The sequence below is a fragment of the Bidens hawaiensis genome, unplaced genomic scaffold, assembly GCF_021521415.1.
Source record: "Bidens hawaiensis isolate Kalapana, Puna unplaced genomic scaffold, B.hawaiensis_p1.1 tig00031208_1, whole genome shotgun sequence".
NCBI lineage: Eukaryota > Viridiplantae > Streptophyta > Magnoliopsida > Asterales > Asteraceae > Bidens > Bidens hawaiensis.
Genome location: NW_027495262.1, coordinates 190285 through 262373, shown reverse-complemented (window position 1 = coordinate 262373; position 72089 = coordinate 190285). Strand labels below are relative to the sequence as shown.

General features: G+C 37.5%; 1 pseudogene across 1 annotated transcript; it reads right to left on the bottom strand.

Annotated features, from left to right (window-relative positions):
* Positions 1–30613: 30613 nt before the first annotated feature.
* LOC143581851 (uncharacterized) lies at positions 30614–49936 on the bottom strand (annotated as a pseudogene). The gene is made up of 5 exons (XR_013143890.1): positions 49748–49936; positions 49636–49691; positions 38196–38243; positions 34823–35004; positions 30614–32161 (listed from the first exon to the last, which is right to left on the bottom strand). The product of XR_013143890.1 is annotated as an uncharacterized LOC143581851 (transcript).
* Positions 49937–72089: the final 22153 nt, after the last annotated feature.

Sequence of the window (72089 nt, the reverse complement as noted above, 5' to 3'; positions counted from 1 at the left end):
CATATGGCAAGGGAGTGCACTGAAGGTGAGGCTGGAGGTAGTGGGATGAAAGGTGCTGAACAAGCAAGGCCGAGGACTAGGGCCTACATGTTGACCCAAGAGCAAGCTAGACAGATTCCTGATGTTGTGACTGGTACTTTCTTAGTAAACGGCATTTCTGCTGCCGTATTATTTGATTCTGGTGCGAATAAAAGTTTTGTAGCTACAACATTTAGTAAACTAGCTAAAATGAAATGTTGCCGAGTGTCTGAGACTCTTATAGTAGAAACCGCTAGTGACACTTCGGTTAAAATAATGAAAATGGTTAAGGACTGTAGGATAGAACTGGAGGGACATGAGTTCCCGGTTACCTTGTACGTTATGACCTTGGGAGGGTTCGATGTGGTTTTGGGTATGGATTGGTTGTTTGAGTTTGAGGCTCAGATAGTATGTAAAAGTAGGATGATAAGGTTAAAGTCATTGGATGGTAGTGCGGTGACGGTTTATGGTGATAAGGAAAGTTCTGGGCTTAATGTCATTTCGATGATGAAAGCCGAGGGTTTGCTAAGGCGAGGGTGTTGTGCCTACCTGGCGTATGTCGTCAACGCTACGGCCGAGACGAAAGAGATGAAAGATGTTCCTATTGTGCGCGACTACCCAGAAGTATTCCCTGAGGATCTTCCGGGGTTGCCACCGGAGCGAGAGATAGAATTTTAGATAGATTTAATACCAGGAGCCCAACCTGTCGCAAAGGCGCCTTACCGTCTAGCACCGTCTGAGATGAAGGAGTTGATGTCCCAACTGCAAGAACTCCTCGACAAGGGTTTCATAAGACCGAGTGTTTCCCCGTGGGGCGCACCAGTATTGTTCGTGAAAAAGAAGGATGGAAGTATGAGGATGTGCATAGACTATCGTGAGTTGAATAAGCTTACGGTAAAGAATAAATATCCGTTGCCAAGGATTGATGATCTGTTTGACCAACTGCAAGGTTCAAGTTGGTTCTCACGAATAGATCTCAGATCAGGCTACCATCAGCTGAAGGTGAAAGAGGCAGACATCCCTAAGACAGCGTTCCGAACGCGGTATGGACACTACGAGTTCCTCGTAATGTCATTCGGTCTAACAAATGCTCCTGCAGCATTTATGGACATGATGAATAGGGTGTGTCGGCCGATGTTGGATAAGTCGGTTATCGTCTTCATTGACGATATATTGATTTATTCAAAGAGTGAGTCTGACCATGCCGAGCATCTGAGAGAGGTATTGGAAGTTCTGAAGAAAGAGAAGTTGTACGCCAAGTTTTCGAAGTGCGCGTTCTGGTTAAGAGAAGTGCAATTTTTAGGTCATGTGGTTAATCCGGAGGGGATTACCGTGGACCCAGCTAAGATTGAAGCGATAACAAATTGGAAGACTCCGCAGAATCCGACTGATATACGAAGCTTCCTAGGGTTAGCTGGCTACTATAGGAGATTCATCGAAGGTTTCTCCAAGATAGCCGCACCGCTGACCGGTATGACCCGAAAGTCGATCGTATTCAGTTGGGGAAAGTTTCAGAAGGAAGGCTTTGAAGAATTGAAGAAGAGACTCACGCAAGCTCCAATCCTTACTTTACCCGATGGTGATGAGGATTTTGTTGTTTGTGCTGATGCCTCGCATCAAGGGTTAGGTTGCGTGTTGATGCAACGAGGGAAGGTGATAGCCTACGCGTCTAGACAGTTGAAGGTCCATGAGAGTACTTATCCGACGCATGATTTGGAGTTAGCAGCTGTAGTGCATGCTCTTAAGATATGGAGGCATTATCTGTACGGCACTAAGTGTACTATCTATACCGATCATAAGAGTTTAAAGTACTTCTTCGAGCAGAAAGAATTGAACATGAGGCAGAGAAGATGGTTAGAATTGATAAAGGATTACGACTGTGAAATTAAGTATTACCCCGGTAAAGCTAACGTGGTCGCTGATGCGTTAAGTCGTAAGAATGAGGAAGTCCTTGCAACAGTGAAGTCGTACAAGTTGATCATGAACCCGAGTCTTTTTGAAGAAATCATCAAGGTGCAGTCAGAAGTGTTAGTAGATGAAGGGTTAGTGAAGAAAGAAAGGATTTATGGTCAGCAAGATGAGTTGATGGAAAACACTCATGGAGTTAAGACTAGGTTCGACCGTATGTGGATCCCACGCCATGGTGATCTTAGAAGTCGAATCTTAGATGAAGCTCATAAGTCAAGGTACTCAATCTATCCAGGAGCTACAAAGATGTACCAAGACTTGAAAAGAGATTACTGGTGGCCAGGAATGAAGAACGATGTAGTGGATTATGTTGGTAAGTGCTTAACTTGCTTACAAGTCAAAGCCGAACACCAAAAGCCTTATGGGAAGATGCAACCGCTAGAGATACCTGAGTGGAAATGGGAACACATCACCATGGATTTCATAACTAAGCTACCTCGTACGGCTAAGCAACATGATACCATCTGGGTGATTGTGGACCGTTTGACCAAGAGTGCTCACTTTCTGCCCATACGAGAGGCCATCTCGTCAGAAACGTTAGCAAGCTTGTTCATCAAGGAAGTTGTAACCAAGCATGGAGTACCGTTATCGATCGTGTCCGATAGAGATACACGGTTTACTTCGAGGTTCTGGAAGAAATTCCATGAAGCTATGGGGACGAGGTTGAACATCGGTACGGCGTATCATCCTCAAACTGATGGACAGTCTGAAAGGACGATCCAAACCCTTGAGGATATGCTACGTGCTTGTGTTTTAGATTTTGGTGGAAGTTGGGATGATCATCTGCATCTGGCAGAGTTCTCCTATAACAACAGTTACCATTCAAGTATTGGTATGCCACCGTTTGAGATGCTTTACGGTAGACGATGTAGAACCCCGGTGTGTTGGGGTGAGATTGGTCAGAAAGAAATGGGAAGCCTAGAAGTGGTTCAAGAAACGTCTTCAAAGCTCGATCAGATCAAAGCAAGATTGAAAGCCGCGCAAGACAGAAAAAAGTCTTATGCAGATAAGCGGCGACGACCAATTGAGTTTAACGTTGGTGACTATGTGATGCTCAAGGTCTCGCCTTGGAAGGGGATTATCCGTTTTAGGAAAAGGGGAAAGTTGAGTCCGAGGTACATTGGACCGTTCAAGATTGTAGGTCGTGTGGGTGAAGTAGCTTATAAACTGGATTTACCCGATGAGTTAGAAGGAATTCATTCAACCTTCCATGTTTCTCATCTGAGGAAGTGTCTAGCTGATGACACGTCTCACGTGCCGGACATTGAGGTTGATGAACAATTGAACTACATCGAGCAACCGATAGAGATCGTTGATCGCAAGGAGAAGCAGCTTCGTCACAAGATTATACCCTTGGTAAAAGTGATATGGAAACACCGCAAGGGATCAGATGCTACTTGGGAAGCCGAGGATGAGATGCACAAGTTTTACCCTAGTTTGTTTATGTAATAGTTAGGTTTCGGGGACGAAACCTCTTTAAGGAGGGGAGACTTGTAACATCCTAAAATTTTAATGATGAGTAAAGGAAGTTATGTTTAGTGATTTCGCGTAATTAATTAATATCGGGTAAGGAGCGGGTCTTGGACTTGGATTAATTGAGAGGGGTTAAATGAGAATGGGATTTCAGGGATATAAATACCCCCAAAATCCCAAAATATCTTCATTTTTCACCAAACTCCCTAACACTCCAAAAACACACACATACCACACTAACTTCGCCGCCGGACCGAAGGCAGATCCGGGCAGATCCGGCAGACCCGAGTGAGAGAGAGAGCGATTAGTGGTGATAAGCAAGTAAACGAGATCCAAACAAGCCCAATAAGGTATGATTCTTGATCTTTGAAGTTTAAAGATCCAAGCTTTTTAGTGTATAAACGACCAAAAATGGTCGGGTAGCGTAGTGGGTGATATTGAACCATAGCAAGGGTGTTAAAATCGCTCGAAATGCCGATCAGAAACTAAAACAGCGGCTGTCTGGGCAACTTCGCCTTCATCTGAGCAACTTCGCCTTCAAAGCGACGAACTTCGCCTGCAAGCTAAGTTCGCCTGATGAACTTCGCCTGCAAGCTAAGTTCGCCTGATGGCAACTTCGCTGTAAAGTTAAGTTCGCCTAACTGGTAACTTCGCCTGAGGCCAAGTTCGCCTGATGAACTTCGCCTGCAAGCTAAGTTCGCCTGATGGCAACTTCGCTGTAAAGTTAAGTTCGCCTAACTGGTAACTTCGCCTGAGGCCAAGTTCGCCTGATGACAACTTCGCCTGAAGCCAAGTTCGCCTGATGGCAACTTCGCTGTAAAGCTAAGTTCGCCTAGCTGGTAACTTCGCCTAAAGCTAAGTTCGCCTAAGGTTAACTTCGCCTAAAGTCAAGTTCGATTAGAAAATAAATTAAAAATCTAATGAAAAATGTGTTAAGACAGTTAATGGAAATAAAATTTTTCCAAGCTGACCTGGCAGCTCGACCCCAGCCAGGGGCTCTGCCCCTTGGACCTGCTAGGGGCTGCCGCCCCTAGACCCCGCTGCCAGGGGCGCTGCCCCCGGACCCCCGTTCGTTGTGGGTTGTAATTAAGACTAGAAAGATGTTATAAGTAGTGATAGTTAAATTGATATGTATACTTGTTATACAGTCAGCCGTGCACAACTGAAGAAAGGGATTACGATCAACGGAGAACGTAACCGTGTTCAGGTGAGTTTCTAGCCCCATTTATGTGTTACGTTTTCGGGGCTGTGTGCATACTCAATATGTTTGTTAATACGCTTATCCTAAGAGATAAGTGTATGCCTTATGTGGATAATGTGAAATGTATGAATGATTGCTTGATAGTACGTGAACGATCTTCGGATATTGCACGTACTTTCAGGTTGTAACGCTATGTATAAGGTAAGTATGTTATGTATGTTTATGTGTATGAACATGATAGAGATAATAGAAGAAAGAAATGATAATGTATGGTTACGAAAAGGGTACCGAGCCCTAATAATACTCGAGGTATGATGTATGGTTGTATGGTTACGAAAAGGGTACCGAGCCCTAATAATACTCGAGGTATGATGTATGGTTGTATGGTTACGAAAAGGGTACCGAGCCCTACTAATACTCGAGGTATGATGTATGGTCGTATGGTAACGAAGAGGGAATCGAACCCTTCTAATATTCGAAAACTAGGGACCAGACCCTTATAATATCTGTGATGATAGGGACCAGACCCTAATAATATCTGTGATGTTAGGGAATCGAACCCTTCTAATATTCGAAAACTAGGGACCAGACCCTTATAATATCTGTGATGATAGGGACCAGACCCTTATAATATCTGTGATGTTAGGGAATCGAACCCTTCTAATATTCGAAAACTAGGGACCAGACCCTTATAATATCTGTGATGATGGGGACCAGACCCTTATAATATCTGTGATGTTAGGGAATCGAACCCTTCTAATATTCGAAAACTAGGGACCAGACCCTTATAATATCTGTGAGGTTATAGGGCGAAAGGCTCTTTAAAAAGTATGATTATGTATGTAAGGAAAGCATGAAGGTAAAAATGAACGTATGATTATGAATGTAAAGAAAGTATGAAAGTAAAAATGAAAGTAAAAGCACTTAGGTGTATATGAAAGAAAGTTAAGAGATTAAGTATGAAGCGTAAGAATGTATTGTATGATTATGTGATTAACTAGAACTCACTCAGCGTAGCTGACTTTTAGTATGCACGCAGGTGAGTAGGATGAGGCAGCTCGCTTGAGGAGACACATGGCACTGAACAAGAATCTGGCATCTGAAGACTTATGATGTTTTAATTTCAATGCTTTAATGTTGAAAGACAAAGGATGTTTTGAGACAAGTTATGAATTATGTAAAGTTTTATGAAAGTTTTATATTCCGCGTAAATGTTTTAATTAACTCTGATATTTAGAACTGTGTTTATGAGTAAATCCAACACGAAAGTAGGGCTACCGGTAACGGGGCCTTACAAGTTGGTATCAGAGCAAAGTTAGAGAGATTTAAGCATCCTACATGCTTAGACTCGAACAGAGTATGGGATATAAGTAAGAAAGGAAAGAAGATGCCAGTTCAAGAATGCCACGTGTCGCTCAAGCAAGATCAGTAAAGGTAAAGTGTATAATTAAATGATATATGTTAATGAGAAAGAAAAGATACGTGAACGGCAGGGATAGGAATAATTGATAGTTGATTTGGCTAACTGCTTAAGTAGAACCAGCACAAATAGACTCATAAAGGGAAGTGTATAGGACACGGAAAGCAACGTGATCAGCTAGTCACAGCTGGCCACTGTTATTACCTGTTAGCCTTGCTATCCTTGTACTAGATAGTTCCTTAAGTGATGATGTTTGTGTTTTCCCTTTTAGAATACGATGGCTGGAGCTGGAGACATTGTTGGAGCTGGAGGTCGCACTGGACGACGCGGCAGGCCTCGTCGTGTCCAGCAACCTTCGGTTGAGACAGCTTCCAACACCGAAGCTAAAGGAAGCGCAGCGGGAAGAAACCCGGAAAACAATGAAGGAGTTCAACTGGATCCCGCAATTCAAGCAGCTATTGTTCAAGCTGTAGCCACTGCTGTGAAAAATATTACCCCGGGAAGGATTATGATTGTGAAATAGTTTACCATGAAGGTAAAGCTAATGTGGTAGCTGATGCTTTAAGTAGAAAAGAGCACGAAAAGCCAAAAAGAGTACGAGCTTTGAGGTTAGAACTCAAAATTGATCTATTAACTGAAATCAAGGAAGCTCAGAAGTTGGCACTAGAAGAAAATAATATAAAGGCTGAAAGAGAAAATGGAACAATAGATCAATTAGTTAAGGGTGACGACGATATACTCAGATTAGGGAAAGGAATCTAGATACTAATGGTAGGGAAATTGGGGGAGAAGATAATGGAAGAAGCTCACAAATCTAAGTATAGGATGCATCCAGGAAGCGATAAGATGTATCATAATCTCAAGGGTGAGTATTGGTGGATAGGAATGAAGAAAGAGATTGCCTTGTAAGTGGCTAAGTGTTTGACATGTTCAAAGGTTAAAGCCGAGCATCAAAAGCCGTTGGGTTTGTAAACACAACCTGAGACCCCGATTTGGAAATCGGATATGATTACTATGGATTTTATTATGAAATTAACCAACACATCCCGACAAAATGATGTTGTCTGGGTCATTGTTGATAGACTGACTAAATCATTCCAATTCAGGAAACATATAACACGAATAAATTGGCGCAACTATATATGGAAAATATTGTATCATTGCATGGTGTGCCGTTGTCAATCATATCCGATAGAGATAGTCGTTTCACTTCTAACTTCTGGAGAAGTTTTCAAAAAGCAATGGGTACGCGGTTAAATTTGAGTACTGCTTATCATCCACAGACAGATGGAAAAAGTGAGAGAACAATTCAAACATTGGAAGATATGCTTCGCGCTTATGTTATAGATCTAGGTGGAAGCAGGGATACTCACCTAGCGTTGATGGAATTTTCGTATAACAATAGCTATCACACAAGTATACAAATGGCTCCATACGAAGCACTATACGGACGGAAATGTAGAACACCTGTATGTTGGTCTGAAATTGGTGATAATCAGTTATCAAGTCCCGAGATTGGTCAAAGAACAACTGACCAAGTAATAAAAATCCGAGAAAGATTGAAAGCAGCACGTGATAGACAGAAGAGTTATGCTGATGTAAGACGAAAACCGTTAGAATTCAAAGAAAGAGACAAAGTGTTGCTCAAAGTATCACCTTGGAAAGGTGTGGTTCGTTTTGGAAAGAAAGGGAAGTTAAGTCTGCGTTTTGTTGGACCATTTAAAATTGTTGAAAGAATTGGTCCTGTAGCTTATCGACTTGAGTTACCCGAAGAAATGCAAGGAATCCATGATGTATTTCACGTATCGAATCTACGGAAATGTTTGGCTGATGAGACACTTGCTATGCCTCTAAAAGACGTACAAGTGAATGAGAAACTCAAGTTTGTAGAGGAACCGATACAGATTGAAGATAGTCAAATCAAGTTTCTAAAGCGCAAAAGGTTGAAATTAGTCAAAGTAAGATGGAATTCCCAACGTGGTCCGGAATTCACTTGGGAACTTGAGTCCGAGATGAAACTAAAATATCCACATCTCTTTGCATAAATCTCGAGGACGAGATTTTTCTAAAGGTGGGGAGGATGTAACACCGTGAAATGCCCCATCTAGTTTTGGGCCAAAAATGTTAAGATTAGAAGTTAAGGGGCTAAAAATGCCAATTTTGAAAGTTTAAGGACTTAAAATGAAAACTTTGGGTTTTTAGACCCATCGCGCTACGTGATGGTCTCCTGACTAACTCTGTCGCGCTACGCGACAGAGAATCACACATTTCAAGAAAAAGGTAGGCGTCGCGCTACGCGACGAAGAAACTCAATGGTCTCATCGCGCTACGCGATGACCAGGTTAAGTAACGCGGGACACGTGGCCAACCACGTGTCAACACGTGGCAGCTTCTGATTAATTGCGGCGTCGCGCTACGCGACGGCCTTGGGGAAAAGGCCATCGCGCTACGCGATGGTCTGCAAAACTCGCCTATAAAAGGGCAGCTACGGGTTCAAGCCAATGCATCTCATTTTCACCTTCAATTCACACACTTAACCTAGGTAATCGTGCCAAGGGTGTTCTAGGGTGTCGAGGGCTGTTTTCGTGAAGAAACAAGGTGTCGTTACGCTGTTTAACGAGCTGCTGATCTTGTAACGAAGTCCAAGCTGAATTGCTGCTGATTTGTTAAGTTCTTAAGTTTCGTCGAGCCGATTAAGGTAGGATTAAGGTTAAGTTACTGTACTAGTTACTTTAAATATCTAGTTATAACTTAGTTAAGAGTATAGTCGTTAAACTGTTAATATTTTCCAAGTAATGATTTATAAAGTAAAGACGTTGCTTCCTTGTGAAGTAATGTTATGAAAACTATTATTTTGACGGGCATGTAGTAACTGGAAGGGGGTATCATTAGTAGACTCTTCTTGCCTAAGGAAAGCAATTTGTACAAATCCCAATCAACCGCGGGACCCGTTTGCTTACCTGGAGAAGTTTGCCAACGTGATATCCTTTATTAGGCCAAAGCGTGCTATTCCAAACGTCATATGTAAATCCAAAGTATTTTCATAAAAACGACTATAACTATACTAGGGTAGGTCAGACCTCGAGTCTGCTGACTGAATCAGACATTAAGTCTGCTGATCAGACCTCGAGTCTGCTGAACTGAATCAGACATTAAGTCTGCTGATCAGACCTTGAGTCTGCTGAACTGAAACAGACTTAAAGTCTGCTGAATAGTATCAACTAGATACTTATGCATGCCTATTATGAATATAGGTTGTTAAGCATACTAAGAAGAGGAGTTTGATATTATCCACTGATATACAAGATGAACACGTTAACCTTTTACTGTCTGAACTGATTTTACTCTTGTAATAGACAGGTTGTTTATTACAAAGAGTCTGATAAATGTTTGCATGAGATATAATCTCTAAAATCGTCATAATACAAAATAGATAATAAAAGGCAACTCAGACCGAATACACATGTGTCCGGATCCAAACATAACTGATAATTGGCATACAAAAACCAAGTCAGCCATAACTGGTTCTCCAACAGGGTTATATAGCCTAGGGGAAGGTTGTCTCCGAACAGGGGCTATATACTCGGGGAACCTTTGAATTGTGTGTGTAAGGGCAGTGGTACAAATCCCGGGAATGGACAGGCATTCCTGCTAAGTTTGTGAAACGGAAAACTATTTTTGTATTTAACGACTGTTATAAATGTTTTATCGAGTCAACGTTTCACCAGCATATAGCTGACGTGTTTTTCCACCCTTGCAGGTAAGTAGATGATAATAGATGATATACAAGGATTGGAGTCATAGAAGATCGCTCGAGATGGCTCGTTTTTGAATATTACAAATCCTTGTATTATTAATATCACGATTTTGTAAACCTGAAACTCGGGTGTTTAATTCCCGAGTAATTTTGCTAATGTAAATTAATATTTTAATATTTAAAGACTTCCGCAAAAATGAACCCGCTACTCTGATATATTTACAAAACAGGTACCAAGTGATGGTCACACTCCTAGGCCCTGGATCGGGGTGTGACAAGGCGTTCTTAATATCCAAGTCACAGTACCCTTGGCTAATATTTCACTATTCTAAAACAGTGTTAACGTGTTGAGAGATTAGTGGAGCTATTCCTTCAGAGTAGGTCAGTAATCCATATCTTCTACTAGCAAAAAGTTGTCTTGTTTTGGTGGCATTTTGTTGTTTATGTTATTTTCAAATAACATAGATAAAACAATATTCATTATTAATTATTAAATGTATGTGACTAAATATAGGAAATAATCACATTCGCACAATAATCAATAAATCAGCCAAAGATCATCGTTACATTTTAACTTGAAAATTATAATACTTGTTTAGGAGTTAATGAAATAACTACTATATTAGGTGTGAATACGCATCAGCACCAATCACAAGGTTTTTTTTTTCATACTAAAATATCCAAGGCATGCGATGCCTATCTAGATCAACAAGAGAAAGTTATTGGAGGTCCAAACACTATATTAATGGTTATAATACCTTAACCGAAACAGTACTGGCACCTACAACTGAGTTACACAACCTCAAGAATCGCTAGAGGTAGGGTCGCATTGTCATCCTCAATCCACTTAGTACTTGAATTAGCCATAGGATAGCCAACAGTAACAAACGCAAATTGACTTGTGCGGAACGAAGACATGTAGCCAAAAACTAGTAGGGGAGTAGGTTTTAGAAGTGCGTGCATGGTTGCCAACATAACAGAGGTCGGCAGAAACGGTCCCACGGCTTAGTGTTACTGTTGTGTATTTCGTTAAAGCGTGTGAATCAGGCGTTTGTGACATAATCCGTACTAAGTAATCCCGATAAAAATAAAATATAAATAACACATAATTTTATCAATTAAATTTCACATAATACACAAACAATTTCAATGCAGCCTTTTCTTTTGCGTCATTTTTTTTTATTTTTTTAGCTTCGTGAAGTGGGAAAATGTTTGTTTCAAATATTCGGTTACAGTCTAGAAATTTTCTTCAGAAATTTCTAGTTCTCTATAACCATTGGCTCTGATACCAACTCCTGTCACCCCAAAATCGTTAACTTAGCAGCGGCAAACTTAATTATCTTAATTTGGGCGGTGACAGATGCTGTTCAGCCAATCATATTTAATTATAATGAATCATAAGTTGGACTTTATTAAATATCAGAGTTTTACACGTGTCAAACATGCATGGTTCTATTTTAAATTACAAGTCCAACTATCATTCATTCAAACGCCCGACACCATTTTCCCGAATCCTTCACAAAGCATCCATTTTCTTCATTTTCCTGAAAAGTATGTTAAAAAAATTTTGCCAACACAAATGTTGGTGAGTTTCTCAATTAAAACCGGGATGTAACAGTTCTCGACTTTACATCCATTTATTCGTCATTCTTATTAATTACAATTTTCCATCATTCACCATTCTTTTCAATGGAAATTTAATTTCCAACCTTTTCCAAACATAGCAATATATTTCTTAAACAAAACGTGTTAGTTGTAAACGAGCAAAGAGTACAACACATGTATGAGTATCACTATGATAAACCTGATGCATACCAAAATCAAAATATTCCCACCTTTTCAACCAGAGCAACTGGAAGAGTGGGGGGTGTCGCCCCGATAGATCTACCAATATTTTTAGGCCCTTTCTCTCTAGGTTAACGGTTTTTTCCTTTCATAATGACTCATCCCATTTTACACAATTTGTAAAATATAAAGCCCTTAGTTTACATAATTTTCCCCCAAAAACATTTATAAATCATTAAAACGAGGGAATTTACGAGAAAATTCACCTTTGCCTCAGTTCAAATAAACTCAGGTGTGATAATATGCCAATCAACGTCAAGATCTTATTAGCATTCATCCAAATAATAACCGCATTCCTATGTTTAATACAAATTATATTAACACATAAACGTAGATACAAATGTAATATTATCCTAACTTAATTTATTTATCCTCACGTTTCTTATTTATGATACTTCTAATAATTAAATTACAAACTTTTATTGTTTACGAAAAATCATATTTGAATCTAACTTTTCTAAATATCTTATAAATATATTGGAACAACATAGTTTCAATTAATCGATGTAAAACTAATATATGTTTTCGAAACTTAACTTGGATGTTATTTAATAAAACGTATATATTTATTTTAAAATATAACATTCTTTTATTAACATATGATCTGTCATAGAGACACGTGTTTGAATTCTGACAAATATATTATATACTACTATTTTTACAAAACATAATTAACCGTTATTATGATTTATAGCGAAACGCGTTATATTAATATACTTAATAATTATTTTTTTTCATATTTTATATAAAAATTTACATTTTCTAAAAGTATATTTATTTATTTTTTTTATATTAATGATGGTCACTATCCGGATAAACTATTTCAGTCCAAATATCGTGCATATACACACACACACACACACACGATATCGTCCAAGTCTCGATTGTACAATTTTTAGCACAAGTGGTCATTATTTATGTTAATTATTCACTTTTATACTATATTTTTAACACTCATTCGTAAACTTACTATAGTTAAAATAATCATCTACCATATTTAACAGTCCCAACTATACGCGATAACACTGTTTAAACAAATCTATCCAAAATCTAACTTTATCAAACTTTTAAGAGATAAAAGTTTACCCTCTCGTGTGCGGTTCACGTTTAAAAATCTACTCATAGCCGACGTGCAATGCAATCCAGATATACCAGCACGTTTTTTTTTGCCTCACAAACATTTCTCCGGTCTCGGATTATCCATACGACACCTCAAAACCTACATGCAAACCATTTTAAAGAACCATTTTCGTTCTAAAATCTGACCAGTAAATTACGCAGCCTATAACTCACCATCCAGACATCTGGTCATCGATCCCTTTGGTGGAATCAAAGATTTAGATGTTAGGAAAGGTCATCAAAAATTTCAGCTTGATCCGAAGGCCAGATCTCCGGGAATTTGCATTTCTTTATAGCTGTGTTTTCAAATCCGAACCTGGAAAATGTTGCGAAAATGGCTATCAAAACCATACTTCAACAACTTCAAATCTTATCTTTACCGATTCAAAATGGTTATATATGGGTTAGGAACCCTCGGTAAAGAAATAAGGATGTTCGGACGGTTGAATCTCGCGTACGATGCCGCTCTTTGAGAACATACAAACCGAAAGAAATCTATCCAGATTTTAAAAGATGTTTTTAATGAACTTAAGCTCAAAATCAAGACAATCAGAGCTTAACATCTCGTTCGGGACGTCGAAAAATGGTTCCATAGTGAAAACGGGCTTCGACCACCTTCGGCCGTCACCGGACCACCGCCGGACCGCCGCCGGGCTGCCACCGGACCACCACCGCTGCCGGAAAGCTTTGCAACTCTCTGCTCCCTCTCTCTAGTCTCTCTCTCTAAAATGTTATAAAATGAGAGAATGAGGGGATGGACGGCTATATATAGCCGGTTTTATCTACGTGGTTTCCGTTCGTGTATCGGTCTCTTGCTCCAACGAACTCGCTATTTTAAGTGACGTTATATTTTCCATGTATCTTTCTTCAAAATATTTATTTCGTTCCTGACTTAAATTTGTCTCGTTAACTTATTATTTCCCTAATAAGTTATTATCGATCGTTTCCCGATGTCGGTGTCGGTTCCGTGTTACTCCAAACTTAATAAAACTAGTTTAGTTGTTTTTGTTGGACTCGGTCTGCCCAAGACACATATTATTATTGATGTGGCTAGTACGTTATGATCCAAGTCGGGTCATACCCAATAGCAAGCTAGACAAACACCGATAATATTTGTTTATATATATGATATGATCATAAGTAAATAAATATTAACACTTGCGTTATTTGGAACAGGGTTTCAAAATACATTGTACTTGTGAAAAGAATAAATCATATGGATGATTTATATTTTGAGAGAACATTACATAGTGTTATTTAAGTTGGTTAAATAACAATATGTAAAACTAATTACCTAGCATGTTACTTATAATGTGTTATAACCTAACATAAGTTATAATACATGAATATATATATATATATATATATGGATATATATATTTAGAAAGAAAAAAAAATTAATATAATTAGAATGAAAAGGGAAAGCCCCCGCCCCCCCCCCCCCTCACTCTATTTCTCTTCTATTATTATATTATTATAACTCCCTTGGTGGAGACATGCAATGTTTTGCGTTGGTGCAAAGTTTGAAAGATTTGATTATGTTTCCTTCTTTCATTCTCTCATAAAAAAAATATACACAAGTAACCAAGAAAACTCTCCTCTCTTCCTTTTCTCTCCAAAATTTCGGCCACAAGGAATAACATCAAGGAGGAGTTGGTTTTTCAAGTGAATCCAAGCTAAACAAAGGTGTATTGTCGAAGGCTTGGGGTATGAAAGCTTGAGGAACTCCCATTGAAGTTCTAGCTTACCTTTTCATCATCCTTTTCACACCTTTTGGTTAGTTGAGTGGTAGTTTAACATGCATGAACTTATAGTGACATGCATGTGTTTGATAGTATGTATTTCGTATTTGGATCCGGGTTTGGGTTTTGCATGTATAAAATTGGTTTTATACACTATGAACTAACAAGATTTAAATCTTTTATCCGCTGCGTTTTTCATAAAATTGGAGTTTTTATGACTTTGATAATCTTGTTAAAACCCAACAATGGCATCAAGAGCCGCTTATACGGATGCATGCTTCATTAGACCCAAACATTTTCGGGTTTTTGGTGGGGTTTTACCATATGGCCGAAAATTTTAGGGGTTTTGGTTTCCCCATGGTTTTTCAAGGTTATACTTTACATGCATGTGGTAATCTTGAAAAACTAGGTCATTTGATTGATTGATTGAATTGTTTGGACAAAACCCGAAAACTTTCGGTTTGGTTAGATATGGCCGAAAGTTTTGAGGGAAAAAGGGGAACCATATTGGTCTTGTATTATTACACATTTGGATGTGTATTAGATGTTCAAAACCTAGCCATGGCCTTGTGTTTGGTTGAATGATTGTGTTGATGTGTTTGTTCATTTAAGTGGTTGTTTGTTCATTCGATATGGTTGTAATATTTATTTGGGTTTGTAATCTATTTATTCATTCATTTGGTTTGTAATAATAAGTAGATTACATGCATTTCTTTTACTAGAAAAATGTATTAAGACATATTTTGTAAAAGAAGATGCAAGGATAGAAGCCCAAATAAAGTGGAGACCACAACACAGGGGTGAACACTTGGAGCATTTGGATGCGTGATCAAGTGGGAGTTCACCGACACAAGATTATGTCCTTTCGGGTCCCTTAGGAAAGACCTTTTTAACACACTTGTCTTCGGTCAACAAGTGTAGTCAACATTAGGAGGATATGGTTATGAACTTGTGGTTGTATGTTTTATGCTTGCATGGTTGATTTTCTTTTGTTTGTGTTATTGCAATATGGTTTGCTAACTACTTAAAATCAACAACTAGCATAAAATTGGTTCCTTAGAAATCGTTAGGTAATAAAAATTGGTTTTATTAAAGTCTAATGATTTCATAATAAATGAGTTTTTTAATAGGAATTTTGAAAATGGGTTTTTCAACTTAATACCGTACATTTGAATGCATGAAAATGAAAGGTACATAAAAGGTTTTCCAATCTAGAATTTAGAAAACTAAAATCCCTTTTATAAAATAAGTCGAACGCCATCCTTTTATACAACACTCGAATCACTTGGGAACTCGATATGGGATAAAGGTCACCTAACCATGTTGGAGAAAACTTGGGAGTTTGAGGTGGGTTTACCATATAAGTGGGATAAAGGTCACCTAACCACTTGTATATGTAAACTCACATGTGTGTATAAGTAGGACGACTTAAATTGGAAACCATGTGAATAGGGTCACCGAAGCATGGTATACAATGGTGTTGATGGGATTAAACATGCCAACTAAACATAAGATGTTTAACCGATCCCATAAAACTAGAAGTTGCAAAGGGTTGCAATTGTCAAATGTTGACTACCTTGTTAATTTAAATAGTAGGATAAAGGTCACCTAACTACTATTTGAATGTAAAGTTGGGTTCTAGATTTTAATCATTAATTGTCTAGGAGACATAAAGGGTATTAACGATTAAAATTAATTATTGATATCGAAAATACTAAAATTGAGCTTTGTTATATTTGTAGATGGCCGCAATCAACAATCCACCTAACGTTATTATTCCACCCGTTAACAACCTATCACTAAGATTTATTCTCGATAAGGATCGTCTAAACTATACCAACTTTATGGATTGGTATCGAAACTTGAGAATCGTTCTCAAGCAAGAAAAGAAATATTACGTGATAGACGAGCCTATTCCCGAAGAACCTAGCATTGACGATGCCGATAACTATAACAATTGGGTAAGGCACAATGAGGATTCCGTGCAAGTTTCTTGCCTCATGTTGGGAACTATGATTCCCGAAATTCAAAAGGATTTTGAACTTCATGGGGCATACGACATGATCACCCAACTTAAGGAAATGTTCCTTACACAAGCTAGGGTGGAACGCTTCAAAACGGTTCGAGCGCTTCATGCATGTCGTATGGAAGAAACCCAATCCGTTTCCTCCTATGTGCTTAAGATGAAAAGCCACATTGATCTTCTCGAGCGCCTTAATTTTCGCATCTCAAACGAGTTAGCCACAGATTTGATCCTAAATGGGCTAACCAAGAAATTTGAGACTTTTGTTATGAATTATAACATGAATGGATGGGACAAGAGCATTGGTGAGCTTCATGCAATGCTCAAGACAGCCGAGACGGGAATGGGTAAAATGGTTTTACCTGTTCTCACGATCAATGAGGGAAGCAATAGGAAGAGGCATCACTCGGAACCTAAGGCAAAGGTTGCCAAAGGTAAGGGACAAGTCATGACTAAGTTCAAGGGAAAGGAGAAAGCGGGACCACCCAAACCAAAAGAAAAGAAGCCAAAGGTTTGCATGGAGGATCCGTGTTTTGGATGTGGGGAGATAGGGCATTGGATGAGGAATTGTCCAACCGATCTAAAAGAGTTGAAAGCTAAGAGGGATGCGGGGCAAACCTCGGGTACAACTTTCATGATTCATGTTGATCTTAATATTATTTCCTGGGTATTGGATACCGGATGTGGAACTCATATTTGCAATTTGTTGCAGGGGTTCAAAGGAAATGAAGGATTCAAGAAGGGAGATATTAGTCTCCATGGGCAACGGAACAAAGGTTGTTGTCGAAGCCCGAGGGGACTACATTTTGAAGCTTCCAAATGGTTTGGAAGTTATTTTAAATAATGTTTTGTATGCTCCTAGTTTGACTAGGAATATTATCTCCGTTTCCTTGTTAAGACAATATGGTTATGATTTTAATTTTATGGATGATTGTATTTATGTTTTCATGAATGATGTATTTTATTTTAAAGCAATGCCATCTAATGGCATTTATGAATTAGTTCATGATAACACATCTTATGATAACATGTTGTACCAATCAAGCACCAAAAGACTCAAAATGGATTTGAGTAAGACTTATCTTTGGCATTGTCGTCTTGGTCACATAAACAAAGATCGCATACATACACTTCAAAAGAATGGTCTTTTGGAATCAAGTGATGATTCATTCGATAAATGCGAGTCTTGTATGTTAGGAAAGATGACCGAGGACCCCTTTAGTGGAACAAACCAAAGGGAAAAAGACTTATTAGGTATCATACATTCGGATGTATGTGGTCCTTTTAAGGCAATGACAAGGAATGGTGAAAGATACTTCATTACCTTTATTGACGACTATAGTCGTTATGGGTATGTGTACTTGTTAAGACACAAAGATGAAGCTTTTAAAATGTTCAAAATCTTCCAAAATGAAGTACAAAATCAACTCGATAAAACCATCAAAGTACTTCGTTCGGATAGAGGAGGTGAATACCTAAGTGATGCTTTCCAAGATCATCTTAGAAGTTGTGGGATCATCTCACAACTTACTCCACCCGGAACACCACAACACAATGGTGTGTCCGAGAGGAGAAATCGAACTCTATTAGATATGGTTCGATCTATGATGGCTAGAAGCACATTGCCTCTATCATTTTGGGGTTTCGCTTTGCTCTCCGCGGCCCATATTCAAAATATGGCCCCAACCAAGAAAGTGGACAAGACACCTTTTGAAATATGGAATGGAAGGGCTCCATCATTAACATATTTAACGGTATGGGGTTGTAGGAGGCTTATGTCAAGAACAACACCCAAAACAAACTTGAAAGTCGGTCCACTAAGTGTATCTTTGTAGGATATCCCAAGGACTCCATGGGATATTATTTCTACAACCCAACCGAGCAAAAAGTGTTCGTTGCTCGAAAGGCCGAGTTCTTGGAAACTAAGTTCCTTATGGAAGGTACTAGTAGAACAGTGGAACTCGAGGAGGATCGAGAACCACAAGCCGATACACGTTTGGTTAACACTATCAATCAACAAGAGTTTGTTGAGAATGATGAAATGGTTGATCAAAACACACTAAACGTTCGCAAATCCGGTAGAATTAGACATCCACCCGAAAGATATGGATTTTTCATAGATGGATGCTATGTGGTATATTCGGATGAACCCACCACATACCGTGATGCAATGTCACAATCCGATTGTGACAAATGGCTTGAAGCCATGAACGTAGAGATGCAATCCATGCATGACAACCAAGTATGGGATTTGGTTGTACCACCTCTTAATTCCAAACCGGTTGGAAGTAAGTGGGTTTTCAGAAAAAAACCGATATGCATGGAGACTTGGATACGTATAAAGCAAGACTTGTAGCAAAAGGTTTCACTCAAACTCAAGGGGTTGACTATAATGAAACTTTTTCTCCCGTAGCAATGCTAAAGTCTATTAGGATATTGTTTGCCATTGCCGCACATTATGACTATGAGATATGGCAAATGAATGTCAAAACTGCTTTTGCTAAATGGGCATCTTGAGGAAGATGGCTATATGGTTCAACCCGAAGGTTTTGTCGATCCACAACATCCTAACAAAGTATGCAAGTTAAAGAAATCAATCTATGGATTGAAACAAGCATCTAGAAGTTGGAATCACCGTTTTGATGAAGAAGTTAAGAAATTTGGATTCATCAAAAATGGTGATGAAGCTTGTGTGTATAAGAAAGCTAGTGGGAGCATCATTACCTTCTTAGTATTGTATGTTGATGACATACTACTATTTGGGAATGACATTCCAACCATGGAAGGTGTAAAAGCATGGCTTGGAAGTTTTTTTTCCATCAAAGATCTTGGTGAAGCCGCCTATATTTTGGGAATAAAGATCTATAGGGATAGATCAAGGCGTTTGATAGGTTTAAACCAAAGTGCATACATTGACAAAATCCTGAAAAGGTTGAAGATGGAGAACTCTAAGAGAGGTTTGGTACCTATTCAAAGAGGAACGATACTGAGTGCGTCTCAATGTCCAAGCTCAAAGGAAGAGCAAGATAAAATGAATAGGATCCCATACGCATCGGCTATTGGATCCATCATGTATGCAATGGTATGCACTAGACCGGATGTGTCATTCGCTTTAAGCATGACAAGTAGATTCCAACATAATCCGAGAAGTAGCCATTGGATGGCGGTCAAGAGTATATTGAAATACCTTAGAAGGACTAAGGATATGTTTCTAATATACGGTTCGGGTGAGGAGGAACTCGTCGTAAAGGGTTACACGGATGCGAGTTTCCAAACCGATCGAGATGATTCTCGATCACAATCGGGATATGTTTTCATTATGAATGGTGGAGCAGTCTCTTGGAAAAGCTCGAAACAAGACGTGGTAGCCTTATCCACCACGGAATCGGAATACATCGCCGCCTCATTGGCAGCTCAAGAAGCTGCGTGGATAAGGAAATTCATTGCCGACCTAGGGGTAGTCTCTACCATTCAGGACCCTCTAGAGATCTTTTGTGACAATGAGGGTGCAATTGCACAAATCAAGGAACCTCGTGCACATCAAAAGACGAGGCACCTTGAGCGGAGGTTCAACTACATAAGGGATGAAGTTGAAAAGGGAAAGATATGTATTCGCAAAGTTCACACCGATCAAAACATTGCGGATCCACTCACAAAGCTTCTTGAAAAGCCAAAGCATGAGGGTCATACTTGTGCCTTAGGACTTCGGTATTCTAGTGATTGGATATGATCAAAATTTTGTATTTGGATATCGGAACAATTGTTATTTTGACTCATTCATATAATTATGGTTTATGATTATGACATTTTGAGTTATGTTCCATTTTAGCATGTTTAAATCCGTGAATAAATTACTTATTCTAAATGTCCGTAGTCGCTCATATTTGTGGGAACAAATATGAAGGTAAGACTATTATGAACTTGGATTGGTGGATATTCATAATGTATGAATATAAAGCAAGGGTTGCTGCCAAGGTTCATAGATATTTATGGGATATAAATATTGGACTGACCCGCTCTCAAATGTTACTACATGGAATCTTTGTGATTGATCATATGTAAATTTGAGTAAAAGGCGAATATCATAGTATCCTCCGACCTGAGATACATATTAGGTCTTGATATTCACCAAATATTATACTTTGACTTATTTCTTCGCTGCTCTGAAATATGACAGTACATAAGTCTAAGATCAGGTATGATACTAGGTGATTGTGAGAGACGTATGTAATCAAGAGGGGATTTGTCCCTCTTATTCGTTGAGAGTGAGATGTCTAAGGCCTGCAAAGTTAAATCAACAGAGAATGATCACTCTATGTCTCTGGATCTGACATGACATTTGTGACAAAAGGATAAATGATAGATTCACCTAAATCATTTCAAGTAAGGGACTTGAAGGGGATGATGTTATTGAATGGCACTTCGTCATGCGTATTAGGCGTAGTAAACCGTAGTTAGGCGGTATTTGCTACTTGCATTAATCTTCTATGTATCTTGTGCAAGTGGGAAATTGTTGGACTCGGTCTGCCCAAGACACATATTATTATTGATGTGGCTAGTACGTTATGATCCAAGTCGGGTCATACCCAATAGCAAGCTAGACAAACACCGATAATATTTGTTTGTATATATGATATGATCATAAGTAAATAAATATTAACACTTGCGTTATTTGGAACGGGGTTTCTAAATACATTGTACTTGTGAAAAGAATAAATCATATGGATGATTTATATTTTGAGAGAACATTACATAGTGTTATTTAAGTTGGTTAAATAACAATATGTAAAACTAATTACCTAGCATGTTACTTATAATGTGTTATAACCTAACATAAGTTATAATACATGAATATATATATATATATATATATGGATATATATATATTTAGAAAGAAAAAAAATTAATATAATTAGAATGAAAAGGGAAAGCCCCCCCCCCCCCTCACTCTCTTTCTCTTCTATTATTATAACTCCCTTGGTGGAGACATGCAATGTTTTGCATTGGTGCAAAGTGAGGTGCAAAGTTTGAAAGATTTGATTATGTTTCCTTCTTTCATTCTCTCATAAAAAAAATATACACAAGTAACCAAGAAAACTCTCATCTCTTCCTTTTCTCTCCAAAATTTCGGCCACAAGGAAGAACATCAAGGAGGAGTTGGTTTTTCAAGTGAATCCTAGCTAAACAAAGGTGTATTGTCGAAGGCTTGGGGTATGCAAGCTTGAGGAACTCCCATTGAAGTTCTAGCCTACCTTTTCATCATCCTTTTCACACCTTTTGATTAGTTGAAAGGTAGTTTAACATGCATGAACTTATAGTGACATGCATGAACTTATAGTGACATGCATGTGTTTGATAGTATGTATTTCGTATTTGGATCCGGTTTGGGTTTTGCATGTATAAAATTGGTTTTATACACTATGAACTAACCAGATTTAAATCTTTTATCCGCTGCGTTTTTCATAAAATTGGAGTTTTTATGACTTTGATAATCTTGTTAAAACCCAACAGTTTTTCCCAAAAACAACCCATCCAAACTTATGGTGTCTATTCGATTTATCTTATCCAAATAATAAAATCTCGAATATAATAATAGTATATATTTTATTATCTTCTCAATACGTGTGATATTACGACCGTTGTTGAAATACTAATTTACGTTTTCTCGCTTCGTTATAACTTGGAATTGAGTCACGTTTTCGCTGGAGTTCTTGGTTTTCAATTCTTTACATTATTCAAATGGATTGAACCATGGACATTTTATCGAATGTAGGGTTGAATATTTACATGCTTAACCGAAAACGTCCGTGTCGTCTTAACTTATTACTAAAATTTCTTTATTCTGTCTGACTCCTTGCGCATTTCAAAATATATATGTTCCCTTCATTCTTATCATAAAATACTATATTTAACTTAAGGGTCTTAATTCTCACTTAACCCAGTCTAAACATGTCTTAATCTCGTTTATGGAATCTAATAATACTTTTTATTTTGCCGGGTATCACAAGGGGTAGGAGAAAAGAACGAGGCAGTGGGAGCAGGAAGAGGAGTCAATCTAAGACTCATAAAGATATTGAATGCTGGGGTTGTAAAGAGATGGGGCACTTCAGGAATCAGTGTCCGAATGGTAAGAAAGAAGTGAACGTTACAGAAGATGACACTGACGGGGTCACTAGTGATGAGGCTTTAGTTTGTAGTGTTGAGATTAACGTTGATTCCTGGGGTATGGATTCTGGTGCATCGTTTCATGCCACTCACTGCAGTGAAACGTTGAAGAATCTAAAGTTTGATGATTTTGGAAGGGTAAGACTTGCGAACGATGAAGTTCTTAACGTTACGGGCATGGGTGACATTGATTTGAAGACTTCAGCTGGTTCATGGACTTTGAGAGATGTCAGGGTTATTCCAGGTCTAAAGAGATTGTTGATTTCATTTGAGCAATTGGATGATCAGGGGCACGAGGTTAAGTTCGGGAACGGGCAGTGGAAGGTGGTTAAAGGTAATCTTGTCATGGCTCGAGGAAAAAAGAGAGGTTCGCTATACATGGTCAGTTTACCGTCTGAGGGAGTAACCGCCCCAGTTCAGAAGAAAGTCAAAATCCGATTCACAGAGTCTATTGGGCAGAAGAAGGTTTGTTTTGCAAAAGATAAACCCAGAGCCGCAGGTCAAATTCAGGTTGAATGTGTATGGAAGAGTTCAACAAAATCAGTTAAAGGTTTTCGTGACAGTGGGAGCACTGATAGTCAGTCAGTCAAAGCTTCAGTTACATCTACCAGACGACAGTGGGTTAAAAGAACCAGTGTTCCATCTGATAAAGTCTCTCCAGAAGGTTACCTGCTACATATGGAGAGTGTTGTTTGTTCTCGGGATATCTCAGGATCTGGCCGTTTGTGTAAGTGGGAGCCGGTAGGGATAGAGAACGATTCAGTGGCAGTTGTAGCCATGACTGATGTATTGGAGCTCGAGGGAGCTTCAACGGGCCTTCAGGTTATCTGATGAGAAGGCCGCTGCAACCAGTTGAGTCGAGGAGATTACTAGAGGTACAAGTATTCACAGCGGATGGCAGTTTGAAGTTCATCAAGCCTCGAAGTGGGAGATTGTTGGGTTTGTGGAGGCTTGGGCTCGGGTTAGGTCCGGTTTACTTGAAGACGGATTAAATGGGTATTATAAAGATAGAATACTTGGGAGGTTTTGGCCTACCTAACATCTCTTTATTAGGGCCCGTTATGTTATCTTGTTCCCTAAGCTAGAAACCCTAACTAGTCTCTATATATTGTAATCATGTACTTGTAAATTGTAATTCCTCACAAGTGAGGCAGTAGCAATAATAAAATACTTTGGTTGCAGCCCGTAGACGTAAGTCAGTTTAGACCGAACCACGTAAATCTCACGTGCTCTTTACTTTTCTATAGTTTGTTTGTGTGTGTGTTTGTAAACCGATCCTAACATACACTACACTACAATAATAATATCTAAAGAATACAGGAAAGAAAAGATAGCTTTTGTTTTAAACGGGGCCTTAAAGCCTATTATTTCGGTGAACCAAGATTGCTTATTTATTTTATGTTAAGATATTTTTTTATTTCCTCCAAGGAAAATTATTTATCAGACTTATTATTTCAGGGTTGAATTTTCATTTAGTATTAGTACTAGGTTAGTAAAGCCATATAATACACGTGCTGAATAAAGAATATAACATCAATAAAAAAGATGTTTATAAATGTGGTATAATTAGGAATGTATAACACTTTCTCATATATGAAATTAAATATTACATTATATATAAATTTGAAAAAAGATTAAATACAAAAATTGTTCATAAAACTTTCAAATATCTCATTGCACACAACATATGTGGTTGTCCCTTATTAATTATTCAATGGTACGAAATGATAACTTTAAGGTTTTAAAATGGTAAAATAAATCAAGAGTCAAGCCATGTTTAATTAAATTTTCACATAAGGCAAATTCTGGGTGCTTAGATGTACACACGCTCGAAAAGAGAATTTTAATAGTTTAGGCATATGTTAGTTGTTTTACGTAAATCAAAAGGATCTTTATAATGATACTATTTTGAAATAAAGTATTTAAAAAATTAGTTTATAAGACATAATAAGTAAATAAACATTAAACGTTTTTTATTTCTGGAAATCACATTAAATGAAAGTTAATGAAAATTTAATACAGAATTTTAAAAATAATAATAAATGTAACAAATTAAGTTAATATATTTAAATAAAGTTGAATTTTGAAAATAGTTTATATGTCATCCTATGTGAATACTTTATATACTTTATCATTATGTCATGTGTTTATATTGTTTTGCTTTAATATAGTAGTAAGATTATGGTGACATACATTTTGATTTTCACTTTAACCAAAGACATCGATCATATATACGCCCTCAAGTGAATGAAATTTTTAAATGATGTATACATTGGTTATGCGTTAATGGATGCTTGGTGATGATCTTCATCATGCAACACACTCTAATCGGTTAACCTCTAGCTGGTATTATTATTATTATTATTATTATTATTATTATTATTATTATTATTATTATTATTATTATTATTATTATTATCCCCTAATTTGTTTTATATACATGCAACCTATTCAAAGTGAAAGATTTAAGTGCATAAGTTCGTGTTTTTTAAATCATATTTAATGCACTAAGAAAAATAAAATTGGGAGAAAGCTTTATGCCTCATTGACTCATGGATTTCAATCAGTTAGGTGCTGTTTGTTTTTTAATAGGTAAAATGTCTACAGTCTGAGGACCACGTCGGCAAACATCTGTGAAAGAAGAGGTGGACCAAACATCTGCGGTATATAAGAAGAAGACTGTTTTTTAACGTATGCATGTTGCAATAATAAAAAGAAATTTAAATAAATCGATTCATTATACCTAACTTTTCTACAAACTTTCTTCAACCAAAAATTAATAATAATCGAACACATGTTGTAAACAACAATATTCATTATATAAATCCTTTCTACATACTTTCATTATACCTAAACTTTTCTACAAATTTTCTTTAAAAAAAATTAATAATAATTGAACAATTACAAGAATTGTGAATATTAAACTAATCATTATATCTAAACTAATAATAAGGTTGGATGTAAGTTAAAAAAAATTATCAGTTTGAAAATAACAAATATGAAAATCACACACTAATGAAAAAAAGCTTGAAAAAAAGATCCGAAGAGGTTAGAAGAAGTGAGAAGTGGAAGGTCCAAGTCTGCACCAAAAAAAGGGCGCTCAGACGTTTTTTAATGAAGCGTCTTCGAAAAAACAAACAGTCTGCAAAGAGTAATGTCTGCGCGTGTGCGCGACGCAGACAAAAGAGCCTAGACAAAAGAGCCTATGTTGTGCTACACAATTTTAATCAAGTGCCTATGTTGTGCTACACAATTTTAATCAAGTGCCTATGTTGTGCTACACAAACTCCTGTATATTGTTGATGGAGGATGTGACATCCTAGGAAATGGTAGCAATCACAAAGAAAATGATCTTTATAGCAACCTAAGAAGAGCCTTCATTGATCGACTCAAAAGTTGATCCAAGTAAAGGGAATGTCACATAAAGTTCAAAATCAGATATTAAGATATCTAGATTATCTAGATTTTAAAATATTCAGATTTTAATATCTAAATTTTCAGCACCACTTATACGAGTCCGGATCACTTCGCACTGAAGCATAATCTCCCTCAAACACAAATACTTGCATTTTTTGATGATTAAATTGTGCATATTCATAATCATAGATATTCTAATAATTTTATTATATGTATTAACCATCAAGCCGTATATAAGCACCCCCAACCCAATTGGCCCATTTCTTATCAACTTGAACACAAAGTCAAACCATTAAACGCATTGTGATGGCACTAGTGTGGTAAGTCACTAGCATATCCATATAACAAAAAAGCATCGACTCAAACCCGACATTATTTCATCGACATCACAAAAGGCTTTGATTCCATCCTATGTGTGTGGTCGGTTGATCGGTCTATGACACAAAATTGGTGCATCCTTTGTTGCAATACATGTCATCTAAAGAGCATAATTCTGTAGTCTTTTGACATCTAAAGATACATAAAAAAAATTACAGATGATGCAGAATGTCATCTAAAAGGCAATCTTGTAGTATTCTTTGAATCATCATTATCATCATCTATCATCATCAACATCAACATGAACATCATAGTATTGAGGACGGTTTCCTATTACATACATGGTAAGATAAAACTTATAAGTCTGGTCTCGGCCGCAATAAATCTTTCTTGTGTTTTCTGTGGTTTTACTTCCGGTTGCTGCAATAAGATCTTGAAAAGCAACGGGGATTGACCCTAGAATTCATGCACGGATTCGATCAGTAATTCAAATTAAATCAGATCATATTAGTTATATCCTATACAAGTAGATATGATTTATTAACACGGCGATTTTTGAAAAATAAACAGTCAAAATTACATTTTAATGCAACCTAACGATTTTGAAAAATAAATGGTTCAAGCCACCAAGCTGACCCACCTAACACAGCTAGTTTTGGTTTGTTGTTTTGTAAAACTATAGTCAGCAAACTAAAGGTTTCACCAAATTTTCGAACCCAAATTTTCACCAAAACCGATCGGAGAGTGAAAACCCTTCAAACTAAAGTTTTTATAGAATTCACATCAACTATATAGCGTTAACAAGCAAAATGTATTGATCTTGAAGTCATAACGTATATGTTGTTCTCAATGCAAGTAACATGTGACAGAGACACGAAACAAACATGTAAGAATGAACAGATTTATCTAATAAGATATCATTGTGTGTATTGAGTTATGAACTAACAATTTGAAGTTAAATAACTACAATTTGCATAATTGCAAGTTCAATGAACTCAACTGGAAGAACATCAGAACCAACTAGTCCTGTCGCTTACCCGAGCCACTTTTCTGTACTAGTTTCACATCACACAACCAAACACCTCATGATCAAATTCAACTCCAATAAAAATATTACACGTGATACACTAACAGTAAGGCAGCAGTGGTTAATTGATTAGAAATTAGACAGCAGCAGGCAAAAATTACATAAATGTGTGATTTTCAATCAACAAAAGCAACCTCGGGTGAATTTCAATCAAATCTGGCTTTGAATATCCCTGGAGAAGAAACTACAACTGCATGTAAACAAGGTTGTGTGTTGCAGAAATATCATTGTTTATACCATAAAAACCAACATATTTTCTCATTTTTTAACGAAAATGTCTCTCAGCAAAACATTGGCATACTGAAGTCCTCACACTTTAAAAAAATAATGATCTACTACCCTTAATCTGGTCAAATTTCTATGAAGTGGCATTCCAAGTGTACAAAAATTTTGGCGTGGATAATTTTCTGATCATAACAAGATTGCATAAATTTATATTTAAAGCAGGCCTTTTTTGTGGCTTCCACATCATTTAACATCTATTTTTGTAAGTTATCTTTTATGTTTTACCAATTCTAGTTTGTGAAGCACAGCCCACAGTTTCAGAAAAAGTTGGTCTTTTTATGTAAAAAGAGTAAGGATTGCCATTTTCACTTTCATACACCACTTTTTTTCCAGCTGACGCGTCCTATTTCATGTGAATTAGGGGTGGCAATCTTGACCCAAACCATTTCAAAATGGGTCAATTTGGGTTGTTTTAAAAATCATATGGGTTGGTTTGGGTCATAGATTTTAATAAGATGGGTCAAAATGGGTCACTTGAAATTCCACCTTATTTTCGGGTCAAAATGGGTCGACAAATTTAAAGAAATGGGTCAATTTGGGTTGTTTTAAAAATCATATGGGTTGGTTTGGGTCATAGATTTTTAAAAACCCCTCCAAAAATATTCAAAAAAATTAATTAAAAACTCATAACTCAAAATATAAATCAAAAACGAAAAATGTAAAAACCCCTCCAAAAATATTCAAAAAAATTAATTAAAAACTCATAACTCAAAATATAAATCAAAAACGAAAAATGTAAAAAAACCAAAATGTTTCCGCCGTCGCCCTCGTTCTTAAAAAAAACCCAATTTGAAACCTGTTTTGACCCATTCCGACCTTGACCCATTCCAACCCGGACCCGTTCTGACCCGAACCTTTTGACCCTAACCCGTTCCGACCCAAACCAAAACAACCCTTTTTTAAGTTGACCCATTCCGACCCTAACCCGTTCCGACCCATGACCCATTTTGACCCAACCCAACCCATTTGCCACCCTTAGTGTGAATCAAGTGAAAAATGATCCATTATGACACGGAATATTCCCTACGCCATTTTACCTTTAGCAGCTACTTTACATGAATCTTGCCCTTTGTTGTAATAAAATATGATCCCCTATTTTATATGATGAGTGTTAAGTTTTTTAGTTAAACAAACTTGTAAAACAATACAATTTGTACATGCACAGACATATATCATAAATCAATTGAGATACATACTCCTTCAAATACTTCTAAGGTCTAACTTTTCTGCATGTCTTAAATGTATTGCTAAAACTACTTATTCAAATGATACATGCCGGCCCCGTTATCTACTTCAAATACCTTATAAACCACTCAATAAACACAAATACATCAATATTATATTTTGACCTCTAATTGTTCTGTCATTAACTGGCCTTTAAATATTAAAAATGCATTAAGTGCACATTTACTAAAACTATGGCCTTTTGTCTAGTGGACAGTCATTAATACCTTGCAGAAAAGATTACTTAATGATATTGTATTGCCAAAACAATTAGCCTACAGAAAAGGGTTCAAACATCAAGTAGTAGAAGTGTGGAACTATAGAAGTGTGGAACTAAAGAAGTATGGATGGAAATGTACTTGAAATAATCAGGCATTGATATATCATGTATCTAGCAGAACAATTCTTAAAACTCTTTTTAAGTTCTTAAGGTATGATTAAATTCGATAATTATTCTTCAGAAATTTTTAATTCGTTATCTTTAATAGGTAACAAGTAAATGGATTTTCTGAGCCTCCAACCTAAGTAACAGGCCAAACACCAAGGGTTGGCATAATAAGTTAGGCACGACACAATAAGGCATGCATACCTGAGCTGCTAGATACGAACACGATAACTAGTTGTGTTATTTTTTCCAAACACAAACACGAACCTATTTAGAAATGCGTTACACAATATGGTCTGTTTAGGGACATGATAAACAAACTATGTGTAAATTATCAAAACATATACATGCATATAACTGTATCTATACGTTTACATGCACTAGTGTGCGTTCCTCATCAAATCATCAATAAACAGACTGATGCACATCGAGTTCCGTCTGCCGAAGAGGAAGAATAATCGACTAGGTTGGTTAAGGTTTACTAAAGTACATGTTTTTAAAAATAAAAAATATTAACAGGTCATTAACAGGTGTTTAACCTGTTTAGTCACGAATTTAATGGTGTCACACGAAACATGTTAGCAGGTCCGTTTCGTGTCGTGTTAACAGGTTTGTGTCATAAACAGGCAGTCCTACAAATACCACCACAATAAGTGTGTAAACTTGCAAGAAGTTTAGGAACTTTAGTAAACAGAGTGGGAGTGGGAGGGAGGGAGGGGGGAGAGAGAGAGAGGGAGGGAGGGAGAGAGAGACCTATAATGGGCCTAATAAATAACAATGACTGCTAATAATCTATACTTAAGACACATGATCCATAATATGAGGTAGCTTGATTAACCCACATTGTCTACTCTGCATAATCATTAAACCATCATAATACCTTACTCAAACATGAGTGGCTCGTGTCTAATATCTTGTTTGAGGCATGAAATTTAGGAGAGTTGGCACAATGACATAGAAGTAGCATTAAAGAGGCATACTAAATGAGAAGTCCACATCAGCTATTTTAGGTGTCCATATTCAGTGTGTATAAATGAATTACGTGAAAAGGTAAACAGCTAAGCATGAAAGTTCAAAAGAAGAAAATTTTTAAATATCCATTTACTTAAAGATAGTCACATGGCACCAATGCGAATAAAAGAACATAAGAATTCCAGATTAAAGGATATACGTACCTGAAGAAGAATAACGCTGTAGCTGCATGCGTTAAAGCCATCACTTTAACAGTTTATAAACAACATTGTACAACCTCATTTGATGCTCTCAGTAACAATGCATCTCATCCCCATTATTCCATTCGTAACCACGTTTGATAAACGCCATACGCACGATCAAAATGCCTCATCTTAAAATATTTTTTAATAAGTATTTGAAACGGCACATGATCAATTGCCAAATTACCCTCACACAAACTATAAAACAATCTTTCAGCCTCATTTACCTTCCCTCTCAAACAATAACCTTTTATAAGTTTCGTGTATGTCACGACATCCGGACAATACCCTCGTTTTAACATGTCATCATACACTTGTTCAGCAGAGTACAGGTGTCCATATTCAGACTCTGCGCCTACCAGCAGATTATAAGTGACCGTATCGGGCAACGGGCCAACCGTTAACATCTCTTTCATTAATAAATGAGCCTCGAATATTTCTCCAGCTTTTGTAAACATGTGTATCAAAGCATTAAAAGTAAACACATTAGGTGAAACGCCATGTGTTATCATCTGATCCCTGACATGAAACGCGTTTCGTTTGTCTCCATTTTGACCATACCGGTGAATAATAATGTTCCAGATTTGAGGTTTAGGAACCATTGATTTTCCCAACATACAATTAAGTAACTAATGAGTTTTGACCACATTACCAGCATTACATAATCGTTGAATAAGTGTGTTGTACGAAACCATATCACGAGAAACACCCATTCTCGGCATCACATTGTAGAACAGATAACAAGCATCATCTATCCTCTTCGCCTTACAAAGACCACTAATCAGGGTGTTGTATGTGAAATTATTGGGATCCAAACCGATTTTCAACATTTCATTGACATATTTATACACAAGAATCAAATCCAGGTTCAAATAATATCCATGGACAAGAACATTATACGCAACAACATCCAACTCTTTACTGTTTTTGCAAATCTCTCCCCAAAATGTGAGAGCAAGAGATGTATTCCCATTCTTGAAATAATTATCCATTAATATTGTCGATGCTATTAGGTTCTTTTCACGATTTTCATCTGTTAATTTTGAAAAGAGTACTCTAGCTTCATCGGACAAGCCTTTTTTACATAAAGCATGTACTAGAATATTAAAAGTGACAATATTTGGTCTCACCTTGTTACCACCGTCATCATCACTCATGGTTGACAAAAGATCCAGAGCTTTCTCAATATCATTGAAAGCACAATAACCCTTCATTAAAGTGTTGTAGGTAGCGCAATTTGGAGACGGGCCCCGGTAAGACATTTGTGTTATAAGCCACTCCGCTTTCTCAAAAGCCCCAACTTTACAAAATCCATTAATAAGGTGATTATGTGTAACTACATCTGGCATAAAGTTGTGTACCATTTTGTTATGCAGCCACACGGCTGCACCTAACCTGCCTCCTAAACTCAGATTCCTGATTGTATTTAGATGTTCACTGTATCCTGCCTTCATAGTGTAGTTGTAATGGCCTATATTATGTCCCAATGACATGCTTTCCCTGAAAATTACATCATAATAAACGTGAGAGAATGGAAAGAGTCATTCAAGTATGTTGTTTGATAAGCACTTTTATTTCCCTTTTATCATTAAACACACCATGTTTAAACAAATATTAACTAACAAATCAATTTTCAATGTTCAATCTAAATCCAAAAATACATTTTTTACATAATCTGATGAAATATAATTAACAACAATATCTCTATTTTAATAAAGTAAAATAACTAAAGACACGTGGCACTGTCTCATCAACTCTTGGGAGGCTTTTCCCGCTCAAACGATACCCTCAATTGTAGGAAAAGAAAAACCATGCGGATCTAATTGATCCGTGCGTTGACCTGGAATTTCAAAACACCCCTACTTCCTAAACCCAAACCCTGACACCACTTGATCAGTATGTCAATCACCGTTCTCCAAATCTTTGACAACCATATGTTTTCGATTATCAAGGTATATAAAATACATGAGATGTATAATTTTCTTCTCTGATTTTTTTGTTCATCAACTTACGATTTAATAGCGGGTTCATCTTTTTTTCAATTCAGATGAAAGGTATACTAAATCAAGTAATTAGGCCTTGAATTGTTTCCGTTTATCTCTAAAACCTTGCATTGGATAAACAAATTTCTCATCCAATTAACGTATCATTGTTGTTGTGCAGGTTATTAACTACCAATTCACCCAAATTTGGCTTCAATTGGATCAAAAATTGTTCTTTTCTGTTATTATTTAGGTTTCTCTCCAACTTTAGGTTGCAGTGAATCAACCAAGTGTAGGGTTCTGTTTTTTTTTAATGTGTTCATATAATCATAATATCATTCTTATGCACTAGATTAAGCAACCAATTGCCAGATTATTTTTTAATTTACATATTTTAGTGGCAAATATTATATTGACCAAGGATATTAAGAGTTTGTTGGGGTTAGCATATTTTTAGTAGCTTATTGTTTTGTTTTGTGATAAAGGTAAAAAGCCTGTTAGGATTGTTTGGATGAGCCAAATTCAACAGCTTATCAGTTTATTTAAGGGGGAACAAATGATAATAAGCATCAAGCAGAAGCCATAATTTTATTTACTAAAAAAAAACTTAAAAACTCTTTAAAATAAGCTTTAACCTAAACACTAAACATGAAGTTTGAACCAACTTCATCATTGATTTCTAACATAGAAGTGAAGTAAATCATACAAAATGCTAAATCAAATATTCATTATTCATCCAAAACCAAGTCTAGGCTGAACTTTTGAATTATTCAACACCAAATCATGCATTGGAAAGACCATAATACATTACTATGGTTCATTTTGTATATGCTCATCTAATAAAACAATTATTATGTTTTATCCCAAATTTATGTTACCTGCAACTTGATTTCTAACATAGAAGTGCATATAATTATAATAATTTTTAATGTCTACACAGAAGGCGAAGAAGGATATTAATTGGTCTGCATCATCTCAGTTTAACAATTCTCTGCTGAAAGAAAGCTCGAAACGTTATAAAAACAAGGAAGATTATATCTTTTTATATTGGGATTTATTTTAATTATGTTTTATACATTGTTGTCTTCTTTATTAGGAATAAGTGACTTGACTGGGTTCATAAAACACAACCCAAGCTGTTCAAATGTTGTATACAATGGGATTCTTTGAAATTTGTATATTGTAAATGTAAAACTTCTTTGTACACATAGTATAGGCAGAGGTATATATATACAAGTACCTACTGTATACGTTTAATCGTATTTTTGTTATTTGAAGCATCCCGTGTATTACACGGGTTCTAAAGCTAGTTATATTTGTAAATTCAATTACTTTCCATTCCCTAAAAGAATGGAAAACATGCATGTCTCCCACAATGAATGAAAATCTTTACAACTTAAGAGAATCAAATTCCTTAGGGAATGGTCCATTCAATTCAACACGGTTAACAAACCCATTTTTTCATTCCCTCAGAATGTTCTATTCAATTCATGCAACCAAACACGACCTATATTTATATTAGAAACAGTTACATGTTATAGGGTGGCAAAAAGGTTTGGCCCGGGTCATAATAAGCAAACTTTCAAGCAGATCAAATAGACGTAACTTAGAAAACAGAAAAAAAAAAAAAAAAAAAAAAAAAAACCAGTATTTCACATGCAAAAAGGGACCAAGTTCCACATAGCCAAAATAAAAATCGTAAGGATGCTTTAGAAGTAGGGATGAGCAAATTCGGTACCGGTATGGAACCGTTACCAGTACCAAAATCGGTATCGATTCGGTACCATCGGTACCAAAGTTTTTTGTTTCGGGATCGGTTCGGTACCAGTATTTCCTGAATTTTAACCTTCAATACCGGTACCGTACAAGTACTGAACCGAATATTTCAGTACCGGTACCAAGAATTTGTGATTTTCAGGATCGGTATTTTCGGTACTGGTGTTTCCCGAATTTTAACCTTCAATACCGGTACCGTACTGGTACTGAACCGAATATTTCAGTACCGGTACCAAGAATTTGTGATTTTCGGGATCGGTATATTAGGTACCGTTAGGGTACCGAGCTCATCCCTATTTAGAAGAATGTAATAACCCTTTTTGAGTTTTCTTTGTTAACACAAGCGACAATGCACACAAACACCCATACAATTACATAACAGGATAAAATTTGTAAATCTGACCTCATAAAAAGCTCCAAACTAGACTTAAGAACGGCATCTAGTATATTTAAGGCCACTTCTGGATCGCCTCCATCCTTGGAACTTTTGGCAGCCAATCTTGTATTTTATTTTGATATTTACTTCCAATTGTTGCAATAAAATCTTGAAAAGCGACTGGGAACAACTTAATGTCTCTAGAAATCCTGGCCATTTATCATGAGTGCTAACAAGAAAAAATAATAGAATGCTTAATTTCAATCTTTTTGGATTGAAAGTTTTTACGTTCAAATGCATATTTCATAGTGTTATTTAGGCTGCAAACAATCCGAATGTTTACCGTTCCGGGGGAGTTTGTTTGTGTTTTATTCATTTACTTAAACGAATGAGCATATCTCCCCTTCATGAACATTCCTTTATCACTGTTTTTATTCATTTAAAAATTCATTCAAATTTATTTATTACTAATATTAATTTGAATTTATTTAGAACCTTTTAATGTATATCTTTGTTTACTTTATGAATGTTGGATTTAATGATCATGGTATTTTATACTTTAATTTAAGAATGCATTTCCTTTTGGTATGCATTTGTTTATCTTCGTTCGTTTGTGTTTGATTATGTTCAATTGTGTCCGTTTATGTTCAAGAACTGTTCATTTAGAATAATAACGAATGAATACAAGCGCGAACACATTCATTTTCAAGCGCGAACACATTCATTTTCTTAATGAAAAACACGAACAAGAAAATCCTTTCGTGCCCGTGTTCGTTCATTTGTTCGGTTAAAGTTAATCGAACAAACATGAACATGCCCTTTTGTTTATGTTCATTTGTTTGTGTTTGATTATGTTCAATTGTGTCCATATATGTTCGAGAACTGTTCGTTTAGAATATTAACTGTAACATCTCGGATTTTTCGTTTACGTTTAAACCGACCGGGAATAATTTAGATTTTCATTATTAAACAAAAATAATATATTTAAGCTTCTAATGTTCAATTTATACCCCTCATACTTTAAATAATGTTTAAATCCTTATTTAAAACATAAAAAGCTCAATAATGGACCAAATATCAAACTACAGGGACTAAATATGTAAAAAATGAAACTTTCCCCTTTGTGGCCCAGGCCGCTACGTGACGGGAACCACCATAGGTGGCCGCGCGGCGCGACGGGGTACCTGCACAGATCGTTTAAGCCTTAGTTCGTTTAAGGTATAAAATCGCTTGTTTTAGGCATGTTAGAGTGAATTAAGGTCCAAGTAAACATCATACAACTAAAATACCATTCCTAATTCGTTTTCCCTTGTCCAAGATCAGATCTTTGTGAATAAATCGAAGATTCTTTTCTTAAATCGCATATACTTGCTTAAACGGGCCAAAAAGCCCATATTTGGTACGTTTTAGCTATTCTTATATAAACACATCATAATTCCCAGCTGTAAACCTTAAACTAACCCTACTACATCTCTTCCAGCCATCACCTACCTCTGCTCATTCTCAAACCCTTCGGTTTTTGCATATTCGTTAAAGACACAAGCCATGACGTTTGACTTTGCTTATACGTTGATCTTTGACTCGTTATATCTCTTGATCCTTTCACTTTCCGGGTAAGTTGTAAACTGTAAAATTGTTCATACATATTCCCTAGTCAATAACCTTCAATCAATTTCTGAGATTGAAGGGTATTGACTGGTCAATTGCTTTAAAACCCGATAACGGGTAAAACAATCAACAACTTTGACTTCTCGTTTTCTCATACTTCTGGTCGGATTCAATGTTCGGTCCAGAAGACTTTTCTTCTCGTAATTAAATTTTAAAGGTTCTGACCATAACCGGACTCCCGACTCGAAGTTCGGATTCTGGTCAGACTCGACTCGTTTAAACATTAAAATCAACATAACTAGAGTTCTACTCATCCGTTTGGATTGATTCCAGTGGCATTAAGTTCTTTTTTATTTATAGTTTCATATCACAAAGTTTCAGATTCTGATCATTAATCTCGTTTGACGCGTTAGTGGACGACTCGCTTAAACCTTACTCGTTTATCGTATTTATTAATCACTTGCCTTCCATCTAAGGTGAGTTTGATCATTCCCCTTTTTATCTACTGTTTTCAAATGTTTTGGGGACATATGCGTACTTACTCATATTTTCTATTAGATATATATACACAAAATCGCAAATATAATCATTGTGTGAATATCAGTTGAATGCTATTTGCTAATTGCTACATGTTTAATTGTTTACTTGATAAACGTTTCGGAGAGGTCCAACATATCCCCTTGTAGAGGGTTCTCATTAGTATGATCATACGCCCGTCTTAGTAACCGGAGCCCGATTCGCTTGGCAAAGGTAAACCGACAACCTTAGTCATTGTAATCAATGCCCGATTCGTTTGGCAACGATTCATTGGCACACGAGTACAACTTGTTTATGTGCATGTTTGTTATGATTTGATTGATTATTATCACATGGTTGGTTTGCGCATTTATCATTTATCGTTTATATATATATATATATATATAAAAGGGTTAAAATAAAAATACATAGTTTTGTAGGAAGAGTAGGAAGTACATGAAATTTAAAGTTAGGAAACTATGTTAGCCTATTTAGAGAACTATGTAGACTAAATCCTAGATCCTAGGAAACTATTTAGTATTTTGGAAACTACTAATCTCAACCACTAGATCCTAGATTCAAGGGCCTAGATCTATTCTAACTCTTCTTAGAAAAATATCTATTTTTACTATAACCCACCCCTATATATATATATTATTTAATGTTGTGTCAAATTGGTGATCATCTCACTCAACATGTGTTGTTGACAAACTCCATTTTCTACGCATATGCAGGTTGCCTGAGTTGAAGAACGGACACTTAGAAAGACCATAGGGTTATATTGAAGACAAACTTAAATTTAATTGATTGTATTTATTTATTTGAATTGTGTTGTTGTATTTGAATATTGTGTGTTATTTGAATTAAATAATTAATTAGATATTGTCACATTTTATATATGATAGTATCTTCGAGCTATGAGTAATCGAATCACGCCCCGGCATTTCCGCCTTAGGTTGGGGTGTGACATTAACGAACGAACACAAACACTTCATTTTCTTAATGAACAGATATGAACAAGAAAATCCGCTCATTTAAGTGTTTGTGTCTGTGCTCGTTGGTTTGTTCGGTTAAAGTTAATGGAACAAACACAAAACACGTTTGTTCGGCTTACTGACTTTGTTGCAGTTTTAACATGAAGATTACATCAGGTATACCACATATTGACATCAATGATTCTTTAGAACCCGTTGGCATTTGATGATTTGATGATAGCATATGAACTCAAATGAAATTAAAATTAAAATCCAGGTCTACTAAAAGTTGTGTAAATTACCTCATATCCATCAGATTCGTGCAGGTAAGTTTGCTGTGAAAGAAACATCTACATATATGATATATATAGTTATTGATAGAGTCTAGGGCACTGGTTGGTGATAGAGAGAGAACATCAATGATATAAGGGGGGTGTTTGGGATTCCTTATTTTCATCAACTTAACTTATAAACAACTTTATGAAAAGTTGATAATAAGGTGCATAAGGTATGGATTTTAACTAATGGAGAATGCAAAATAAAAGGGTTTTGAAAAGTTAGAAATATGTAACTTATTAACTTAATAAGTTTGATTTACCTGTTGCACCCCTCCAACCCTCAAAACCCATAACACTCATTTTAAAAAAGAGTGTCCTTTTTAGTCATTTTGATTTTCTCTAAGATAATCCAAAAATATTTTTAAAAACTTCTTTTAAAAATTCATAAGTTAATAAGTCCTTTTAACAAAAAGTCCTTTTTCACTTAAATAAGCAGTCCCAAACACACCCTTATGTGTACGTGTAACTCATAAAAAGTAGGTTAAAATGGCAGCATATAGCGCAGTAAAAAGTTGTACGTAAAGCACAAAAACTCCTAACAAAGGTTAATAGTAAAACCCCTCTCACATACTATAGTTGCTTTTTAATATATATATATATATATATATAGAATAACATTTATTTAATTCTTTAAACCCAAGCAACAAAACGAGGTGTTTTTTTTATAATGGCGACTTTCTTGATTTAGTCTATCGCACTTTCCAAATTTGAAGAGCCCCGATGCCTCACTCTGGCCAGACTATGTTGTCTTAACTGGGCTCACGCTGGCTTTAGAGTTTGGCTTTAGCGTTCCCCCAAGAAACCATACCGCTGACTGCCACTTGACAATCGTTGTGTCGCCACAAGAGCAGAACTCTCTTACGTAACACACAGTGGGATGAAAACCCGGGTGGGCTCAGGGTTCAAACTGACAACCTTTGCATAAGACCTAACTCAAATCCTTGTGATTCAGCTAACTAGGTATGGTTCAGCTAACTAGGTGTGGGCTATTATAAGCCAATGGTGCAAGATGTCACCCGTCTTCGCTTTATTTATGAGTGACATCTTGAACTATCACAATTTCATCACTCGATTTGAAAGGAAAAAAATGAACACAGTTCAAGCAGTTATTCAGATTTCTTGTTGGTATTTATATAAAGCATTGAAAGGAGAAGGCCTTCAACAAAAATGCTTTAATTCACAAAGTTATGGAATACATAAAGTCATTGAGATTTTTATGGGTGAAAAATAGGTAAAAAATCAACGTTTAAGATGAAGTGGCTGAAAAAGAAAAAAAATATTTATGAAGGGATGTTTGATTATGACTAATTTATAATACTATTGCATTTTTAGCTTAAATTTGTTGGAATGCAATTTTTTTTTGAATTGCAAAGATTTATAAAACTCATAGAGCTGGTTATAACAATCTAACCAAGCAACCGAAAAACAAAATTACATGAAAATAAGAGGGTTTTGGACCCACTTGGTGCAACTAATTTGTACCTTTCTGTTCCTAGATACAATCCAAAGAAACGAGAAATGTGATGGCCGGGTATAAGTTTGATATTTTTAATATGTTATTTTATTGTTTTTATTATGTTTTTAGTTAGAACTTTGGTACTTTAAGTATGTTTTTTTGTGTTTTAGGATATTGAGCTTTGAAGATATTGGATCGGTGCATTTAATTAACTAGTCGGTTTTATAAGATGAAAAGTTCTGTGTGGAATAAGAAGGTGAAATGCAAACAGTTTCTGTTATTATTGTTATGGGTTCCATTGAAGTGAATTAAAGAAATAATAATAATAATAATAATAATAATAATCACAGTAAAAGAAAGAACAATGGTTTTAGTCCACGTGATATATTAAAAGGAAAACAAAGATGAGATTTTGGTTGCATTTAAATCACATATACGTCAAATAATCAAAGCTGTGAATGGAACATTGCGTAGGCTATTTAGGCTGGTCCAAAATCCCCTCATGAAAGAAAGAAAATAAACCAAGGGCATTAGAGAGGTTTTAACCTTAATTAGAAAAACCGTGGGGAATGAGATGGCAAAACACTAGGTCATGCAGAAAGGGGAAATAAACCATATACATTCACTTTCTGATTCATATTCATGGCTTACCAAACAGCGAGTGAAGACCGAATCATCACCATGAGCAGCTAGTCTTCTCGAGTCATACCTGAGATATAGAATATTTTATTTTTATAGTTTTCTCATATTTTAAGAACAAAGTATTTGTAACTGTTTATTGTCGATCTATGAACATTGATGTTTGGTATTATTGTGCATTTTTCGATCAGAAGGATTAGTTTGCTATTTGTTGTGTTACGTGTTCATAGGATTGTTTTGATTAGTTTGAACGTGATAAAGCATACAATTGCCCTTAATTGAGTCACACTGGTAGAGACCGTTTGATAAGCGATTGTTGATGCCTAATATTTAACTTGTTAATCAACCTAATTTGATTATTGATGATTAATCTGTTAAACAACATGAGATTACTGTTTGTTTCATGCTTGAGCCCTGGTGTGATTTGATTTTTTTAACTGTTTGAACATTGAATTATTTGCTTGCTTAATATTAAAACCAAATCATTGCTAGTGTGATCAATGTAACATTTCGGATTTTCTAAACTCGTATTCGTAACCCGACTCGGGAATATTTTAGATCATTATTATTAATAAATCAAATGTTTGTAAGTATCTAAGTTCAATTATGTTCACCTTAGGTCCTTCATATTTTATATGTTGTTTAAATACTAAATTATATCCTAAAAAGTTCATAAAATGATTAAAAACTAAACTATAGGGACCATTTGTGTCAACAGCTGAAACCACCCATCTCCGGTGGTCGGAGCGCCACGCGGCCATCCCTAGGCTCGCCCTGGCGCGGCGTGGTGGGATATCTGGTCAGTTTTGTAACTCGATTTCGTTTCTTAACTCGTTTAAGGTATAAAATCGCTTATTTTAGGCATATTAGAGAGAATTAAGTACCAAGAAACAATCCTATAACTGAAACATAAGTATAATCTCGTTTTTTATCATTCAAGATCAAATATTTTTGATTATTCAATGATTTATTCATAAAAGTATGATTTACTTGCTTAAACGGCCCAAAAAGGCCATAATTAGTTCGGTTTAGTTATTCCTATATAAACACATCATAATTCCCTATTGTAAACTTTAATCTAACCCTAATACACCTCCTCTAGCCGTCACCTACCTCTGGTCATCCCTAAACCCTTCGGTTTTTGCATATTCGTTGAAGATACAAGCACTTGTTCGTTGACTTTGCTTGCTTTAGGACCTTTGACTTCCGTTTCTCATCGATCCCTTCACTTTCCAGGTAAGTTGTAAAATGTAAAATCGTTCATACATATTCCCTGTCAATAACCTTCAATCCATTTCTGAGATTGAAGGGTATTGACTGGTCAATTTCTTTAAAACCCAATAAAGGGTAAAATAGTCAACGACTTTGACTTATCATTTTCTCATACTTCTGGTTGGATTCAACGTTCGGTCCAGAAGACTTTTATTCTCGTAACAAAATTTTAAGGCTACTGACCAAAACTTAACTTCCGAATCGCTGTTCGGATTCTGGTCAGTACCAGCTCGCTTAAATGTTTAATTCAACATAACTAGAGTTCTACTCATCCGTTTGGATTGATTCCAGCGGAATTAAGTTCGTTTTTATTTATAGTTTCATATCACAAAGTTTCAAGTTCTGATCTGTTATCTCGTTTGATGCGTATTGGACGACTCGCTTATCCGTTGACTCGTTTATTCTTAATTATACTCACTTGCCTTTAATCTATGGTGAGTTTTATCATTCCCCTATTTTACTCAATTTTCACAATGTTTTGGGGACATATGCGTATATCGTACTATACATATATATATATATATATCAAAAATAGCAAACGTGTAATTGTGTGTGATTAATAAAATATACTTGTCATGTGCTTATTTGTCTTTGTATGCAATCGTTTGACATATCCCCTTGGAGAGGGTTCACATATTGACCACCGTCCGATTTGCTTGGCAACAGTCTTACACTATTTATTTGCTCATAGTTGATTTACCGACGCCCGATTTGCTTGGCAATGGTTTAGTCGACAACTTATTTGCTTATGGTTTAATTTCATTACCGCATTTATTAGGTTTTGCTTATTTATTATGTTAACATTATTTTTGGTGTCAAAAATTAGTGATAAACTCACTCGACATGTTTGTTGACAAAACTTTTCTACGCATATGCAGGTTGCTTGTATTGAAGACTGAAGTTTGGACATTTAGAAAGACCTTAGGGTTATAATTAAGACAAACATGGATTTAAACTTATTATATTTATTTATTTGAATTGTTTTGTTGCATTTGATTATTGTGTATACATTTGAAATAAAATAATTAAATAGATATTGTCACATTTATATTATGATAGTATCTTCGAGCTGTGAGCAATCGGATTACGCCCCGACATTTTCGCCTTAGGTTGAGGTGTGACAATCAACACTCATGTTTGCTTACTTCATAATGTTAGGAATTAATTACACGTTGCATTGTCTAAATACTCCTCGTGGTTCACACCCTACTTGCCCAAACTAGTTTAAAGTGATTAGGACACTTGTTAATATTGTTTTTGACTAAATCACGACAGTCTAGCATCAAAATGTAAAATAGACTCGAAAATAAGCTCTGTCTTCAAGTAGTCCGTTTCAAAAATCCCCTTATTTCTAGTCTTCCAAATAACCCATCACAAAGTAAAAAGAATTCATTCCACCAACGATTTCTTCTTTTTTGACAAATGAATTTGATCCATCCAAGAATAAACATTCTTAGTCTCCATAGTGACTGAGCTTACTAAATGAAGCCAAGAAAGCACTAACTGCCAAGTTTTAGACACTACCCCACAATATGCGAATAGATGAAGAGCTGTTTCAGTGTCTCTAGAACAAAATGAACATAAAATAGATGGCAAATATAGCCCTTTATTTGAGATATTGGTTCTAGTCGGTAATCTATCAAGGAAAAGCAGCCAAGCGAAAATGTTTACTTTTTTGGGAACACCTTTATTCTGTAACATCTCGGATTTTTCAAACTCATATTTGTCTACGTTTAACCCGACTCGAAAATATTTTAGAACTTTATATTAATCAAAAATAAAATATTTATAAGTATTTAAGTTTCTTATGTTCACTTTATACCCTTTGTACTTCATAGAATCTTCATTTCTTGTTTTGTGCATAAAAAGTTCAATATGTAACCAATTCTCAAACCACAAGGACCTAAATTGCTAAATTTGAAACTTTTCCCACTTATATCCTGAAGCGCCGCGCGACGGTGGAGGCCTAGGGCCGCCGCGCTGCGCCACCACCATACTATACTGACCATTTTATTCTTGATCATTTCTCAGTTTGTTTTTGGCCCGAAATCGCTTATTTTTGGACATAATCGAGTGTTTTAAGCCCTAAGAAAACTCATATAACTTAGATAAATGTCCATGTTCGTTACTTGTTGACCAAGAACGAATTTTACTACTTGTAACATTGATTTGATCATTAAAACTAGATTCGGTTTCCTAAACGAGTAAATATACTAAATATGGTTCGTTTTTGCTTATTCTATATAAACAACACTTATAATCTCTGCCATAAACTTTTCCTAAACCCTAATAAACATTACCCAGCTATCACTTGCCTCTTCTCATCACAAAATTCTTCGGTTTTGCTTATTATTTGAAGATTCACTCATAAACGGTTGACTTTGCTTGCTTGTGGACTTTTGACTCATCTTCTTGATTGATCTTTTCACTTTCTGGGTAAGTTTTTAACTAAGAAATCGTTCACATATATTCTCTAGTCAATAACCTTCAATCAATTTCGGTGGTTGAAGGGTGTTAACTGGACAATTCGCTTAAAATCTCGTTAAAGGGCAAAACAGTCAACAAGTTTGACTTTACGTTTTCTCATACTTCTGGTCGGATTCAATGTTCGGTCCAGAAGACTTTTATCCTCGTAACGAAATTTTAAGGCTACTTACTAAAACCCGACTTCCGACTCGCTGTTCGGATTCTAGTCAGTACCGACTCGTTTAATTTAACATAACCGGAGTTCTAGACGTCCGTTTGGATCGATTCCAGCGGCATTAAGTTTGTTTTTATTTATAGTTTTATATCTAAAAGTTTCAGGTTCTGATTGTTTATCTCGTTTGACGCATAGTGGACGATTCGCTTAAACTTTAACTTGTTTATTTGTATTCGTATTCACTTGCCTTTAATCTAAGGTGAGTTTTATTATTCCCCTATTTTAGTAAGTTTTATAAACGTTCTGGGGGACATATGTGTATCTAATATTATACATATATATCAAAAATTAGCAAACGTGTAATTGTGTGTGATTGATCAAATATACTTGTTATGTGTTTACTTGTTAAATGTGCACATTCGCATTCGGAGAGGTCCAACATATATAGGGTTCTCATACTATTTACCCGCGCCCGATTTTCTTGGCAACGGTCATATATTAACTTGCTCATGGTTGATTACCAATCCCCGATTCTCTTGGCAATGGTTTAACTGACACCTTGCTTGTTCATGGTTTGATTTCATTACCGCATTTATTACGTTTTGCTTATTTCTTTTATTTATTATATTAACATTATTTTTGGTGTCAAAAACTGGTGATAAATTCACTCAGCATGTGTTGTTGACAAACTCTGTTTTCTACGCATATGCAGGTTGCTATTGAATTGAAATTGAACTATGGACACTTAGAAATACCTTAGGGTTTTAATGAAGACAATTATTATTTAAAGACTTGTTTGGTTTACCTGTTTTAAATTATTCATTTGTATTTGGAATGTTTGGGCACTGTATTTGGAAATAATTAACTTAACAGATATTGCCACATTTTATTTATGATAGTATCTTTGAGCCATGAGCAATCGGATCACGCCCCGGCATTTTCTCCTTAGGTTGGGGTGTGACAGATTGGTATCAGAGCCGAATGTTATAAGATAGGTCGTTAGAAATAGTCCTGGTCATATGTTAGGACCCTATACGAGCTTATCTGAACTGCCTTATGTGCTATTTAAATTGTTTACAGCTTATATAGGTTAATTGTTTTAATTTATATTTCATTATTATTTATTGTGCACACACACGAATTCCGAAGTTATGTCTCACTTTCAAAATATTTTAAAATCCTCTTATTTTTAGTATATTGCCTTGTATTTTGGGAAATTCCTTAAAAATGCCCGTGTTTTGTTTTTACTCCCTCTCCTAAGGGCATGGGAGTATGACAAATATCATACGACCGTAACTCTAAGTGGTAAACATAACTGGCTAAACGGTTGCACTCTTTTTATAAAACCGAATTCACGGTGGTTCTTGGCTAAATTCGGGAAACCTCCAATATTTTGTTTTAATAATTTTTAAATGTTTAGTTGGGAGAAAAATCCATGTAAATCCATGGGCACTCCAACTATCCATTTCTCAACCCATTTTCAATTTGATTTTTGGTTGGAACGTATCGTCCGGGGTGGTTCCCGAGATACTCTAACTGCTTATATTTGATTTGTTGATTCGATATTTAGTTGGGTCGGTTAAATGCCATGTAACGCTCATGGTCCGACCAACTCCATTGATTTGATAAATTCGTTAATTAGTTGGGTCTGTTAAATGCCATGTAACGCTCATGGACTGACCAACTCAATTGTTATTCATTATTTTAATTGAGGCAATAAATTGCCATAGGATGCTCATGGGAGGCCAATTCACAAAAAATTATGTTATTTTATTTAGTTGGGTCATTCAAATTGCCATGGAAAGCTCATGGGATGCCAACTCATTGAATATGTTTTGTTAATTAAATTGGGCTCTTGAGCTACCATGGGAAGCCCATGGAAAACTCAACCCAATAACATTTTACTTTTGAAATTTTTATAAACATTATTTATTAATTAAATATAACCCTTTGGTAACAGTGATGATTTTTACATGATGTTACTTTTACGGGTCAACTGACCGAAACGATAAATGAAGTTGGGTTCAAAACTACAAACGAAAACATAAATATATTATGTTTTACTAAAAACGTTAATCGTAACTTTAAGAAATATTATTTAGAAATAAACATATACCTTTAATATATATTAATTTATTGCCTTATCAAGCAAACTGCTTGTATTTAGCCAAAAGACAAATAAATGAAACTGACGATGATCTGAAATACATACTTAATATTTATATAGTTATATATAAATAATCATTTTCAAAAAGATTATAGAAACTTATCATCAACGAGTTGTCTAAAAACTAAGGTATGAAAACTAGTTACAAAATAGGCGAAAGATCGGTTGGTGAAAGCAACCAACACGACAAAAGAAAGTACCAGTTGTTGAGAGCAACTGGCATAAACGAAATGGTCGGTCAATGAAAGCAACCAACACAAATGAATTAACGAAACGACTACTTGGGTGCGACTTGCGAGTCAATAACGGTAACTAACTGACCTTGCGCGTTTAGGACGTGTGAGGAAGCGGACCACGAGTTTAAAATGAAACTATTAAAGAACTGAACGCTAAACTAACGAGGTGAGTTTACGACCCCTTTTTATTGTTTTATTGTTTTCAACTAGGGGGAGAAACATGCATAGCTCCTTGTATATACAATGATTAGAAACAAAACAACAATCCTTATACGAACATGAGTTGAGCTATGTAGTGCTAAAAGCCCCTTGCTTGCATACTATAACCATTAGCTAACGGAGTTAGCCACATGAATATACGAATAGTACTATTGGCGTTGACATTCCCCTCTATTGTTAGGTTAGTCGCTCTAACCTCCGATATTGCATTGACCCAGGGTGTGTATATTCCATTTGTGAGATTTGAACAGGGCAAATGGAAATAAGTCATCGTTTGGTTATAGGCTCAGGGTTCATCATATTAATTCGTAGAATTAGCTAATCTACGGAGGATCATTGTATTTGTTTCAACAGATTATTGTATACTTATTTGTGAACTGATTCAGCGTTTTATGAATAACGTGATTTTATATCGAGTCTCAAAACCTGTGAACTCACCAACCACTGTGTTGACTTTTTAAAACGTATTTTTTTCAGGGAATCAACAAGCACGTAAGGAATCACGAAGACGAGACCTCAATGCATAATTAGGACACCTTTTGGAGGGGTTTCGCTTGTATAACCCTATTGGTATTTAGGGTCATATACGAGAAATCCCAATTATGTCTTAAACTAATTTTATTTAAAAACATGTTTTGGTTTGTAAACGCTCTTGAAACTATCGGTATCCTAATGCTACTATGTTGGCGACAATCATATGCTTATGGTATACAAGACATCACGCGACTGCGCTTTTTTTTTTGGCGGGGTGTAACAAATTTTCCCCATCCACGCACTTGAGGTTAACATTGTTCTCAATATTTATTTCAAAAGTTCAATAATAATTGTAGATAAGAGGTTCTTGAATCAAATATTACTATAAACTAATTTTCAATTTGCAAGGTTTACTTTCACCATTAACAAACCCCCTGCCAGGCTCGACATATAAAAAAAATTAACACAAAACAGTTTATAGAGAGAAAATAATACATGGACCTGATTGCATGTCGATCAGGGAGTTAAAAAACTCGTGTATATCATAATCACCATCCTCCCATCCTGGTAGGGACAACGCCACTAGCTCGTGTATCATACAGGAACAACGGCAGCAGTAGATACTTCATGGCACTTCCCTAAACTCGGGCGATACTATGATTATTCTAAAACAAAGAAACATAGAAAAACAAAAATACGAAAACAAAAGAAACAAAGCATTAGGCTGCCTCCCAAGAGCGCCAAGTTTAAAAAGGTCTTCAGCCGGATCGTACCTGTTTTAGGTAAAAATCAATAAGTATAATTTCGTAACCAAATTAGTAAGTGAAGTTAGGTGCTTAATTGAAATGAACATAGAAATGCAATAACACAAGGATTTGTTGCGAGGAAAAAACCTGTTATCCTGAGGATAACAAGAAAAAAACCTTGGGTGGTGAAAACTATCACTACCAGTTTATTAATAATCGAAATCGATTATAAGTGGTGGAGCTATCTGGATCGTGTTACAATAGATTTCTATAGCTAGTGTGTAAATTGTGTGTGAAATGATCCATGGTTTAGCTCTATTATACAAAATAAAGCTAACAACAAGTTCTAAAAAACAAGAAATAGTAGACTACTTCATAACTAGCTGTTAACTCCCCATTAAGCACGCTTTTGAAGTAGTTGCTAAGTGGTCCGAGTCTTCAGGAGATCATGGGAACGTTATACGACCTAGTAAACAACAAATAATAGCGATTGAACCATTAGTTATACAATATATTAAGGATACCTGTTGCTTTGGAGGATACTATATCCTGGAGTTATCCTAAACATATCGCTTGCTTAGGATACCGAAAATCTGATGCTTAACAATTGTCCCCAAAATTGACGACTGTAAAAGTGCTTTACAGATGTTAATTTTTAAATTTCGAATCTTGCGGATTGAGTAGATTAGCCGCACGTGTCATACATCCGTGAAACCTGTCAAACCCTTGGTTATCCTTATATTTACTTGGATAAATAATTCAAACTTCTATCCGATCATCTATCCAGGTAATCTACTCTCTCTCGTTCTTCTTCATCCTCAAAGGTTATGAGTATCAAACTCCGATCCTCCGGCATCGAGGATTTTGCCTTGCAAGACCTCCTTGTAAATCTTGTTAGTGAAGTGTGTACCTTCAATAACACGGATATTGTAAACCTGCAAGCCAAAGGATGTTTCCCTCTAGGAACCGTCTTCAGACCCTTTGATCCTTCAATCGCGTCTGACATGGTTTCGAAGTCCTAGATCTGCTTTCCTTTTTTACCGTTTAAAATTAGCCTCACCTACCCCTTTCCAGCTTTTACCACCGAGTTTTTTTAGGAAAACCGGCCTTAATTTTATCCAAACCATGCCCATGATTTGGAGAACCTTGTTTGTGCTTGAGAGGTTAATTACCGATAATGCCTTAGACTTTACCATTTCAGAACTGGCCTTTGTGTATGACCTTCGTAGCCACTACTCTTCTCGATATGTTCTTAAGACCAAGTCTAATAGAACCCCTCTTGTTTTGAGGAATACTCAAAACAATGACCAGTGGAAGAAACAGTTTTTCTTTGTCAAAAGGGATTCTCTTCTAGATCCCAGAAGCCTTCGTTATCTTTGGGCTACAAAAAGCAGGATACGTTATCCTGAGACAGTATGCTGAATCGTATCATACTAATATGCATCTTTTCTTGTCTTTTTTTGCAGCTCTGAAGTTTTTCGAGATTGCTCCCCCAGGCAAACAAACCAGGAACAAAGTGAACTCGTTCCATCTCATAGACGAGGAAGAAAGGACCTTCGTTTTTCAATCAAGCTTTCAAGATTCATCGCGCTCGAAGGGGTCCGATATGTCTGGTAAGAAACACATACATATTAGTCATAAAGGTTAAGGGTTTAAGCAAACTAACCTGTGTTCTTATAGGTAAGTCCACTGCAGTTTTTTCCCTTGAACATATCGACAACATGGTGTTAACCCATAGTACCGTCAAGAAGGAAACCGCTCCCAGTTCCCTACCTCGGCCTGAGAGTAGCCGTGCAAAAAGCTCAAAGAAGAGGAAGAACCAGGAAACCACTGACTCCACTCCCATGCACGACATCGATTTTCAAGAGACCATGAACAAAAAACAACAGGTACATGGTTTTCTTCTATCGTATCTTGGTATCCTTGTATTGTAGATAAGTTATGCTGAGTGATGACCCATTCGAGTCATGCAAAAACCTAATTAACCAAAGTAGATCGGGTAAGTCAGGTATTGTATCCGCGAGGAGTATGTGGTCAGTGTAACATGTAATCAATTTCTAAAATTATGAAGTAGCTATAAACAGTGCTGATCACACTAGCAATGATTTAGTTTTTAAGGTCAAACAAGCAATTATTTTAAAGTTCAAACAATTCACAAAAGCAAATCACACTCGGGGTTCAAGCATGTAACAAACATGTTTTGGTCAAAAATTAACAACAGTGATTTCGTAACCAAATTAGTAAATCGGGACTAGGTGCTTGTAAAGATGTTTTGAACACAGATATTTGTTGCGCGGAAAATACCTGTTATCCTTAGGATAACAAGCAAAAAACCCTGGGTGGTCAAAACTGTCACCACCGGTTTATTAATAATAAAGGTGCTTACAATTGTGGAGCCTAAACTTGATCGTGATTACAGAGAATGCGAGTACTAGTAAGTTCTCGAGTGCTAGAGTGTGTGTGTTATGATCCGTATAGAGCTCTATTTATACAAAAATAAAACTAACCCGAAGTCCTATATTTAAGGAAGCTTTTAGACTAAATCAATTAGCCGTTAATTCTGTTAGATAGCATGTTTCCTTAGTTGCCACGCTCTAATAACAGTAAGTGTGAGTCCTCGGGAGATCTAGCAACAGTCTTTGACCTGGTAAACATGGAAAGTAGCAAATATCGTGTTAGTTATATAATGTAATTAGGATACCAGTTACCTTGGAGGATACCGCATCCTGGATTCGTTCTGAATATAATCTTTGCTGAGGATACTGAATATCTGTACCCTAACAATTGTCCCCAAATTTTAACGGCTGTAGATATGCACTACAGCTGTAAAATTTTTGAATTTTGAATTTCAAATCTTCGCATGCGTGGTAGATTATTGATGCACGTATCACTCATCCGCCCTTTTGGTAAACCCTAGGCCGGCCTTATAATTACTTGGATAAATAACATTTCCATCCATCTTCTCTTTTATCCAGGTAACTTCTCTCCTTTCTTTCTTCTGTATCTTCGCGAAATCATGAGTCTAAAGCTTTCTTCTTCCGGTATTGAGGATTTTGTGTCTCAGAATCTCCTTGCTAGTCCTGCGAACGAGATATGTATTTTTGGAAACTCCGATATCGCGAATCTTCGATCTCGGGGTTGTTTTCCTGCTGGAACTGTTTTCCGACATTGTGATGTCGCTTTATCTCTTGATTTTGTTTCTAAAACCTGGATTTGCTTCCCGTTTTTGCCGTTTAAAATTGGTTTTTCTTACCCATTTCCTGCCTTCACCACCGAGTTCTTTTCCAAAACGGGTCTTAGTTATGCCCAAACCATGCCCATGGTTTGGAGGACCTTGTTCGTTTTGGAGAGGTTAATTGCTAACCATGCCCTAGATCTTACCCTTTCGGAGCTTGCTTCGGTGTATGACCTTCGCAGCCATGGGCCTTCAAGATATCTCCTTAAAATTAAATCTGGTCGATCTCCGTTGGTTTTGAAAAACACCCAGAATAATGATCAGTGGAAGAGACAATTTTTCTTTGTTAGGAGAGATTCTCTTCCACAGCCCGATACCCTTCCGTATCTCTGGGTTTCCAAAAGTAGGATACTGTATCTTGAAAATATGTGCTGCCATCTTTATACTGATATATATTCTTTGGTTTTTTGCAGCTTTGAAGCTCTTTGAGATCGCTCCTCCCACCAGAGAAACCGAGGATAAGCTTGCCTCCTTCTTTCTTATTGACGAGGAAGAGAGAACGTTTTATCTTCAATCACGCTTTCAAGAACCATCTCCGTCCTCGAGTTCCTTTATGTTTGGTAAAAAACATTCGAGATGTTAGTATGATTTTTAAGGATTAGAGATACTAACCTGTGTATTTGTAGGCAAGTCTGCTTCTGCTTTTGCTCTTGAAGATATTGACAACATGGTATCCACCCGAAGCACCATCAAGAAGGAACATGTCCCCAGTTCTATCCCTCAACTTGAAGGCAGCCGCGCAAAGGGCTCTAAAAAGAGGAAGAGTCAAGAGACCAGTGAATCCATTCCCGTGCACGACGTTGATTTCCATGATGCCCTGAAAAAGACTCAGCGGGTATTTTTTCGGTTTGTCACGATCTCCTATATTTTGAAGATAATTTATATTGAGGATTCTTTATCCTTGTAGGCCTTGAGTTTCTTTCTTCCTGGTTCGCTGCCATGAGCCTTGAACTCCATGAAGCCCACACTCGTATCTCCGAACTGATGAAGATAGGGGTCACAAAGACCAGTCTTCTTGATAACAAGACCAAAGAGCAGGACGACGTGAAACTGGAGCTATCACTGGCCAAGAAGGAGCTAGTCCAACAAGAGGCCGAATGCTTGGTAAAGGTTTACGAGGCTATGAAGGGGACGGAAAAGTCTGCTGCTGTTTCCGTGTTTCAATCCCGGCTCAGGATGGCTAATGAAGCGAACGAAGCTGGTATGGACACTCCCTTTTGGGATGTAGCTGGTTGGGAGAGGGTCTTGGCCGAGCTGAATGGGGAAACGGTGGATGAGGCTGGTCCGAGCGGAGCGAAGAAGTTTGCGGAGGAGGCAGTGGATGTGGCGATCAAGGGAGCGGTGAAGGCAGTTGGTGATGAGGTGCAATTGGGCAGTGATGGCGGTAAAGAAAAAGCTAGAGCCCAATTTTTATGTGTTTGTGTTTGTGTTTGTGTTTGGTGTTGGGTTGTAATGGTCGTTGAACAATTTACTTTTCTGTTTTGAACAATATTATGCTTAGGATATTAGGATACATGGGTGGAGGGATCTTGACTTTTCAAGACGAAGCCCATGTTATCTTGACTTTTGGACATCTGGCAATATTCGGGTGGAGGGATCTTGGCTTTTCAAGACGAAACCCGGGTGTTGCCTTTTTAATTTCCTGCACTTATGGTTAGTAATAACATAATCTTTTGGCTTTAAACATTGTGTTCAGAAACTTGTAAGTTTTAGTTGGAATATTATATGTCTTCACTTTTCTGAAACAATTTGCTTCGAGGATAATGTATCCTGAAAAATACGCTTCTCGAATATTTATATTTCCAGAAATTATATCTTTAAGACTTTGTTTTGAAATACTTTCAAGATTTAGAAGACATAATCAAAAGGCTTATTAGGAATTATGAAATAATATATCTTAAGGACAATATATCCTTATGCCTTGTGTGAGTTATCACAATCAAACCAAAAGATCATACCTTGAAATATAAATTTTGTAAAAAAATTAAGTGTAAAGAGTACCTTTGTGGAGATTATTTATAAATCTGATAGGCTTACATGGGATGTCCCCAATCGTTGATTTTTCTAAGTATCGAGCTGCTGGGATTTTGCTAGGTTAAAAACAACTTAATAATCTTCTTAGATTTAGCGATCTGTCAAAACAAAGTTAAATAATTCTGGCGATAAAGCCCAATAACTGGCGATAAAGCCTTTTCACTGGCGACTAGACCACTACTATAGAGACATGAAAATGTCTTAACTTGAGTTAAAACTGGGGAAAGTCCCAAACGCTATGGGCATGATAATGCCAAGACTTTAGATAACACGAAGGTGTTATAAACCTTAGATAACATGAAAATGTTATAAACCATATGTGTGACACGTCTGCCACTTATCTTAAGGATTCGGTATATAGCCAACAACAAACGGATTATCAGCCGGTCTGGTCCGCCTGCCTCGAACTATACCCGAATCATCGTGCGCTCCAGGCGGCGTTAGAAAGGTGAAGACCTTTAACCTTTTGAGATATCCAGGATATCGTATTCGTGCGCTCTAGGCGTTCGATGGAAAGGTGAAGACCTTTAAACCTTTGGGGATATCAGGGATATCATATTCGTGTGGGAGGTGATCAGCCTCTGACTTTTGTCGAGATAACGTATCCTTAGGATAATTGCAAAACACTAAGCTCTTGATGAGGGGTGGGTGTTAGCCTGGCTAACACCCCTCGATGCTTATGTCAGTAAACTTGATTTAGAGATAATAAAGTTAAAAATGTAAGAATAGATAAGGGAACATACCTTCATCTTAAGGATACTATCATACCAGTTAAGTATACTAACAAAAATACGCCTTGAGGTGGATAGCATTCCAAGCTCTTGGTATAGGAACACCTTCCATAGTGATTAACTTGTAGGCCCCTTTTCCTGCCTCCGAATCAATCAGGTAAGGACCTTCCCACTTTGGAGCTAGCTTTCCATCTGCTGGGTTAGTGGTATTCTGAAATGCATTTCTTAACACCATATCTCCTACTAGGAATATTCGAATTCTGATATTCTTGTTGTAGGACTTGGCTATTCTTTGTTGGTATGCTGCCATTCTGATCCGGGCGAGATCTCTGAGTTCATCAATGGTATCCAGATCTTCGGTAAGATGTTTGTTGTTGGACTCAGTATCCTGGATGCTGGTTCTTGCTGTGGGGATCACCATCTCTGTTGGGATAACAGCTTCGCCCCCAAACACCAAGAAGAAAGGTGTTTGTCCCGTTGCATTTTTTGAAGTGGTTCTAACGGCCCAAAGAACAAATGGTAGTTCTTCAGCCCAGTTTCCCTTCTTGGACCCTAATTTCTTCTTTAGATTGTTGATGATGATCTTGTTACTGGATTCTGCTTGACCATTAGCTTGAGGATGTACTGGAGTTGAAGTCACCATTTTGATTCCCCAACTTTCACAAAAGTTGGTCGTTCTTCTCCCGATGAACTGTGATCCATTGTCACAAACAATCTCTGCTGGGATACTGAATCTTGTTAAGATGTTGCGTTTGATGAACGAGATCACATCCTTTTCTTTGACTTGAACAAACGCCTCTGCTTCGATCCACTTGGAAAAGTAATCTGTCATGGCCAGCATAAAGACTTTTCCACCAGGAGCCTTAGGCAGCTATCCCACAATATCCATTCCCCATTTCATAAACGGCCACAGGGATATGATAGGATATAATGGTTCAGCTGGTTGATGCAAGATGTTGCTGTGTCTTTGACAAGCGACACACTTCTTTGAGAAATCCATTGCATCTCTCTTCATCGTCGGCCAGAAGTAACCTGTCCTCAATATCTTGGATACTAAGGCCCTGCCCCCAGTGTGGTTTCCACAATCACCTTCATGTATATCCTTGAGAACATCTTGTGCTTCTTGATATTCCAAGAATCTCAAGTATGGACCTGCAAGTGATTTTCTATACAAAGTATTATTTAGGATAATATACTGGGTTACCTTCATTCGCAAAGCTCTTGGATTTTCTCCTTCTGGAATCTCATTATCCTGAAGATACCGCATTATGGGATGGGTCCAGGATATTGGATTATCCTCAGGATTTGAAGTCTCCAGGACTTCTTGGTTCTCCTTCGTTGATGGAGTCAAGATATGCACGATAGGTATCTTGACATCATCTGGTATCTTAAGAGCTTATGCCAAATTTGCTAAGGCATCTACTTCAGTGTTCTCTTCCCTTGGTATCTGTACTATATCAAATGTTTCGAAACACAAAGCTAATTTCTTAACTATTTATAAATATTTAACTAAGTTTTCTACATTCACTGCATAAGTGCCATTAAAATGGTAAGCTAATAACAAAGAATCAACATAAACTTGAAGATACCTGACCTTCATATCCTTAGCTAACTGCAAACCAGCTATTAAGGCTTCATATTCAGCCTCATTATTAGTAGTCTGAAATTCGCAAGATATAGATAGAGGTATTATGCCCCCCTGTGACGATTTTAGCAGGATACCTAGACCTGTTCCTCTTATGTTGGAGACACCATCGGTATGCAAAGTCCAACTTTCCTTGATCTCCAGTTGTTGAACTTCCTTTTCTACTTCTTCAAGTATATCCTGGCTAACATCAGCCACAAATTCGGCAAGTGTTTGAGATTTTATGGCGGTCCTTGGTTCATACAAGATTTCGTATACACCTTCACAGCCCACTTTGCCATCCTACCTGACATTTCTGGTTTTCTCAAAACAGCTTTAATAGGATAGTTAGTTTTTACATGTATAGCATGAGTTTCAAAGTAATGTCTTAGTTTAGTTGAAGCCATTATAAGTGCTAAAATTAACTTTTCAAGATAAGAATACCCGGATTCAGCATCTGGTAGACTTTTACTTACATAATATATTGGATGTTGTTGACCTTCATGATCCTTGACCAAGACGGCTCTGATTGCAGTCCCAGAAACGGCTAAGTACAGGGATAATGGCTCACCATCAACTGGCTTCATTAGGAGTGGTGCTGATGATAAGTATTCCTTTAGGGATATCAATGCCCTTTCTTGCTTCTCTCCCCATTTGAACTTTTGATTCTTCCTCAGGATATCATAGAAGTCTTTACACTTCTCTGAAGATCTCGAGATAAATCTGTTGAGAGCAGCTATTCTTCCGGTCAACCTTTGGACATCTTTGACATTTCTTGGTGATTTGATATCCAGGATAGCCTTGATCTGCTCTGGGCTTGCTTCTATTCCTCTCTTGGTGACCATGTATCCCAGAAATTTTCCTGCTTTGACCCCAAAGTGACGCTTGGCTAGATTCAACTTCATGTTGTATTCATCCAGGATATCAAATGCTGTTTCCAAGTCTTTTAGATGATCCTTGGCCTTTTTTGATTTTACAACCATGTCATCTATGTAGACTTCCATCGTGTCCCCCAGTTGGTCTTTGAACATCATGTTGACGAGCCTTTGGTATGTTGCACCAGCATTTTTAAGTCCAAAAGGCATTGCAGTATAACAGTATATACCTGTGGGAGTCATGAAGGCTTTGTCTTCCTGGTCTGAAGGTTCCATTTGAATTTGCTGAAATCCTGAGGATGCATCCATGAAGTTTAGCAGTTCATGGCCAGCGGTTGCATCCACCATTGAGTCGATGTGTGGGAGTGGAAATGGATCTTTTGGGCAGGCCTTATTCAGGTCTGTGAAGTCCACGCACACTCTCCATTTCCATTCTTCTTCTGGACCACAACTAGATTGGCCAACCATCTAGGATAATGGACCTCCTTTATCATTTTGGTCTTGAGCAGCTTCTGCACTTCCTCTTGTATGATAACGTTTCTCTCAGGAGCAAACTTTCTTCGTTTTTTATGTACTGGCCTGAAAGATTTATCTATACCAAGTTTATGAGTTATTATGGATTTAGAGATACCTGTCATATCTTCATGTTTCTTGGCGAAGGTGGAGGCTCTCTTCTTTAGGAAGGATATCAGTTCTTATTCGATATCCTCAGGCATACCTGATCCTAATAGTACTTTGATATTGGTATCCTGAGGATCCAGGAATACTTCCTTCACTTTTTGGTCTCTAGCCTGCAGGACCTACCCTGGTTGTTTCTGTAATTGCTATGCTTGAGTAGGCTTCGTAGTCCATTTCATTGATAAAGCATAGCATTCCTTGGCATCCTGCTTATCGCTTTCGATTTTGATAACTCCCCAAGGACTTGGGAGTTTCACACATTAATGGTAAGTTGAGGGTACTGCTTTCATGCTGTGGATCCAGGGCCTGCCTAATATCATATTACAACAAGATAATGAGTCAATAACGCAAAACTTTTGTAGGGAGTTGGTTCCTTCAATATATATTAGAAGTTTGATTTCTCCCAAGATGTTCTTAGTCTTGCCACTGAATCCTACAAGGACTGAGGATTTTGGGATAATTTCCGTTTCCGGGATATCCATTTTCTTCAAGGCATCCATCTGGATAATGTTTACAGAGCTTCCTCCATCAACGAGTATCCTGCGCACAAAACAGTTAGCTATACACAAAGTAATTACCAAACCATCATGGTTAGGATCCACAAGATCACATCTATCCTCCTCATCGAAGGATATGATTTTTTGAGATGTCAATGTGGAAGTACGGAGAGGTCTTCCTCTGTTGTCCATCTTCGTTTCTTTATAATGCTTCTTAGCTGCTGAATACGAGGTTCCGCAGATGTCAGATCCTCTCGAGATAAAGGATACCACCTTAGCTCCGGGTGGTGGAGAAGGTGCCCTTTCAGGTATCTTGACAGGATCCTGATTTTTGTTCTGATTTCTTCCAAATAGTTCTTTCAGATGTTCTTTACTGAGAAGGTATCCTATCTCCTTCCGAAGTGCTACACAATCGTCAGTGCGATGGCCAAAGTCTTCATGGAATGCACACCATTTTGACTTGTCTTTGTTTGATCTGGGCTTCTCATTCTTCTTAGGCCATCTAGCCTTGTCACCTAAATCCTGCATGGCACAAATCACACCACCAATATCAAGGTTAAAGCAATATTCGGATAATTTAGGATACTCTTCGTCATCTTCGTCTTCTTCCACAACGTTGATCTTGGGATTATCCTGCTTGGAATAAGGCTTCGGCCTAATGAACTTTTGGGGAGAGTCAGACTTCCTGTTGGTAGACTTATACTTCGGGATAACCAAACCTCCATGAGCCTTCTTGTCATCCTCCAGCCGAATGTATCTTAATGCCCTGTTTCTGACTTCATCAAGATTCCTACATGGAGTAATGACGAGGTCGTCATAGAAAGGAGAATCCTTCCTAAGTCCCATTTTGAAGGCTTCAACAGCAGCTGCCATGTCAAGGTTGGGGATTCCCTGCTAAACCTGATTATGTAATCCCATAAGGATTCCTTGTTATGCTAAATAATCCTATATAAATCACCTATCATTTTCTCAAAAGATCTACTACAAGAAAATTGATTGTTAAATAAGTTAATTAAAAGAGCAAAGGAAGTGATAGTATTGGAAGGAATACTTAATAACCATTCGAGGGCCGACCCTGTTAGTGTTGAACCAAACCCCTGTTAATACATGTTTTGTACGTCTCGATTTTATCAGGGTTGTTAATGTAATAGATTAATGTATAGGGGTTATAATGTAATTATGGCAAAAAGGCCATTCACTCAATTGTAAGTTACATTCGTTACCCCGTAACGAATGTAACACATTCGTCTAAATTCGTTATCCCTGTTTAACGAATGAGATAACGAATGAGGGCCATTCGCTATCACTTAAAGTTTTAACGAATAAGCATGTTTATTCGTTAAGGTATTTGTAACAAATGACCTATTCGTTAAGTTAAGTTTAACGAATAGGGTCATCTTCCTATATATACCCCTGTAATCTATTCTATTTATAACAGTTCAGATTATTCCTTGAATCCTCTCGTTACTCTGTCCGATTGACATCTCGACACACACATTACACCTACTAACGTAAATCTAGCCTAATCGTATACCTAATCAACATGAGCATCGATTTAATCACAAGATCTAGATCCGTAATATGCTCTCTCAAGTGGTATCAGAGCCACGGGATCTGATCTTTGATGCTAATAGTTGACTTAAGAGTATAATTGAGCGTGTATTTGATTAGTTTCATGACTAATTGAGTATGAATTTAAGTTTAATAAACAGAGATTGGGAAGAATTGATTCATAGTAACTGTAATAAGTGTATTGATTCGTTTATGAAGATGTTAAGAGATTAGAATTGATAGTTAGAGGTTCATTTTAGTTTGAATTGAGGTTTGACAAGTAGATTGATGGTTGAATGTGTTCTGATTAGTATGAATATGGACCGAGAAATTGCATCAGTTTGATGGTTGTTCATAAGTTCGGAGTAGTACAGTGAGTTCAGATTTGGTTTAGTAACAGTTTGATAAAGGTTTAGGGTGATTTAAGCTTGATTTGGACGGATTTGTGTTTGAATTGATTTTCAGACTGAATGAAGATTTGATGACTCATTCGTTATGATGAAGACTTATTCGTTATGATGAAGACTGATTCGTTAAAGTCCTAACTACCCATTCGTTCAAATCTAACTGCTTATTCGTCAAGCCATTCGCTTTCGTTTCAACCAGATTCGCTAAAACACATTCGTTATACCTCAGTCGCTAAAACTCATTCGCTAAACGAATATTGATCCATTCGTTAAGCCATTCAATCGTGAAAATATTTAAGGAATATCACACATTCGTTAAAGTAACTCTCTCATTCGTTAATATACCCATTCATGTGAAGTAAACAATATACTTTAAAGAATTAAACAAAATTGACCCTTGAAATTTAACCAGTTGTTTCATCATGGCTTCGCAAAATGTTTCTTACTATGCATTAGCCTCTCAGAATGCGTTAATGCAACAGTTGCTAACCATGGACAATGAAATCGGAAGTCATAACAAATGTCCCAAATTGTTAAAATTGTCAGACTTTGCTCGCTGGGAACTGAAGTTGTAACACCCGTAACCGCAGCGGAAACGTACACGGGATGCAACAGACACATCTGATATCAACAGCATTGCTTATAAAGAAAATACCACTACATTAATTTATATCATATTACATTGTTGCGAGTTTCGTTACTGTCTAGGTGTTACACACATGTTTTACCGATAAGACATTAATATATTCATTACAAAATATAGATCAGCAAGCTTCCAACAAGTAGCACAGATCATTAAGCACATATCAATCATTCCAACTTGGGCATACCTAGAAAACATGTAAAGAAAACGGGTCAACTACGAATAGTTGGTGAGTTTCACTAATTTAAATAAACACTGACAGATCATTTTAATAATCATTTATTAGCAATGTAATTACGCTGGAAACTATGTTTCCCCAGAACATTTTCATTAATCTTCTGGGAACTATGTTACCCCAGAACAATAATAACCTCTGGGAACTATGTTTCCCCAGAACAATAATAACCTCTGGGAACTATGTTACCCCAGAACAATAATAACCTCCGGGAACTATGTTACCCCAGAACAATAATAACCTCCGGGAACTATGTTACCCCAGAACAATAATAACCTCTGGGAACTATGTTTCCCCAGAACAATAATGACCTCTGGGAACTATGTTACCCCAGAACAATCCCACACGATAAACAATTTATATATTCTGTGCATCAAACCATATATATAAATATACAAATGTTTCCATACGATCGGTATGTACTTAAATACTTTAATAAAGACATGTTTTCCGCCCCGGGAAAATATTTAAAACGGTTCATTAAAAGGGGCTCGTGAAAACTCACCTTTCTGTGAGTCGGGACGTGATACAATGAACTGCTATAAGCCTGGATCTGTAATATGATATCTAGTCGTTACTATATAATTCCCATAAATTAAATCCGTGTCAATCGGTACATCTGGGGACATTGTTAACCCAGTACTGTACTCGATCCGGGGACAATGTTAACCCCGTGACACTTCTAAGGACTCAGATTGTGACATTACTTAGAGTCTGACGGTCAAAATTATCATTTTTATGTTTTCCTTGTTTTGCGTGCCTAGCACGGTTATCCGTTTTTAGTTTCAAAAATGAGTTTGTTCACACCCGACCCAAAAATGGTGTTTGACTGTTATTTTAGTTAAAGTGATGAAATTAGAGCTCGGTTTGGACACCCCGTTTGGCCGCGAGGCCCGTTTCCGTCATTTAGGTGCCGGAAACAGTAAAATTACCCAAATCATCCGAATTATTTTCGAATAATTTATTTTTACTTGATTAACTTAGTTTCATGAAAATAGTCCATTTTTAGGGTTTTTATGCACCAGTCAGCTCGCTTAGGCGAACTTTGCCGGTTTACTCGTTTTAAGCTTTAAAAGTTTGTTTTTAAGTTCCAATTAGCACAAATAAATATCCGTTTAGTCTTGGACCTTGAAATTTTGTACAAAACATATTTCGACAGTAAGAAATTTAATAAAATTTTTCCAGAATTAATTTTTGTAACTAAGATTTATTTAACCATTTTTAAACGTCATTTAAACACCAAATATGTCGAAAATACTAAACGACCTTCGAAAAATCCCAAATTTTTTGGGATTGCCCCTGTCACCCACTTAGTTCAATGTAATTTTTCCAGAACCAAAAACTCATTTTTCATGCCATTTTTACCAAAACCGAGCTAGAAATCCCTAGAACTCGTTTTACCGAAAAGCCTACTTAGACTTCTCCAATGAACCTGAAATTTTGTGTGTGACTTTTATATGTTATAAAAAGCTTATCTTAAATCTTCCAGAATTTTTCATGACGTTTAGCTATTTTTCACCATTTTTGGCCAAAACCGAGCATTAAATTCACCAAATATTCATCCTTTATCCAAAAATTACCAAAAATTCACAGATCTCATATTTTCATGTGTAGATCATCTATGTGAAATTTCATGACCCAACTCTAAGCCTACCACAATCTGTCCAAAATAACTAAATCACACGAAAACCGAACTATCTTGTGTTTTCTAGCGTTAGATCGCAAAGATCTTGGTTTCTAGCCTTTGCTAGCCACTAGATACAACACTTACAAGAACAATAACACCATACCAAGCAAGTTACACCAACAATCAAACCATTTCTTTCATAGTGTCGGTTTTGATATAAAAACAAAGGTTTTTAACCGTAAAAATCCGTTCTCGACTCTTTTTACTCATTTCTTGGACCAAGAACCCTTGTATAACTTGTATACATCTCTTGATCATGCAAGAGTCGGTTTCATCTCGGGTTTTCACCCGTCTTTCACATGGAAACTCATTTTACAAGATTTCAACCGTAAAATTTCGTTCTAAACTCTTTTAACTCATTACTTGGATCAAGATCCTTTGTATAACTTGTATACATCACTTGATCATGCGAGAATCGGTTTCAACTCGGGTTTTCACCCATTTTTACATTTGAAACCTCCTTTTCTCAAGATCATGAAGTTGGAAACAAGATTCAAGCATTAAAACATGTGTTATACCTTGTATCTTGGTTGGAAATCAAGAACTTGGATGAAGATAGATGAGTGTTGAGAGGATTTTGGAGTTGGATGTTTAGAAAAAAGAAAATGTAATGTGTGTGTGTGTGTACAAGGACCGATCGGTCCAAGGTTATGTGTGGGGTGGGGCCCACACATCCATTCTAGGCCACACATTCGGATTACGCAATCCGGATAATGTTGTGGATAATCTGGTTCAGTTCGTTTCTCGGTTAAATGCTTAATTCCGCTCAAAACGAGTCCAAAACAGTCGTTTTTCGGCTTAAAATTTAAATTTATATAAAACTGATTTAAAAACTTTAAAAAAACTTAACCCATGACATTAAATGACTTAACACATCGTATTGTCGGTAATTGTGCATCTTTTTCGGCTTGATCGATCGTCTCTTGCTTGGTTTGATGTTAAAGGTTTCGTTTATCGTACTGACGTACTAATAAATCGAAATCCTTTTTCTGTGCGATAATTCACTTATCCCGAAGCTTTAATACTTCGTAAACATCACTAAACATTATATATTTCGTCTGTAATGTAATTCCCGATTCGTTCGGGTTTCAATAACCGTTCATCGATTAATCGTAATTCCGATACGACTAGTTGTACAATTTGAGTATAATTCGTACTGTGAATCTTATATACTCGTATAATCACATTATAATTCGTATGTTCAGTATTGAATAACACGTAAATAGTATATTCCGGCTAGGGTATACCTGAATTTGCCGGAATCGTTACATTCTCCCCTCGTTATAAAAATTTCGTCCTCGAAATTTTTACGCGTCAACTACTTCCTTTTGAGGAAATAGATGGGGGGTATTTCTTCCGAAATTCGTCCTTTCGTTCCCATGTATATTCTGGGCCTCGTTGCGAATTCCATCTAACTTTGACCAACGAGATCTTATTGTGTCTAAGTTGCTTGATTTTCCCATCTACTATTTCTATGGGCTCCCCTACAATATTGAGCTTATCATTTATTTGGACACCCTCTAAAGGTAACACCGATGTCTCATCCGACAGACACCGTTTCAGGTTCGACACGTGAAACACGTTGTGAACTGCACTCAGTTCATCAGGCAGTTCTAATCTGTATACTACAGGACCGATTTTCGCAGTAATATCGAATGGTCCAATATATCTAGGTGCTAACTTCCCCGCCTTTACAAATCTAACCACACCCTTCCACGGTGATACTTTCAAATACACTTTATCACCTTTCTCAAATGATAACGGTTTTCTACGGTTATCGGCATAACTCTTCTGCCGATCCCCGCGCGGCCTTCAGATTGTTTTAATTTCAAGAATTTTGCCGGTCGTTTCCTGGACCAGATCTGATCTAATAACCTGTGTGTCGCCCACTTCAGTCCAACAGAGTGGTGATCGGCACTTCCGTCCATACAATGCTTCGTAAGGTGCTGCCTTTATACTGCTATGGTAACTGTTATTATAGGAAAATTCAACGAGTGGGAGATGTTGATCCCAATTTCCCTTAAAATCCAGTACGCATGCACGAAGCAAATCCTCCAGGGTTTGAATGGTCCTCTCAGACTGACCGTCGGTCTGAGGGTTGTAGGCTGTGCTTAAATTAATACGCGTTTCCAGCGCTTCTTGCACAGCTTGCAAAGCTTGGAGGTGAAATGGCTATCCCGATCAGAGATGATTGAGATGGGTATCCCATGACGAGACACAATTTCATTTATATAAATCTGCGCAAGTCTCTCCGTGTTATAATTATTTCTAATCGGGATAAAATGTGCCGATTTGGTTAATCGATCCACGACTACCCAAATTGCATCATGTCCTCGGGACGTCTTGGGGAGGTGTGTCACAAAATCCATCGTGATCTGCTCCCACTTCCATTCGGGAATTTCCGGTTGTTGTAACATTCCCGAAGGTTTCTGGTGCTCCGCCTTAACCCTACCACACGTCATACACTTGCCGACGTATGTGGCTATTTCCTTTTTCATACCCGGCCACCAGTAGAACTCCTTCACATCCTGGTACATCTTATCCGATCCCGGATGTATAGAATATTTCGATTTATGCGCTTCGTCCATGATTAATTCACGAAGGTCATGGAGGGTCGGGATCCAAATCCGATTTTTGAAATAGAGAATTTCGTCCACGCGCTGTTCGAAATTCTTCTCGTTATCGTAAAGTCCCTCTTTTTCCAATTGTTCCTCTTTCAACGCCTCGCGTTGAGCGACTCGAATCAAATCCGAAAGGTTCGACTGGACTATCATCCCCAGCGCTCGCACTCGCAATGGCTTAACCCGATCCTTCCTACTCAAGGCATCGGCTACGACGTTAGCCTTGCCGGGGTGATAACGGATGTCACAGTCATAGTCGCTTAATAATTCGACCCATCTTCGTTGTCTCATATTCAGTTCTTTCTGATCGAATATGTGTTGCAAACTTTTATGATCGGTGAAGATGGTGCACTTTGTACCGTAGAGATAATGTCTCCAGATTTTAAATGCGAAGATAACTGCTCCCAGTTCTAAGTCATGGGTAGTGTAATTTTTCTCGTGTACTTTTAACTGTCGGGAAGCATAGGCTATGACTTTATTATTCTGCATCAACACACATCCCAACCCTCTCCGGGATGCGTCACAATACACGACAACACCATCGTCTCCGTTGGGGAGACTTAAGATTGGCGCTTGGCACAATCTTTGTTTTAGCGTTTGAAACGCCGTTTCCTGCTCTTCACCCCAATCATACTTTCGATCCTTTTGGGTCAGAAGGGTTAAAGGTTGGGCAATGCTGGAAAAGTTTTCTATAAATCGACGATAATATCCAGCTAAGCCTAAGAATTGCGGATTTCCTTTGGTGATTTAGGCGCTTGCCAACTCTTAACTGCTTCAACTTTACTTGGATCAACGTGTATTCCTTGATGGTTTATGACGTGACCAAGGAATTGCACTTCTTGTAACCAGAAGTTACACTTGGAGAATTTTGCATACAACTTCTCCTGATTAAGAAGCTCTAAAATTAATCTCAAGTGTTGCTCGTGCTCTCCTTTACTCTTCGAGTAAATCAAAATATCGTCAATAAACACGATGACGAATTTTTCGAGGTAGGGTTTACAGACTCGATTCATGAGATCCATGAATACTGCTGGCGCATTTGTTACCCGAAGGGCATAACTAAGAACTCGTAATGGCCGTAGCGAGTCCGGAATGCGGTTTTTGGGATATCCTCCTCCTGGATTCTAACCTGATGGTATCCCGATCTAAGATCTATTTTTGAGAAGTAGTTCGCACCTTGTAGTTGGTCGAACAGATCATCGATTCGGGGAAGAGGATACCTATTTTTGATTGTCAACTTGTTCAGCTCCCTGTAATCAATGCACATTCTAAGGCTTCCGTCCTTCTTTTTCACGAATAGTACCGGTGCACCCCACGGGAATAACTAGGACGAATAAATCCTTTATCCAACAATTCTTGCAACTGATTGGATAATTCTTGCATCTCAGATGGTGCAAGTCGGTAAGGTGCCTTAGCAACAGGGCCCGCTTGAGGTAACAAATCGATTCTGAATTCGACTTGTCGGGTTGGCGGTAATCCAGGAAGTTCCTCTGGGAAAACTTGTGGAAATTCGCGTACCACTGGAATATCGTCCACCTGTTTTTCCTCAGAATCAGTGGCCGTCAGGCTCGCTAAATACGCCACACATCCCTGACGTATATATTTTAACACCTTGAAGTGGGATATAAATGGTATCATGGTGCCGGATTTTTCTCCTTGCACTAATACCTCCTCGTCATCCGACACCTGGATCTTGACGATTTTCTTTTCACAGTTTATTTCTACCCTGTTACGAGCTAACCAATCCATTCCCACTATCACGTCAAAACTACCCAATTCTACCGGTAACAAGTCAATCAGAAAGGATTGTTCGTTCAGAATAAAAGGGCAATTCCGAACTATCTGATTAACTATCATGGTTTTACCGTTAGCGACTTCTACGGTGTAAGGTTCTATGGTTTCACCAATAGGAATGTTTGCTATCGAAAGGAATCTAACGGAGACAAAACTTCTATCGGCACATGTATCAAATAATACAGAAGCGTAATGATCAGAGACGAGGAATGTACCTGTCACTACGCTGGGGTCCTGGCGTGCCTCGTTCGCCCCCATCACGAATGCTCGGCCTCGCGCCGGATTGGACGACGATGCCTGACCCGCGGGTTGCCGCCCATTTCCTCCCTGGTTCAGCTTCGGACAGTTTCTTTTAAAGTGATCCGTGCTGCCGCATTCATAGCAAGCACGGCTGGTGGTCACCATTTGGTTTCCTTGCGGGTTCTGCTGTCGGGCTGGTTGAGTCCTAAATGGTTGCGCACGGATAGGTTGTGGTTGTCGGTTCAGGTTGTTCAGATTTGTCCTACAATTTGGTGCGTAGTGTCCAATCCTGCCACACCGGTGGCACACCACCTCTTTGCACACGCCACCATGGTGGTAACCACATTTCCCACACTTAGGAAACGTTCCCCTCTGCGGTTCTTGCCTTCCGCCCGAACTAGTCATGGCGTAGTTCTGGGCAGTGGGTCTAGCACGTTTACCTTGCTGCTTTTCCTGGGTCCTATGGTCATGTGAACTCCGCTTTCCTCCCGCGGACTCTCCCGCCACCTTCAGTGAGCCGCTCCTTACGAAATCGTACATTACGATACCCACTTGCGTCACCGCACCCTCATATGTCTGGTGTCCCCCAGAATTGACTATACTCCTTACAACTGGAGTTAGCCCCCAAATATAACGCTCCACCCACTTCGACTCCGGGGTGACTAACCATGGTACCAATCGCGCCAACTCATTAAACCGGTTCGTATAACCCAAGTGGTCCGCCCCCTGCATCTCCAGATTCCACAATTCATTTACTAATTTCTGCAATTCGTTTCTCGGGCAGAAATGTTCCAATACAAGAGTCTTGAGCTCTGTCCAGGTCATGCGGTTTGTCGTCGCCTGACCGCGAGTCTGCACTATGGTGTTCCACCATGTCAAGGCATGGTCCGTGAATGTGCAGGCAGCATACTTAACAACACAATCCTCGGGGCAGTTGCTTATATTCACCACGGATTCTATTTTCTCGATCCATTTAACTAATCCATTTGGTCCTTCAGACCCGCTAAACTCTAGAGGTTTGCACAACATAAAGTCCTTGATCGAACATCCCCTGGATGTACGAATCGGTTCCGTACGGTTCGTCTCCACCGTAGGTATAGGGCCATTACTATCTGTAACAACCACCCTAGGCGGTGCGTCATTACTCGGAATCGTGTTTTCATTCTGCGGAGGATTAGTATTTCGTTCCCCGTCATTATTGGTGGTCGTTTGATTGCTCGGAGGGGTTGGATTGGTCGAGTTGTTAATACTGGCGGCGATGCGCGATACTATATCTGGTATCGCCGCCTCCAACTGGCGAGCAATCAGACGGCTCACGTCTACTTCCGACAATTGGGCTGAACGTTTTGGTGCCATTCTACACAACATCAAGAAAATATATATAATCAATACAAATTCCAATCATAAAACACAACAAACATTCCATTCATTAATAAACGTTAGTACATATTACACAAACATCCGTTCACATTACTTTCCTGTCACTATTACATTAGATAAGTTTTCCTACATAGGGCCTATGTCGGCATCATCTCGACATAACCCGCAACGGGTCAGTGCTTGAATGATACCCAAAAGTATCTATACTGATATGCCCCAAAAGAGACCCACCCTAAGGGCCAGTGGTTGTATTATAACTAAACAAGATTCACTCCATGTTAGCATCACCACTAACTGCTTACACAGAGTATCAAAAAAATGGTCCCTGTCTAACCCCAACCCAAAACCAACTAAACACGGTGGTAAACCAACCCCACCAACATCGCCACCAACACCACTAACACAGCTATCATAACCCGAACCCGACTCTCCATCCTATCAAGCATCCATTGGGAGTATGAGCACTCCCTCTTCAGCTGGGCAATCGCATACTGATGATCCAGTATGCAATCACCCAAGTACATCCTCCTCTGGACTCCCACCGTCAGGGCGGCGGAGTGCTCGTTCACCTGTTCGGTGAGCGTTCGGAGCCAGGCCGCCGCGTCCCGTTCCTGTCTCGGGAGACCCCACACAGGTAGAGTCGCAGGCTCGGGACGAGAGCTGGAGGACTCGCCCCTGCGTGTAGCAGGTCTGGGTGGGGGCGAGATAGGTCGGACAGGTGGGATACTGATCCGCGCCGTGAGGCGGGGTCCGAATCCAGGGGGTGCAGGAGCGACCTGTGGTGCGGGTGGGGTCGGGGATCTGGCAATCCTAGCTGGGGAGGACTGGCCGGAACTCCTAAAGCTAGCCTCGGAAGGCTCGGTGCTAGATGCTACAAGTGGGCTCTCGGAGTCCCCGGAGCTGACCTCCTCCGGGTCCTCCTCGATCGACACACTGGGGGTTCTTGACATTTTACCTGCACACAAGTTAACAAACATATAGTTCTTTCCATAGTGTAAATCATAATCAAATTAATATGCACTTACTTATACAACTTGAACACATAACAATATTATCACATATTTGCACGTATGTTGCCAATTTTACCTATTAAAATCCCTCGTGACTTTCCCTGCATTCCCTCGTGCAGACAAGTCTGTTATTATGTTCCGGACCATAATAACCCACTTGTCCATCCAAGTTCATCCCGATCTCGTCACAATATATATTTAGTTGATATTCAGATCCTATAATACTTGAGCTACTGGTTATATTTTAGGTATCTTTTAAAGACATCCTAATTCTTTATAACCAATGGCTCTGATACCAAGTTCTGTAACACCCCGTAACCGCAGCGGAAACGTACACGGGATGCAACAGACACATCTGATATCAACAGCATTGCTTATAAAGAAAATACCACTACATTAATTTATATCATATTACATTGTTGCGAGTTTCGTTACTGTCTAGGTGTTACACACATGTTTTACCGATAAGACATTAATATATTCATTACAAAATATAGATCAGCAAGCTTCCAACAAGTAGCACATATCATTAAGCACATATCAATCATTCCAACTTGGGCATACCTAGAAAACATGTAAAGAAAACGGGTCAACTACGAATAGTTGGTGAGTTTCACTAATTTAAATAAACACTGACAGATCATTTTAATAATCATTTATTAGCAATGTAATTACGCTGGAAACTATGTTTCCCCAGAACATTTTCATTAATCTTCTGGGAACTATGTTACCCCAGAACAATAATAACCTCTGGGAACTATGTTTTCCCAGAACAATAATAACCCCTGGGAACTATGTTACCCCAGAACAATAATAACCTCCGGGAACTATGTTACCCCAGAACAATAATAACCTCCGGGAACTATGTTACCCCAGAACAATAATAACCTCTGGGAACTATGTTTCCCCAGAACAATAATGACCTCTGGGAACTATGTTACCCCAGAACAATCCCACACGATAAACAATTTATATATTATGTGCATCAAACCATATATATATAAATATACAAGTGTTTCCATACGATCGGTATGTACTTAAATACTTTAATAAAGACATGCTTTCCGCCCCGGGAAAATATTTAAAACGGTTCATTAAAAGGGGCTCGTGAAAACTCACCTTTCTGTGAGTCGGGACGTGATACAATGAACTGCTATAAGCCTGGATCTGTAATATGATATCTAGTCGTTACTATATAATTCACATAAATTAAATCCGTGTCAATCGGTACATCTGGGGACATTGTTAACCCAGTACTGTACTCGATCCGGGGACAATGTTAACCCCGTGACACTTCTAAGGACTCAGATTGTGACATTACTTAGAGTCTGACGGTCAAAATTATCATTTTTATGTTTTCCTTGTTTTGCGTGCCTAGCACGGTTATCCGTTTTTAGTTTCAAAAATGAGTTTGTTCACGCCCGACCCAAAAATGGTGTTTGACTGTTATTTTAGTTAAAGTGATGAAATTAGAGCTCGGTTTGGACACCCCGTTTGGCCGCGAGGCCCGTTTCCGTCATTTAGGTGCCGGAAACAGTAAAATTACCCAAATCATCCGAATTATTTTCGAATAATTTATTTTTACTTGATTAACTTAGTTTCATGAAAATAGTCCATTTTTAGGGTTTTTATGCACCAGTCAGCTCGCTTAGGCGAACTTTGCCGGTTTACTCGTTTTAAGCTTTAAAAGTTTGTTTTTAAGTTCCAATTAGCACAAATAAATATCCGTTTAGTCTTGGACCTTGAAATTTTGTACAAAACATATTTCGACAGTAAGAAATTTAATAAAATTTTTCCAGAATTAATTTTTGTAACTAAGATTTATTTAACCATTTTTAAACGTCATTTAAACACCAAATATGTCGAAAATACTAAACGACCTTCGAAAAATCCCAAATTTTTTGGGATGGCCCCTGTCACCCACTTAGTTCAATGTAATTTTTCCAGAACCAAAAACTCATTTTTCATGCCATTTTTACCAAAACCGAGCTAGAAATCCCTAGAACTCGTTTTACCGAAAAGCCTACTTAGACTTCTCCAATGAACCTGAAATTTTGTGTGTGACTTTTATATGTTATAAAAAGCTTATCTTAAATCTTCCAGAATTTTTCATGACGTTTAGCTATTTTTCACCATTTTTGGCCAAAACCGAGCATTAAATTCACCAAATATTCATCCTTTATCCAAAAATTACCAAAAATTCACAGATCTCATATTTTCATGTGTAGATCATCTATGTGAAATTTCATGACCCAACTCTAAGCCTACCACAATCTATCCAAAATAACTAAATCACACGAAAACCGAACTATCTTGTGTTTTCTAGCGTTAGATCGCAAAGATCTTGGTTTCTAGCCTTTGCTAGCCACTAGATACAACACTTACAAGAACAATAACACCATACCAAGCAAGTTACACCAACAATCAAACCATTTCTTTCATAGTGTCGGTTTTGATATAAAAACAAAGGTTTTAACCGTAAAAATCCGTTCTCGACTCTTTTTACTCATTTCTTGGACCAAGAACCCTTGTATAACTTGTATACATCTCTTGATCATGCAAGAGTCGGTTTCATCTCGGGTTTTCACCCGTCTTTCACATGGAAACTCATTTTACAAGATTTCAACCGTAAAATTTCGTTCTAAACTCTTTTAACTCATTACTTGGATCAAGATCCTTTGTATAACTTGTATACATCACTTGATCATGCGAGAATCGGTTTCAACTCGGGTTTTCACCCATTTTTACATTTGAAACCTCCTTTTC